The 72,089-nt window shown below is 32.9% G+C and overlaps 5 protein-coding genes across 5 annotated transcripts in view; 3 read left to right on the top strand and 2 right to left on the bottom strand.

Annotated features, from left to right (window-relative positions):
- LOC145036695 (high-affinity nitrate transporter 2.1-like) overlaps positions 1 to 1,187 on the top strand; it is a 1,907-nt gene extending 720 nt beyond the window's left edge. The window contains exons 1-3 of the mRNA XM_078985165.1: positions 1 to 146; positions 238 to 353; positions 430 to 1,187. The exon at positions 1 to 146 is cut by the window's left edge and continues 720 nt beyond it. Coding sequence (XP_078841291.1) covers positions 1 to 146; positions 238 to 353; positions 430 to 1,096 — 929 coding nt within the window. The 3' untranslated portion in view covers positions 1,097 to 1,187. The remainder of the gene's footprint in view (positions 147 to 237; positions 354 to 429) is intronic.
- Positions 1,188 to 23,647: 22,460 nt separating this feature from the next.
- On the bottom strand, positions 23,648 to 26,826 carry LOC145006684 (protein FAR1-RELATED SEQUENCE 9-like). Its single transcript, XM_078965757.1, has 8 exons — positions 26,694 to 26,826; positions 26,538 to 26,585; positions 26,375 to 26,452; positions 25,923 to 26,116; positions 25,338 to 25,849; positions 25,079 to 25,274; positions 24,361 to 24,939; positions 23,648 to 24,265 (listed from the first exon to the last, which is right to left on the bottom strand). The coding sequence occupies exons 1-8, from the start codon at positions 26,824 to 26,826 to the stop codon at positions 23,648 to 23,650; spliced, it is 2,358 nt and encodes a 785-aa protein (XP_078821883.1).
- Positions 26,827 to 35,245: 8,419 nt separating this feature from the next.
- Positions 35,246 to 37,115, top strand: LOC145036684 (high-affinity nitrate transporter 2.1-like). The gene is made up of 3 exons (XM_078985154.1): positions 35,246 to 36,113; positions 36,205 to 36,320; positions 36,397 to 37,115. The coding sequence occupies exons 1-3, from the start codon at positions 35,304 to 35,306 to the stop codon at positions 37,061 to 37,063; spliced, it is 1,593 nt and encodes a 530-aa protein (XP_078841280.1). The 5' UTR covers positions 35,246 to 35,303; the 3' UTR covers positions 37,064 to 37,115.
- A 6,688-nt stretch (positions 37,116 to 43,803) lies between these two features.
- LOC145006680 (protein FAR1-RELATED SEQUENCE 9-like) lies at positions 43,804 to 46,983 on the bottom strand. Its single transcript, XM_078965753.1, has 8 exons — positions 46,851 to 46,983; positions 46,696 to 46,743; positions 46,533 to 46,610; positions 46,359 to 46,409; positions 45,494 to 46,274; positions 45,172 to 45,430; positions 44,517 to 45,095; positions 43,804 to 44,421 (listed from the first exon to the last, which is right to left on the bottom strand). The coding sequence occupies exons 1-8, from the start codon at positions 46,981 to 46,983 to the stop codon at positions 43,804 to 43,806; spliced, it is 2,547 nt and encodes an 848-aa protein (XP_078821879.1).
- Positions 46,984 to 55,801: 8,818 nt separating this feature from the next.
- LOC145036675 (high-affinity nitrate transporter 2.1-like) lies at positions 55,802 to 57,640 on the top strand. The gene is made up of 3 exons (XM_078985145.1): positions 55,802 to 56,669; positions 56,761 to 56,876; positions 56,953 to 57,640. Exons 1-3 carry the CDS (start codon positions 55,860 to 55,862, stop codon positions 57,617 to 57,619), a joined length of 1,593 nt encoding a protein of 530 aa, XP_078841271.1. The 5' UTR covers positions 55,802 to 55,859; the 3' UTR covers positions 57,620 to 57,640.
- The last annotated feature ends 14,449 nt before the right edge of the window (positions 57,641 to 72,089 follow it).

Below are 72,089 nucleotides of genomic sequence, written 5' to 3'. Positions count from 1 at the left end.
CGGCTTGGAGGATTGCGTTTTTCATACCAGGGTGGCTTAACGTAATCATGGGGATATTTGTGTTGACTCTTGGTCAAGATTTGCCTGATGGTAATCTGGGTGCTCTTCAGAAGAAGGGTGATGTTGCCAAAGATAAATTCGGCAAGGTAAACCTTCATATCTAATTAGCATTAATCATTAACCATTCATTTATCGTATACGTATGTTCTTTGTCTCTAATTTGTTTCTCGTTTGTAGGTATTGTGGTATGCTGTGACAAACTATCGAACATGGATCTTTGTACTTCTCTACGGTTATTCCATGGGTGTCGAGTTGACCATTGACAATGTGATCGCAGAATACTTCTATGACAGGTTTGGATTTGTTTTACACTGCACAAAAGTTTAATTATACATGTGCAATTAAATAAATCCATTGAAATATCTACAGATTTGATCTAAAGCTTCACCTTGCCGGAATCATTGCGGCCTGCTTCGGAATGGCAAACCTCCTAGCTCGTCCATTTGGTGGGTTCACATCGGATTACATGGCCAAACGATGGGGAATGAGAGGTCGACTCTGGAACCTATGGCTACTCCAAACAGCTGGCGGCGTTTGCTGTGTCTTCCTAGGCCTAGTAAACTCGCTACCATTAGCCATCACCTTTATGATGCTCTTCTCCATCGGTGCACAGGCAGCATGCGGAGCCACCTTCGGCATCGTTCCCTTCATTTCCCGGCGATCAATGGGTATCATCTCTGGTATGACCGGTGCCGGAGGGAACTTTGGATCAGGACTAACCCAATTGATATTCTTTGCGTCTGCCTCATTCTCGACTGCCAAAGGGTTGTCTTATATGGGTATCATGATCATACTTTGTACACTTCCTGTAAGTTTTGTTCACTTCCCACAATGGGGAAGTATGTTTCTTCCGGCCAGTCAAGACATCGTCAAAGGTAGTGAAGAGAATTATTATGTTGCTGAATGGACGGAGGAGGAGAAACAGAAAGGGATGCACCAAGCAAGTCTTAAGTTTGCCGAGAACAGTCGGTCCGAGCGTGGAGGGAAGGTGGCATCGGCTCCAACACCACCCAACGCCACCCCCAATTATGTTTAATTTCGAGTAATTCTAAGGATGCTCATTTTTTGTTTTCTGAGCGACAGTTAATGCATTTAATCTCAAAATGCTTACCATTTCACTGTAATAATTGTGGTGCCCTCTATATATATATATATATATATATATATATATATATATATATATATATATATATATATATATATATATATATATATATATATATATATATATATATATATATATGTTAATTATCATGTCAGTAACATTAGATTTTGTACAAATGAGAGTAAGTTGTGAAAATGGTAAGAACCAATAGGAAAGAAACATGTGTAGAGTAGTTGTTTTTATATCACTCGTAATTATTTGTTTTTTATAAATTGTTTAATTAAAAGGTTATAAATGTAATTGTATTTTGTAGTTATTTTTTTGAATATAACCGTAAGTGAGAAGTTAGTAGACGGTTTTCAAATTGAAGTAACCGTTTATGCGTAATTGTTTCAAGGTCTACGTTTATGTTGTTTCAAATTTTATTCAGAGGGTTTTTTTCTTATAGGTTTATCTATATTAGATTATGTATTTCAACATTAATCAACATAATGTTTGCGTTTAAAGCTTTGTTAAATGCGAAAGTGAACAGGAATAGGCAAAGTTCGAATTTTAAACTCATGAAGAAATTTACAATTTCATCTCAACGAATGGTATCCAGGAAGAAGGATTATTTAAATGAGAATGTGTTTAAAGTTGATTGCATTGTTAATTCTCGTGATCATCCTATAGAAATAGAAGATGATGAAGTATTTGAAGGGAAAAAATTTATATATGATGAATTTAAGAAGGAGAGTAAGTTATGATTTGTTGTTGATAATGTTTTTCAAATTAACTTACGTTATCAATTTTTTCGGTTTGATTTTGTTATGCCTGCATGTGTAGATGATGAGAGTCCAATTGAGATTTATTCCAATAATTCTAGGAATAAGACAATTGACATTTCATCTAGTGATTCTTGGAAGAAGAAAAAGCCAAGGAATAATGGTATTCTGTGACATCCCCAAAATCACGACCAGAAAAGACCGATTTTGTTTATGTTTTATAAAAATCAGAGTACTTCATTTTATAAAAAGGTTGCGGAATTTGTTCCCAGAAAAACACGATAAATACGTTATTAAAACATTTTCGAAGAAACGTATTTTTATTCATCTTAAAATGTAACGCCCGCAGATCCGGGCTAGTCAATTTAAAGGCAATAGGGGTCGAAAACGACTTTTCAACAAAAAGATTATTTAGAATAAATAATCTTTACCAAGTTGTAGAATATGTCACAAGGTTTCCGTACATATAAAGAACGCCGAAATCCGAGTTATAACGAAGAAGTTATGACCCGTCGAAGTTTCGCGTCGGAACCGGCACGGCGCCGGGAAGCGTAAATAGTAAATTTATGATAGAGAGAGATTTAGCCTTAGCGCTCTAAAAGAAAGTCGTAGAATATGTTAAACTAAGAACATCGATAAAAAGAACGCCCAAATCTGACTTCGTATGAAGATGTTATGATTTTTCGAAGTTTCGGATTAGCGGTGTACAACCCGAAATTCGAATTTTAGATCGATTGATTTTTAGCCGACACAACCTAAACAAGAATCGAAGATCTCATTATTAGTAGCATAACGATAAAAAGACAGACGAAAATGGACATCGGATAAAGAAGTTATGAGATTTTAACGGACCAATCCTGTCCTGGCCTGTTAAAAATATAACTTTAAAAATAAAGTCAAAATTAGCCGACGGAGTCTAAACGAAAGTTGTAGAGTACGTCTCCACCTACGCGTGGATATAAAGAACGTCAAAAACGGAGTTCGTATGAACGAGTTACAAATTATAATAGCATATTTACGTATTAAAATAAAGTATAAATCATGTATACGTACACATATATATACATATGTATATATCATTAGAAAGGTATCGACGATGCGGTCATTATAAGACTAATGTTGAGTTCTTTCGACATTAGTTTAGTACAAATATCATTAAATCCATTTAAAATAGTATTATAGAGGGGTGTTTAGTTGTTTATATAACTAAAAGGTCATTAAGTAATTATGGAGGGTAGTTTTTGAAAATTCAATTAGTATAAATAAGAGCCTTGGGCTCTCATATTTCTTGCACCATTCTCTTGATTCAAGAGTCTTTCTCTCCTTATCCCCTGAGCATTTCGGTCCCTCGTGATTCGACTTCTCTTTCTGTAGTTTTAGTATAATAAGGTGAGCGCTGAAGCGCTGCACGAATCTTTCTTAGAAAGATTCAGCGACGAAGTTCTGCCCCTGCAGAGCCCGACTCCTAGCTAAAATCCCCTTGAAAGTAAGTTATGCTTACCCTATTTTAAATATAGTTTATATTTAAAATTAGTATTGTTATTATAAATTTATAATAAATATTTGAGCTATTATTATGACTTATATAAGTGTCGTTATAATATCTTTTAACTACTCGCGGTACGGGGAATCTGGTTTAAAGGGCCGCATAGGGTTGTTGGATTTCAGAAGTGCTATACGCCAAAATGGTCGTGCCCTCCGGTGTTTTATGTCTGGCCCCTGTCTGTACATAGTAGTTGGAAAGTATTGTTTAAACGCTTATATAATAATAATAAGACTAATAATTAGTCACGGTAATATTAGACTAAAATCTAGTGGTGATAATACTAGGTTTCGTCAAAGGAAATTATTTTAAAGTAAACGAAGCGTTGTCCGAGTACCGAGTCACCACCTTCTCAGGTGAGTGCATAGTTACTTTCATCTTACACATAGATATGAAGTATTTTATATAAACTACGTGCTATGTGTGCATATTATCTGTATACTTGCTGTCTATGTTGGATGAACGTTTTTATACATGTTTTAGATGATTTAAATTGTATACGTATTTTATATACGAATATGTTGGGTATGATATGGGTAGATGAATGATGAGAAATAAAAGATGATGTGAGTAAACATTGGCAGCTATAGACTTAGTGCCTAACTAATAAACATCGGCAGCTATGGACTTAGTGCCTATTGGACAAACACCGGTAGCTATGGATTTAGTATCTGTTAAGGAATTGGTAGCTATGGACTTAGTGCCTATTAGATAAACACTGGTAGCTATGGATTTAGTACCCGATGAATAGACTATAGCAGCTATGGAAATAGTGCTTTATGAACGAACATTGGCAGCTATGGATTTAGTGTCAGTCCTATAACCCTGGAGGTAAGGGACTTCGGAATAAATGAATGCACGATAGATGACTCTTAGGTTAAATCCTTAAAGAGTAAAGAAGATAATGGGGATGGATAATTGAGTTGATTGTTTGATTGAACATAGTAATTATATTATTGTGGGTTGAAAACCCTATGTACTCACCAGGTTTCCCAACCTGACCCACTCAGTTTATGTATATCACAGGTGACGAAGTGAAGTGACATTACACTGAGAGATTTAAAAGAGATGTAGATCACTAGTGTAAATCATTGTAAGTTCTGTTTATGCTTATGTTTCGGTATTAACGATGACATCCCAAACATTTTAAAATGAAATAAATACGTTTCTTCGAAAATGTTTTAATAACGTATTTACCATGTTTTTTCTGGGAACAAATTCCGCAACCTTTTTATAAAATGAAGTACTCTGATTTTTATAAAGCATAAACAAAATCGGTCTTTTCTGGCCGTGATTTTGGGGATGTCACAGTTGGTATCAGAGCATTAGTTTAAGCGAACTAGGAATATGGATTTATTTCTAGACTTAAACTTAGAATGCTAAGCGATGATTGTGAGGTGTGAGCACTAGCTTATTTTAGGAATAATGCCTAAATTGCTTTTATGTGCTAAATGCTTTGCACATGATATGATTTGTTCGGATCTATGGTCTGTTGCCGACCGGATCTGGAAACCTTATGTGTTTAGGATTCTAAGCGTTTAACTACGATATTAGAACTAGCATATAAACGTTTCGGGGTGATAAGGATGATTTAAGACATCAATCCTAAATTAAGATCTAGATTCACCTTATTCGGTGTAGAGATCAAGATGGCAAGAACCCGTAGCGGAAACGTAAATGCGAATGGGAACCGAAACCAACCCCCAGTGGTTCAGCAAATACCTGTTGTTGAAGAAGTTGCACCTGAGCCAGTCACCATGGCTGGAGTTCAAGCCATGATTCGGGCTATGTTAGCTGAACAAAGGGAAGAAATGAGACAAATGTTGAACAGGGACGAACCTACCGTACATGTTGAACCGATGGAGCTAGTTCACGAGCAATCTGAGGAAGGGAACTACAGCCGCCAAGTGAGTCAAGTAGGGACTCAAGGTGAGCAAAGGGATGGCCCAGAAGGGAGAAACAACAAGGATGGGCAGATGTAAAAGAATTTCTTGGGTGCGAAACCACCAAGTCTCTCAGGAAGCCCGAAGCCGGTTGAGATTATGGATTGGATCTCTGAGATGGAGATGGTGTTTGAGAGCTGCAGTTGTAACGAGAAACAGAAGACTGTCTTCGCAGTAAGACAGCTAAAAACTGGAGTCTTGAGCTGGTGGAAGCTATTGGTAGATACGATGCCACGAGGAGAAGCCTTAAGGATGTCGTGGGAAGAGTTTTTGGAACAGTTGAAAATGCAATATTGCTCGGAGATAGATCTGATAGACCTAAACAACGAGTTTCAGAACCTGAAGAAAGGAAAGATGAGTGTTGACGAGTATGCCACCGCATTCACTGAGAGGATGAAGCTATTCCCCTACTTGGTGCCTACTGAACTCTCCAAGATTGATAGGTTTGCTAACGGGCTGCCCATTGACTTTGGCCCAATGGTCAAAATGACAACTACCTTGAAAGCAGCTGTTAGGGCAGCTAAGAACGTAGAGGCCCAGATAAGAGAAAATGGTCTAGAAAAAGATAAGGTAGGAGAGAAGCGGAAGTTTAAAGGATCTTCGAGGCCGAACAAGGAAAGCAAATTATCAAAGCTTGGAGGAGCAAATGGAGGTGAAGCAAGATGGTGTGATAGATGCAAGAAGAAGCATGGTGGAAAGTGCAACGAAGAAGTGACTTGTTACAAGTGTGGGAGGACTGGTCACTATTCCAAGGACTGCACGCATAATGACAAAGTATGCTACGGATGTGGAGGCAAGGGGTACATGTCCAGAGACTGCCCAAGGAAAAATAAAGCAACAAGACCAGAAACGCCACCAAGGCCAAGGGCATTTCACATGATCCTCGACGAAGCAGAGAACTGTGCGAGGAATCAAGAATGAGGACTTCTTACCCGAGGATCGGGTTATGCAGCAGTCATAGTTTCGTATGATGTAGCCTAGTAGAGGCATAGTCTAGGGTGAACTTGAACACCTATGTAATCGTTTCAAGAAATGATATAAAACCTTCATTTTGTTATCTGATGTATTGAATAATTGTATGAATTGTTGCATGGTGACTTGGGAAACTGCGAGACAATACTTGGGACGAGTATGAGTAGGTGTGAATGGTAGTAGAGGCCTATACTACCGGAAGCACAGGACTCACACTTGGATCGGGGAAAGTCACAAGGTTACCAATAAGCTAGTAATTGATTTCGTTTTTTTCAAGTATGTCATTACCATCGTTTCGATAATGACTAAAAAGATTATTGATTTCCGATCCTAGTGGTCATACCAAATTGAGTCCGACTACGATGAGTATGTTGCGTGGTTCAGGGAACCAAGTTCAATGTAGCGTCTGACTTAAGCCAAACAATTGAAATCAAAGCGATCAATAGAAGTATCGCGTTCGTTGTTAAAAAAGTTGGTAGCCAGAAACGCTACATATTAAAGTGTGTTTATATCACATTAGAACATGAAGGAAGGCATAGTCTATTTTAGAATTTAACTCTAAGAGACCTAAGTCTAAACGTGCATCACATGATGATAGGTCATAATTTGAAGTCTAGCCTGAGGTAGAAAGCAGGTGCACGATCGAGTATTGCTTACAGTCAATGAGTCTAAGAGATAGACTTGAAGGAATATAGAAGTTATAATTATTACCTAGGATGAAGAGATGACGTATGGAGTCATTATACGAGCCCTTTTTTCGTTGATGATTCCGGGACGTAATCATCCTAAGGGGGAGATAATTGTAACGCCCGCAGATCCGGGCTAGTCAATTTAAAGGCAATAGGGGTCGAAAACGACTTTTCAACAAAAAGATTATTTAGAATAAATAATCTTTACCAAGTTGTAGAATATGTCACAAGGTTTCCGTACATATAAAGAACGCCGAAATCCGAGTTATAACGAAGAAGTTATGACCCGTCGAAGTTTCGCGTCCGGGAAGCGTAAATAGTAAATTTATGATAGAGAGAGATTTAGCCTTAGTGCTCTAAACGAAAGTCGTAGAATATGTTAAACTAAGAACATCGATAAAAAGAACGCCCAAATCTGACTTCGTATGAAGATGTTATGATTTTTCGAAGTTTCGGATTAGCGGTGTACAACCCGAAATTCGAATTTTAGATCGATTGATTTTTAGCCGACACAACCTAAACAAGAATCGAAGATCTCGTTATTAGTAGCATAACGATAAAAAGACAGACGAAAATGGACATCGGATAAAGAAGTTATGAGATTTTAACGGACCAATCCTGTCCTGGCCTGTTAAAAATATAACTTTAAAAATAAAGTCAAAATTAGCCGACAGAGTCTAAACGAAAGTTGTAGAGTACGTCTCCACCTACGCGTGGATATAAAGAACGTCAAAAACGGAGTTCGTATGAACGAGTTACAAATTATAATAGCATATTTACGTATTAAAATAAAGTATAAATCATGTATACGTATACATATATATACATATGTATATATCATTAGAAAGGTATCGACGATGCGGTCATTATAAGACTAATGTTGAGTTCTTTCGACATTAGTTTAGTACAAATATCATTAAATCCATTTAAAATAGTATTATAGAGGGTGTTTAGTTGTTTATATAACTAAAAGGTCATTAAGTAATTATGGAGGGTAGTTTTTGAAAATTCAATTAGTATAAATAAGAGCCTTGGGCTCTCATATTTCTTGCACCATTCTCTTGATTCAAGAGTCTTTCTCTCCTTATCCCCTGAGCATTTCGGTCCCTCGTGATTCGACTTCTCTTTCTGTAGTTTTAGTATAGTAAGGTGAGCGCTGAAGCGCTGCACGAATCTTTCTTAGAAAGATTCAGCGACGAAGTTCTGCCCCTGCAGAGCCCGACTCCTAGCTAAAATCCCCTTGAAAGTAAGTTATGCTTACCCTATTTTAAATATAGTTTATATTTAAAATTAGTATTGTTATTATAAATTTATAATAAATATTTGAGCTATTATTATGACTTATATAAGTGTCGTTATAATATCTTTTAACTACTCGCGGTACGGGGAATCTGGTTTAAAGGGCCGCATAGGGTTGTTGGATTTCAGAAGTGCTATACGCCAAAATGGTCGTGCCCTCCGGTGTTTTATGTCTGGCCCCTGTCTGTACATAGTAGTTGGAAAGTATTGTTTAAACGCTTATATAATAATAATAAGACTAATAATTAGTCACGGTAATATTAGACTAAAATCTAGTGGTGATAATACTAGGTTTCGTCAAAGGAAATTATTTTAAAGTAAACGAAGCGTTGTCCGAGTACCGAGTCACCACCTTCTCAGGTGAGTGCATAGTTACTTTCATCTTACACATAGATATGAAGTATTTTATATAAACTACGTGCTATGTATGCATATTATCTGTATACTTGCTGTCTATGTTGGATGAACGTTTTTATACATGTTTTAGATGATTTAAATTGTATACGTATTTTATATACACGAATATGTTGGGTATGATATGGGTAGATGAATGATGAGAAATAAAAGATGATGTGAGTAAACATTGGCAGCTATAGACTTAGTGCCTAACTAATAAACATCGGCAGCTATGGACTTAGTGCCTATTGGACAAACACCGGTAGCTATGGATTTAGTATCTGTTAAGGAATTGGTAGCTATGGACTTAGTGCCTATTAGATAAACACTGGTAGCTATGGATTTAGTACCCGATGAATAGACTATAGCAGCTATGGAAATAGTGCTTTATGAACGAACATTGGCAGCTATGGATTTAGTGTCAGTCCTATAACCCTGGAGGTAAGGGACTTCGGAATAAATGAATGCAGGATAGATGACTCTTAGGTTAAATCCTTAAAGAGTAAAGAAGATAATGGGGATGGATAATTGGGTTGATTGTTTGATTGAACATAGTAATTATATTATTGTGGGTTGAAAACCCTATGTACTCACCAGGTTTCCCAACCTGACCCACTCAGTTTATGTATATCACAGGTGACGAAGTGAAGTGACATTACACTGAGAGATTTAAAAGATATGTAGATCACTAGTGTAAATCATTGTAAGTTCTGTTTATGCTTATGTTTCGGTATTAACGATGACATCCCAAACATTTTAAAATGAAATAAATACGTTTCTTCAAAAATGTTTTAATAACGTATTTACCATGTTTTTTCTGGGAACAAATTCCGAAACCTTTTTATAAAATGAAGTACTCTGATTTTTATAAAGCATAAACAAAATCGGTCTTTTCTGGCCGTGATTTTGGGGATGTCACATAAAACGTTTGGGATGTCATTGTTAATACAGAAACATAAGCATAAACAGAACTTACAATTATTTACACTAGTGATCTACATCTCTTTAAATCTCTCAGTGTAATGTCACTTCATATTGCCACCTGTGATGTAAATAAACTGAGTGGGTCAGGCTGGGAAACCTGGTGAGTACATAGGGTTTTCAACCCACAATAATATAGTTATTATGTTTAAACAATCAAACAATCAACCCAATTACCCATCCCCATTATCTTCTTTTAGTCTTCCCTAAAGATATTATCTCAAGGGTCATCTCCTATATCATATTTACTTCTGATCTCCTTACATCGTATTTCCTTACATGATTGTTCCTACGAACTTTACCTAAGGATCATCGCCTACATTGCATAGACAATACTATTCTGGGGATTACTCCCTCAATATGTGTCTAGCAAGATTTAGGGTATCATCGCATGATTACACAGCCAAAACATCACCTGGACTTGTAAATCATGATAAGGGTTAGTCTATCATCTCATGAATACGTAGCGACAACATCGCCTGGACTCGTAATTCATAATATGGGTTAGACTATCATCGCATGAATACGTAGCCACAACATCGCCTGGACTCGTAATTCATAATATGGGTTAGACTATCATCGCATGAATACGTAGCCACAACATCGCCTGGACTCGTAATTCATAATATGGGTTAGACTATCGTCGCATGAATACGTAGCCACAACATTGCCTGGACTCGTAATTAATCACCTACAGGTTACTAGCCTGCTGGTGTTTCCACGGGGTTGTCTATAATAGTCTGCGGTCGCCACCTATACTCTGGTAGATGACTACATCTCCAAATTGTCGGACAAGGTTTTAGTATCCTACATCACCGATTCATAATTACCTATCTGTCATCACCTTCCTATCATCACCTATCTCTCATTATTTTGTTTCATCACTCACCAACTATTTTATCTACCCATGTTTTATCCCAACATATTTGTAGATATAAAATAAATATACAGTTTAAATCATTTAAAACATGTATAAATCATTCATCCAGCATAGACAACAAGTATTCAGACAATATGTACACATAGCACGTAATTTATATTAAAATACTTCATATATATGTGTAAGATGAAAGGGACCATGCACTTACCCGAAAGGTGGTGACTCAGCACTCGGACAGCGCTTCGATACTCTCAAAACGATATTCCTTCGATAAAACCTAGTACCAGTACCACTAGGGTTTAGTCTAACGATAACCGTGACTAATTAATAGTCTGACTATTATTATTATTATATAAGCGTTAAATAACACTCAATATAACTCATAATAATAGCCTAAATACTCATTATAAGTTCCTAATAATGTTACTATATTAAAACATAAGCTATACTAAAGATAGCGTAGGCATAGCTCACTTACAGCGGGTTTTTCGCAAAACCGGGCTTCGCTGGAGCAGCGTTCCCGAGCCGAAAGGCTCTTTTCTCGGGACTCCGGGAGCCTCGGGGCTTCCTTCGGGTGCTAGGGGGTTTACCTAGGCTCTTAGGGGGGTTAGGGGGCTAGAGAGAGAGTCTAGAGAGAGAAAGAATAGTTTAGGAAGGTGTGAAGAATGAGGGAACCCGACACCTCTATTTATAGGGGAGGAATCTGATGGACTCGTCGAGTCTGAGTCATGACTCGTCGAGTTGGTCCATGTGGTGGCCTTCTGGTGGTGCCACGTCACCCCCTATCGCGTATCAGCCTTCAAACTTAGAAAAATCATAACTTTCGCATACGAGCTCCGTTTTCGACGTCCTTTATATCCACGCGTAGGTAAAATCAAGATCTACAACTTTCGTTTAGACTCCATCGTCTAATTCTCGACCGATCTCAAATTTAACAGTAGGAGGCGTTTAGACTGTTAAATGACCGCGAAGAGTTCATAACTCCCTTATACGGACTCCGTTTTCGTCTGTCTTTTTACCGTTGAGTTCCTATTAATGAGATCTTCAACTCTCATTTAGGTTGTGTAAGCCAAAAACCGCTCGAACTAAAATTCGAGTTTCGGGCTGTACACTGCTAAGCCGAATCTTAGAAAAATCATAACTTCTTCATACGAAGTCAGATTTGGGCGTTCTTTTTATCGACGCTCTTAGTTTAACATTTTCTACAACTTTTGTTTAGATTGCTAAGGCTAAATCTCACTCTATCGTAAATTCACTATTTACGTCTCCCGGTGTCGTACCGGTTTTGCCGTAAAACTTCGGCGGGCCATAACTTCTTCGTTATAACTCGGATTTTGGCGTTCTTTATATGTACGGAAAGCTTGTGACATATTCTACAACTTGGTTAAGATTATTTATCCTAAATAATATTTTGTCGAAAAGTCATTTTCGACCCCTATTGCCTCTAAATTGACTAGCCCGGATCTACGGGCGTTACAATTATCTCCCCCTTAGGATGATTACGTCCCGGAATCATCAACGAAACAGGGTCATATAATGACTCCATAAGTTATCCCTTCATCCTAAGTAATAACTTCGATGTTTCTTCGAACGTGTATCTAACTTTTAGACTCCTTGACTGCAGGCGGTGCTCGATCTTGCATACGCTCTCTATCTCACGTTAGACTCTAAATTATGACCGTCAAGTCACAATCTCGATCCTCACTGGATACGAACTTAAGATGATTTCTCTTATTACTACTATAGATCGATGTGTCATATTCTAATGACCTATCATCGTATGTTGCAACACTTAGACTTAGGTCTCTTAGTGTTAAATTCTAAAACAGACTATGCCTTCCTTCATGTTTAATGTGATATAATCACACTTTTAACATTAGGCATTTCTAGCTACCAACTTCTTTAACAATGAGCGCGATACTTCTATTGATCGTTTTTTATTTCCATTGTTTGGTTTAAGTCGGACGCTTCATCAAACTTGGTTCTCTGAACCACGTAACCTACTTATCGTAGTCGGACTCAATGTGATATGACCACTAGGGTCGGGATAACAACAATCTTCTTAGTCATCACCGAAACAATGGTAACGACCTACTTGAATAGAACGAAATCAATTACTGGCCTCTTGGTAACCTTGTGACTTTCCCTGATCCAAGTGTGAGTCCTGTGCTTCCGGTAGTATAGGCCTCTACTACCATTCACACCTACTCATACTCGTTCCAAGTATTGTCTCGCAGTTTTCCCAAGTCACCATGAAGCAAATCACACAACGATTTCACACACCAGATAACAAAGCAAAGATTTTATTATTTTTCGAAACTATTACATAGGTGTTCAAGTTCACCCTAGACTATGCCTCTACTAGGCTACATCATACGAAACTATGGCTACTTCATAATCCGTTCTTCGGGTAAGAAGTCCTCATCCTTGATTCCTCGCACGGTTTTCTTCTTCGTCGAGGATCATGTGAAATGCCCTTGGCCTTGGTGGCGTTTCTGGTCTTGCTGCTTTATTTTTCTTTGGGTAGTTCTTTGAAATATGCCCATTATTTCCACATTCGTAGCACTTCTTGTTGTAGAATGTACAATCTCTGGAATAGTGACCGGTCCTACCACACTTATAGCACGTCACTTCTCCATCGCATCTTCCGAAGTGCTTCTTCTTGCACTTCTCACACCACTTGGCTTCATTCCTTCGGTCGTCCAGGTTAGACTTCGAGAACTTTCCCTTATTATCAGGTCTTGAGGATCCTTCCAACTTCCTCTTCTCACCAACTTCAATTTTCTCCAGACCCTTTTCTCTTATTTGGGTCTCAACATTCTTGGCTGCCCAGATGGCGGCTTTCAAAGTGGTTGCTTGTTTGACCATTGGACCAAAGTCTGCTGGTAATCTGTGGGCAAACTTATTGACCTTGGAGAGTTCAGTTGGAACTAGATAAGGAACAAGCTTCATTTTCTCCGTAAAACTTGCAGCATACTCGATGACACTCATCTTTCCCTTCTTTAGATTCTGAAACTCGTTGTTGATTTCCAGAAGATCCTGTTCAGAGCAGTACTGCATTTTTAGATGCACCAGAAAATCCTCCCATGACATTTTGCTCGCTTCTCCTTTGGGCATCGAATCAGCTAGTAGCTTCCACCAGCTTAGTACTCCAGATTTCAACAGAGGAACTGCGAGAGCGGTCTTTTGCCTGTTGCTACACTCACAACTCTCAAACATCGTCTCCATCTCGGAGATCCAGTTTATGAATTCCACCGGCGTCGGGCTTCCAGATAGACTCGGTGGTTTGGACGCCATGAAATCCTTGTATTTGCATCCACGTCCATCATTTCCTCCATCCTGATGGTTTTGCCTAACTATTGGTGGGTTGGCTTGACCAACAGTCCCACTGTAGTTTCCCTCCTCAGTCTGCCCTTCGTTCAACTCGGGTTGTTCGATCTGAAAGGTCGCTTCCACTCGATTTTACTGGAGCAAACGCCTAGTTTCCTCCATTTGACGATCCAACATCGCTTGGATCATCGCTTGCACTCCGGCCATTGAGACTGGCTCAGCAGCGGCTTCCATCACCGGTATTTGCTCAATCACTGGGGGTTGGTTTCTGTTCCCATTTGCATTCACGTTTTCGCTACGGGTTCTTGCCATCTTGATCTATACACCGAATAAGGTGAATCTAGATCTCTACTAAGGATTGACGGTTAAATCATCCTTATCACTCCGAAACGTTTATATGCTAGTTCTATAATCGTAGTCGTACGTTTAGAATCCTAAACACATAAGGTTTCCAGATCCGGTCGGCAACAGACCATAGATCCGAACAACTAACAGCATATCAGGCACAAGTATTTAGCACATAAAAGCATTTTAGGCATAATTCCTAAAATAAGCTAGTGCTCACACCTCACAATCATCGCTTAGCATTCTAAGTTTAAGTCTAGAAATAAATCCATATTCCTAGTTCGCTTAAACTAATGCTCTGATACCAACTGTGACATCCCCAAAATCACGGCCAGAAAAGACCGATTTTGTTTATGCTTTATAAAAATCAGAGTACTTCATTTTATAAAAAGGTTGCGGAATTTGTTCCCAGAAAAACACGATAAATACGTTATTAAAACATTTTCGAAGAAACGTATTTTTATTCATCTTAAAACGTTTGGGATGTCATTGTTAATACAGAAACATAAGCATAAACAGAACTTACAATTATTTACACTAGTGATCTACATCTCTTTAAATCTCTCAGTGTAATGTCACTTCATATTGCCACCTGTGATGTAAATAAACTGAGTGGGTCAGGTTGGGAAACCTGGTGAGTACATAGGGTTTTCAACCCACAATAATATAGTTATTATGTTTAAACAATCAAACAATCAACCCAATTACCCATCCCCATTATCTTCTTTTAGTCTTCCCTAAAGATATTATCTCAAGGGTCATCTCCTATATCATATTTACTTCTCATCTCCTTACATCGTATTTCCTTACATGATTGTTCCTACGAACTTTACCTAAGGATCATCGCCTACATTGCATAGACAATACTATTCTGGGGATTACTCCCTCAATATGTGTCTAGCAAGATTTAGGGTATCATCGCATGATTACACAGCCAAAACATCACCTGGACTTGTAAATCATGATAAGGGTTAGTCTATCATCTCATGAATACGTAGCGACAACATCGCCTGGACTCGTAATTCATAATATGGGTTAGACTATCATCGCATGAATACGTAGCCACAACATCGCCTGGACTCGTAATTCATAATATGGGTTAGACTATCATCGCATGAATACGTAGCCACAACATCGCCTGGACTCGTAATTCATAATATGGGTTAGACTATCGTCGCATGAATACGTAGCCACAACATTGCCTGGACTCGTAATTAATCACCTACAGGTTACTAGCCTGCTGGTGTTTCCACGGGGTTGTCTATAATAGTCTGCGGTCGCCACCTATACTCTGGTAGATGACTACATCTCCAAATTGTCGGACAAGGTTTTAGTATCCTACATCACCGATTCATAATTACCTATCTGTCATCACCTTCCTATCATCACCTATCTCTCATTATTTTGTTTCATCACTCACCAACTATTTTATCTACCCATGTTTTATCCCAACATATTTGTAGATATAAAATAAATATACAGTTTAAATCATTTAAAACATGTATAAATCATTCATCCAGCATAGACAACAAGTATTCAGACAATATGTACACATAGCACGTAATTTATATTAAAATACTTCATATATATGTGTAAGATGAAAGGGACCATGCACTCACCCGAAAGGTGGTGACTCAGCACTCGGACAGCGCTTCGATACTCTCAAAACGATATTCCTTCGATAAAACCTAGTACCAGTACCACTAGGGTTTAGTCTAACGATAACCGTGACTAATTAATAGTCTGACTATTATTATTATTATATAAGCGTTAAATAACACTCAATATAACTCATAATAATAGCCTAAATACTCATTATAAGTTCCTAATAATGTTACTATATTAAAACATAAGCTATACTAAAGATAGCGTAGGCATAGCTCACTTACAGCGGGTTTTTCGCAAAACCGGGCTTCGCTGGAGCAGCGTTCCTGAGCCGAAAGGCTCTTTTCTCGGGACTCTGGGAGCCTCGGGGCTTCCTTCGGGTGCTAGGGGGTTTACCTAGGCTTTTAGGGGGGTTAGGGGGCTAGAGAGAGAGAGTCTAGAGAGAGAAAGAATAGTTTAGGAAGGTGTGAAGAATGAGGGAACCCGGCACCTCTATTTATAGGGGAGGAATCTGATGGACTCGTCGAGTTTGAGTCATGACTCGTCGAGTTGGTCCATGTGGTGGCCTTCTGGTGGTGCCACGTGTCCAATTCTGGTGGTGCCACGTCACCCCCTATCGCGTATCAGACTTCAAACTTAGAAAAATCATAATTTTCGCATACGAGCTCCGTTTTCGACGTTCTTTATATCCACGCGTAGGTAAAATCAAGATCTACAACTTTCGTTTAGACTCTGTTGGCTAATTCTCGACCGATCTCAAATTTAAAAGTAGGAGGCGTTTAGACTGTTAAATGACCGCGAAGAGTTCATAACTCCCCTATACGGACTCCGTTTTCGTCTGTCTTTTTACCGTTGAGTTCCTATTAATGAGATCTTCAACTCTCATTTAGGTCATGTAAGCCAAAAACCGCTCGAACTAAAATTCGAGTTTCGGGCTGTACACTGCTAAGCCGAATCTTAGAAAAATCATAACTTCTTCATACGAAGTCAGATTTGGGTGTTCTTTTTATCGACGCTCTTAGTTTAACATTTTCTACAACTTTTGTTTAGATTGCTAAGGCTAAATCTCGCTCTATCGTAAATTCACTATTTACGTCTCCCGGTGTCGTGCCGGTTTTGCCGTAAAACTTCGGCGGGCCATAACTTCTTCGTTATAACTCGGATTTTGGCGTTCTTTATATGTACGAAAAGCTTGTGACATATTATACAACTTGGTTAAGATTATTTATCCTAAATAATCTTTTGTCGAAAAGTCATTTTCGACCCCTATTGCCTCTAAATTGACTAGCCCGGATCTACGGGCGTTACATATTCAGTCTGATTATAGTTCGATGAAAAAGAGAAAACATGGTTTGTTTGGTTGATTAAATTCAAAATCATCTGATTCAGAAGGTTAGTTTTTATTATGTGGTTATTATTTAAGTTTATTATTAATGTAGATTATAGTTTTTTTTTTGTTGGAAATAATTTAGATTATGTAAGTGATTCTGATTATGAAGTTCGGAGCATTACAAGGAGCAGGAAGTTGGTTAACAGAAGTGATAGAAAAGTTAGTAAAACAATTGTCTCCGAACATGGTAAACTTGAATATAATGTTTATTATTTATTGTGTTATTTATTTATTGATTATGTTTTATTAATTTTTTTATATTATTTTACAACGTTTGTATGTTGATAATTTTGTTCTAGAGTTTTCTAGTGATTCTGATTTTGAGGATGGTTCCAGTAGTAGTGTGAAGAGGGTGGATAATATAGCTGATAAGAAAGTTAAAAAGAAAATGGAGTTGCATAGTGATAAAATAAAGTCATTGTATTCTCGTGTTTCTCTTCATTCTATATATGGTGTTGTGAAGTCTATGAATCATAAGCAAAATGAATGTGTGAGGAATTTGGGATTTGGATCATTGATAGACATGAAGACTCAAAGTATTCCAGCAAAATTATGTTATTTTGTTGTTGATTCGTTTGATCCTTTAGAGATGGTTATTAAAACTGAGGTTTCTAATATTTTGGTTACAAGGGAAGATGTTAATAGGGTGTTAGGGCTGCCTATGGGGATTGATCAATTAAATAGTGTTGATTTAAGAGGTAATGAGGTATGGTATGAAATATGGAAAGATCAATTCAAGAAGCCGTTGTCTTTAATTACTCCAAATGATGTTGTGTACAAGATAATAGAACGATGTGAAGCAGATATGGTGTTTGTTGCAAACTTTATTATTCTTGTATGTACATGTTTTGGATCATGTAACAAACAAGGTGCATGCAATTTGAAGCTTCTACCGTATTTGTCTGAATCATATAAGTTAGATAAGTTTGATTGGTGTACGTATGTTTTAAATTGTGTAAAAGAGGAAAAGTTGATTTGGGGTAGAAGTGATATTAAGACCTTCTTCAATGGTCCAAGTGTCTTTCTAACGGTATGTAATTTAATGTTGTTTGAGTAAATATTTTTAAAATATTAGTAATATTTATATTTTGTTATTATATATTTTTTTTTTGTAGTTGCTATATGTTGATAGGATTCAATGTAGGCAAATGTTAATGGTTAGAAGATATCCAGTAATTAATAACTGGACTTTAGAGCAGTTGAAAGTGAGAGAAATGAATGAAATTTCTAATGGAGGTTTTGGAAGGCCATCTGCTACAGTGGAAAGTGTTGATGAAGTTTATAGAGGATCAATTTTAGTAAGTAATATTATTTGTGTATTTTTGAAGATGAACTTGATTTATTTGTTTGTATGTTGTTTTTATGTTTAAAATTTAAGTTATATATATTAATTATAATTTGTTATGTTTTTTATTGTTATCAGGAGTTTCATTCAGAAATGAAGTGGTGTTTAGTAGATATGTCTAAGAAAGTGGATAAAGCCTTTAAAACGCATGGAAATTTGAAAATAGTAGAGTTTTATGGAATGAAGCTGAAAGAGTTATGTTCTGCATATAAAGCTTTACGTCATAGTAATTATAAATGTGAATATCCTTTTCAGTCATCTGGAAAAAGTAGTAGTTGTGATGATAAGTCTAATGAATTTCTAGATGTTGGGCAGTCTATTAACAACAGCGTTGCTGGTAATAAATATGGATCGGCAAATTCGTTTGGCAAATATGGAAATATGGAAACTAAGCTGCATGTGGATTGCGAGGGTGGTCATAAGGAAAAGTGTGTAGTAGAGGGTATTCCTTCTTTCAATTTAGGAATTGATGATGATATGCATACTCCTCCAAAAGTGAGTCCAGGTGTTGTTGTTAATAAATATGGATCGGCAAATTTGATTGGGAAATATGGATTTATTGAAAATAAGTTGCCTCTGGATTGCGAGGATGGTCATAAGGAAAAGTGTGTAGTTGAGAGTATTCCTTCTTTTAATTTAGGAATTGAGGATGATATATATACTCCTCCAAAAGTTAATCCAGGTATTGATAGTTATGTGGACAATAATTCTGTTTCTGTTGGAATAAGTTCTGATTCAGTCAAAGGGAAGGAACCAAAGTCTTGCGATGAAAGTGGAAAAGTTAAAATTCTTGAGAAAGATATGATTTCATCGAGACCAAAGAGAAGTCAAACGTTACCTCCAGTGCTTAGGTCTCCATTTGTTGTACGAGCTGTTGAGATTGATAGTAATTTGACGAAGGAGGAGAATATCAAGTCTAATTGGCTATTCAGTTTATGTGGGAATCCAACGTAATGTGTTTGTGTATATGTATATATATATATATATATATATATATATATATATATATATAAATAATATTTAAGTTAATGTTTTTTTTTTATTTGAATAGGGATGATCTTTTTCATAGCATAAATGGTCAACATGGTGAAAGATACATGTTTGAGAGCTTATATCCGGGAGAATTTCTTTTTTCTGGGACTATTGATTGTTTTGTTGAAGTGTTGAACTATGATGAGAGAGCTAGGAATTTGGACACTCCTTCATGTTTCTTCTTCAAGACCGCAGTATTGGTATGTATAGTAGTTGTTAGTATATTATTATGATGTTTATTGAACTTTGGTTTTTTATTTAGGATCCTGCATACATGCATAATGAAGCATGTAAATATGATGATGTGTACGAGAATTTTAAAGAAAATGTTTTTCATTGTTTGGGAGAGTCTAAGGAACGAAGAAATTTAAAAGGAATTGATTTGGTAAGTTCAATTTTTTTTTGGAATTTTATTCTATTTGTGTTTGTATCTTACTATGAAGTTGTTTATGTTTATTTAGGTGTTCTTTGCATGTGCAAACAGTCACTATTTTGTGTTTGTTTTTTATTTTAAAAACCACAAAGCTGTCATATTGGACAAGATTTTGTATAGATCTTCTGAAAAACCATACCCACATCTAACTCAAAATCTGGTAAGTTTGTTTGTATTTTTTTGTTTAAATGTTTATATATATTAATGAGTTATGTATATATTTTTTATAAATTATATTGAATTTTTGTTTATATTTAAATGCAGAAATATATGTTTGGTAGATATCTTCAAGACATAAAACATTTTATGGCTTTTTCAGTTATGTATGAAATGGATTTTGTTGATCAATATATGACGTGGAAAACAAGAGGTAACAGTAATGATTGTGGGATTTTTTTGATGCGTCATATGGAAACTTATAAAGGTGGTCCTTTAGCTCATTAGAGATGTGGGTTTAAAATGGAAAGTGTTGAGCAGATTATGCAACTTAGAAATCTTCGAAGAAGATATCCTATGAAAATTCTGTTGAATGAAGTAAATTTAATGAAAAATGAAGTTGAGCAACTTCTTGTTGATTATCAAAAGATTTCTTCAAATGACAGGCGTGTAATGTATCATGAAGGCATTATCAATATAGCAGCTGGGTTAGCTGCTTTTGGTCCTTGATATATATTTGTTGAAGTAAAATTCAAGTCGTTATGTTTATGTAGAAGTATTAATAGTAATGGTTATGAATGAGTAAGTAGAACAATTTGTTATGAAGTTTTATAAATGTTTGTTTGTTTTTGGTTGTTATTTGTTTTGGTTTTATGTAATGTACTTCTACGAACATAAGTTTATAATAATATATGAATAGTGTGGCTAAGTTTTTTTGGTTTTGATTTTGATTGTATATGTATAATCTTTTATAAAGTTAATATATTTACAATCATATATAATATTAACATATATAAGTACATAATATCTATAATTTTTAAAACCATCATATCTAAAATTTTCAGAGTAAGATATCAACAATAATATATAATATAAACATTATATCAACCACCATACATAATATTTAAAAATATATTACAGTCCCCATTACAGTCATACCAAAAGTTTGATCACATAAACATATTATAAAGACGTCCAAATATAAATAATAACACCATTTACTTAAACCCAAAAACCCAAAAGCCCAAAAATTCCAAATTCCCAACTTTTCACCTTGCAGCTTCATCTACTTCCCCAGAAGATTCACTTGATACTTGGTGTAATCCAAAGCTTCAATGAGTTTGTCAACATTGATCCAAAAGTTGAATTTGTCAAAAAGCATGATCCTAGCCTCCCAAACAGTAATTTTTGGATTTGATGCAACTGATGAATAGAGTTTTGTGCACAGATAACTGTTTGTTGCAAAGTTTAAAGTATTTGGGAAGAAGTTTGTAACAGTGGTTTGATTATGCTCCAAATAAACTTGTTGAACACAAAAAAACCCTTCCGTTTTAACCTTTTTGACAAAGTTAATGAAATCATTCCAATAAGCAAGCTTGTTTAGACCAACGTCTAAGGGAGCAAAGGAGACTAGAGAGTATGCATATGTTGTCTCAACATCATAACCAAAAGAAGTTAAGATGCTTTGAAATACCTTTGGGGAGAAAGTTTCAACCTCGATGAAGTCTATATAGTCAATCTTGCCTCCATCGTAATCGCGATTTGGGTAGTATTCGAAATTTCCTCCATGATGTAGCATCATCGTGAAGTAGTTTTTGTTGTCCCACCCTGAATGAATATTGAAAATAATATTATATAAGTATTAATAGTATACGATTGTAACAATAAAGAACATACCATATGTGTCGTAAAGATCAAGATAATCCGAGGTGTTTCGAACTACCCAAAGGGATGATTCAGAAGCCATCAATGTATGTGTTTTCTTCCTTAAGTTTATGTTTATGTTTAATAGGAATATATAGCGGTAACAATCGGAGTAAGTAGAGGAGTAATTAATTTTCTGCCATCATTTGCTTCAAAAAGTTGTATAGTTATTTTAGCGGTTGTAGGTTTAGCTAATGATGTTATCTATACATTGAAGATGATAATACTTATCTTTTTATGAAAGTAATTTTTTTTTTTTTTTTGTATTTTATAAAAGTAATCGGTATATTACCTATTTTTAATAAGTTGATATATAGAAAATAATTTTTTTTGTATGTTATAATGTGATAATAGTGTTGTTATTGATTATAGTTTTTACATATTTTTTATGTTAATTTTTTTTAAATATAAATTATAAAGTTATTAGTAAATGAAAAGGTTTTTATGTGAAAGAACTGTATGTATTTATTGTAATTTTGGTGTTTTGACTTCTCTATTTATGAATAGATTCTAGTAATAAATGAAAGATTTTTGAAATCATTTAAGTAATAAATTTCGAAAAAAGTATCATAATTTCAAATAGTTTATTATTTTAACAATTCAAAATTGGGTTATCAAAAAAGATATGATAAGAGTTTCATAATTAACAAATGAGACAAAGATAACTTGCTTAGTCATTTCAAACTTAACATCTGTATAGTTATCTATAAGTCATTAAGCTCATTTCCAAAAGTCACCAACAACCGTTACGTACTAACCTAAAGACATGTATGTCAAAATAATATATTACCTATTTTTATAAATTTGATATATAGCAAATATTTTTTTATATGTTATAATGTGATTACAGTATTGTTATTATATACATTTTTTACATTTATTTTTCTTTAAATTTTTTTTAAATGTAAATTATGAAGTTAGTATTAGATGAAAAGGTTTTTATGTGATAGAATGGTTTGTAGTTGTTGTAAATAAGTTGATATGACCTTTCCATTTATGAATAGATGATAAGGTTTGTATGTGAAAGGGTTATATGTAGTTATTGTATAATATATAAAGTCTATATTAGATGAAAAGGTTTGTATGTGAAAGGGTTGTATGTATCTATTGTATTTAAGTGATTTGACTTCTATATTTATTAAATTTTTTTTCTAATTGTAAATTTTGAAGAGATTTAAGCAATAAATGGAACTTTTTATTAGGTAATATAGTATTATATATTTTTAAAGATTAGTTGCGTATATATACATGTGTAATATGTAATATTATATTTTTCAATCTCATTAGAGTTAATATTTTTAATTGTACATTTGTATTTATTGTAAATAAGTTGATTTGACGTCTCCATTTATGAAAAGATTTAACTAATAAATGAAAGATTTTATTAGGTTACGTAGTATTATACATTGTTGAAGATTTGTTGCATGTATATACATGTGTATAATATAAAGTTTCTATTAGATGAAAAGATTTGTATGTGAAAGACATGGTCAAAAGAGTTAATTTTTTTAATTGTACATTTGTCAAAAGACATGGTCAAAAGAGTTGGAGAGAAGATGTTGAAGGAAAAAGAATAGGTACGTAATTCAAAATTCAAATTGTTTAATGCGATTAATAGTAATAGTTTTAATACAGAGAAGCTTAACAACAAACAAATTTAAAATTCATATATAAGTTACTGATGTTTTTTGAAAGGCCTAAGCACATTTGAAGGATTTATTGGGAAATTTCTTATATCATGGTTGACGAATTGGTTGCATCCTTTGCATTTGCGTTTTGGTTTAAGTGCTTTTGCTATTGCTTTTTCCGCAGCACTTTTGATTCGACTCCTCTTTCCACTTCCTTTTGTTTTTATCTCACTTGGTACTTTGATTTTCACATCACTTGAAATTGGAACTCCAATGATATTTTCAATCACATCTTTTATGGGAATTGAACTTGATCTTGTAGAAACATCTTTTCCACAAGTTTCACTTAATTGTTGAAGAGAGCTCACCAATCCTTGTAGTTTTTCTTTATCATGAATAACCGATTCAACGCATTTTTCAAAAAAAGAAGTTGCATCCTGCAAGAGATTTGAAATTTCTGTACTGCACACTCTCCATTTTTTGTTTATCTTTTGAAAACCAATATCCACTATGTTCTTTCTCCATCTATCCAGAATGTATTTTTCAGGTATCATGGCAATGTCATAATCTATAAGAATTCTGAAAGCATGACTGCAAAGGATTCCAAAAAATGTGAAATGCAAACATTCACATTCAATTGTTTCATCTTTTGCATCAAAAGAAACCTGAGAAGTAATAATAAAATTTTATTTTAAAAATATATTTATAAATTATAAATAATGTTAAATTAAAATAATAATGAAGTAGCATAAATGAATACCTTAAATTCTGGCCGCTTGCCTGATTTTAGTTCTTTGTAGACAATTGTGCATTGTTGAAGACCATCAATCAAAACCGAATTTTTTTGAAAACACTGATAGAATGACTTTTTTATTTGTTTTTGCACTTTTATGAATGCTTCTCGAGTGTATACCAATGATGCATGCTTTTCTATTTTCAAATTTTCATTTGGAAATAGTAGTTGTGGCAAAGTATCTCTTGATGCAATGTCTAATCTTTTTTGTTCATGACGCTGCTTTGAAAGTGCAGTGTCAAAGTTGAACATAAAATTAACAAGTAAGTTTGTTGGACTTGAGAAAACATTGAAAAAGGAATTAGAACTTTCAGATCGAGATGTAGTCTTCATAAGTCCACACATTGGTATATCTCTGAAATAGGATGGAATCCATTTATCTCTCTTGTTGAACATATCAGCCAACCATTTATTTTCCTTCAATTGAAATTCATTCAACATCAAATCCCATTTGTTCTCAAATTCTGTTGGTTTAATATTCATATTCCAAACTAGTTGATTTATTCGTTTCTTGAAATCTGTATTTGAAACTAAGTCAGCTTCAATCTGTCATGTTAAATTTGGTTTTATTAGTATATTTTCATAAGCTATATGTAATTGTTTAAATTAAATTTTTTGTTACCTTTGATGGCATTTTTGACATTATGTGCCACATACATAATTTGTGAGTACATCCTTCAAACACCTTTGCTATTGAACAAGATAATGCTGCATCCATGTCTGATAGAATCATTGTTGGTTTCTTCTTATGTGATGACAAAAAAGCTTCTAACAACCAAGAGTATGATTCAATTGTTTCATTTGATATTAGTCCTGCTCCAATGTTGATTGTCTTGTCATGATTGTTTATTGCAGTGAAAGGAACAAATATCATATTGTACCTGAAAGTATTTGTAAAATTTATCCCTTATTATGTAATATTATGTAATAAATATAAATTTTACCTGTTTGTTCTATAAGTAGCATCCATTGATATAACATCAGAAAACTTATTGTAGTTTTCTCTTCCTGTTTCATCAACCCAAAACATAGCATTTAGCACATCATCATCCAACTTATATTGAAAATTGAAATTTTGATAATTATCTCTGCGAATTATCAACTGGTCTACAACACATTGAGCATCATTTGGTCCAACAATATTTGTATAATCTCTCCAAAAGTTTTTGAAATCATTCTTTGTTGCTGGCAAATTATCATATCCTCCCTTTAATGATGCTCTTAATTTGTGTGCTTTTGTGGCACCAATGTTGATAGTTGAAGCTTTAACAATTAGTTCTTGATCAAAAATACTAAGACGATGATTTGGAGAGCAAATGTTTTCTTCATTAAATTCAGTAAGTGGATGGTTATGAGTGTCTTCAAAAGCATATACAGTGATTATATTTGTTGCAGCATTTCTGTCAAAACCAATCATTGCCATACATCCTGTGACCTTAGAATATGATTTTCTTTCCTGTTTTTTCAGTCGTTTGGATGTAAGAGTATCAATGGTTTTTTTTTTGATTTCCATATCTGTTGCATCTTACTTGTTTTTTCCTTAGACTTAGATCCCCGTATTTAGTTGTTGTTCCTAATCTAATTCCAAAACCAGCAGCTTTTGCATAATTCCTGTACATTTTAATTCCTTCATTTAAACTTGACACAATTTGTCCTTTTTTAAGAATGAGATTTTCAGCAACATGTGGAATGTACACATCATCTTGAGTTATGTAAGATGTTCCTGTCAAATATTCAAAAAGCTCAATATTGAAATATATTAAATATGTTCATAATTATGTATTTAATATAAATTAGGTAAACATGCATTTATCCTTTTCTTTTGCTGCTGCACTTGTAGTTCCTTTTGAAAGTTGAACTTCAGAGTCAGTTTGTTTATTTTAAAATTATTAGTAATTGTTCTATAGAATTTAGTAATCTATCTTAAATTTAATTATTGAATAACATCAGAAATATTCATGTTAATATTTATTAAACTTACCTTTATCACCATTGTTGATTGTTGATTCTGAAGGTTCAATAGTTAAAACATTGAATGAGTCTTCCGATTCATTACTTCCTGTCCAATATCCAGAAAGATTATTGAAATTAGTATTTATATGTAAATATTTAGTACATGAAATCTAATTAATCATACGATTAACTTTTTTTTTTCTTCGGATCCTGAACATCAGTTTGAAGGTTGAAATTAACTTTCAGTATAATCGTAAAAATATATGTAATGAGTGTGTATCATAGTATTGTAATGTTAGGTATTTATAATTTTTATAATATTAGAATCAAAAATATAGTAATTATACAGAATGAAAACTTGTCTTTATCAACATCATCTAACGTTGATATTGAATTTCCGATAGTTAAATTTTGGGAAGATTCCTTTGTTTTATCAATTAAGTAAGTAGAACAAATATCTTCATATTCTTTACTAGACATCTCTTCAGTTTGATATTGTAACTTATAAATCAATCAAAGATTTTAATGGAGATATTTTTGTCGATCATAAACATACAGAAGAAGTTATTTTCATATTAATATGTCAGTTTTTGGTTACGGTTATTTATATGAAGAACGATTTCAATCACTATTTTATGTTAATTACTATCTTACCCTTTATTATTAAATTTAAGTAATAAATTGAAGAAAACATGAATAATGATGTGGCAATATACGATTGGTTCTTTCATTTTTACATATAGTTTGCATTTTTGCATGAGCCTTCCCATATATATATATATATATATATATATATATATATATATATATATATATATATATATATATATATATATATATATATATATATATATATATATATATATATATATATATATATATATATATTCGGTGAAAGTTAAGTTTCAACTTCTATTTAAAGTTAACTAGAGTTTGAGATTGTAACTAAACAAAACCTATACATATTGTTAGCTTCCATGTAATTAAACAAAACGTAACTAAAAACAAATATAGATTAGTTTGTATGCAACTAATTAAAAAAACCTATACAATCTATTTTTGATAGTGTTTGTCGATTCTCTTTTATAAATGTTAATTAACTAAATAGGACATTCTAATATCATTGACTTATTCTTACGTATACATAATGATTAATTTTTAGCATTAATAGTAATACTTTTTCAAAAAATTTATCAATTAAATATAATATTATTGTTAACGGTTTGTTTTTGTCACTAATAATTAATGACACGTTCAAAAAATTTATGTTAATAACAGAAGTCAATATATAGTAACTTTGATAATTATATTTATAATGTTGTAAAAATTGTTCCTATAGTTTTAATTATATATCGCTAAGGTTTAAACTTTTGAAGAATTATAGATTTTGTCATTTCAAAGAGATTATTTCAATAATTTTGACTTTTAACTAAATTCTATGGATCATTTCTATATCATTTTTTTTAATTTTATTGAATTAATATATATTAAAAAATATTATTTTTCGTAAACAATATTCATTTAATAATAAATATTTTTTTTTGAATTATTAATTTCTTTTATTAATTTTTTTACTTCCTCTTTTATTTGATTTTTTATTGGATTATTATATATTAAGAATATTATTTTTTAATACTTATATACTAATAAATATTGTTTTATTTGATCAATAATTTCTTTTAATTAATTTTTTAATTGGAGTGATTCTTTATTACTGGATCATTATATATTAATAAATATTATTTTTAATATGTAATAATTATATCCTAATAAATATTTTATTATTGAATAATTAATTTCTTTTAGTTAATTTTTTTTTGTTTTTGATTAATTCTTTTTTATTGGATTATCACTTTTAATTTATCGGTTATTTAATAAATAATATTCTATTCGATTATTAATTTATTTATAATGTATAATATTAATTCTTTTTAATTTATAAATCTAACCACAAATTCAACGGAATACGCAAAAACATCGTCCTTCATCGTTTGAAAGCATTGGGATCACCGTCAAACACCTTCATCGAAGGTCTGATGAAGAAATATAATGCATGATCAATATGATTATAGTATGGTAATTGAATGTGTTAATATAATAATGTAATGATTATTTTTCTGTACTGGTGTATGTCTAAATTTAAAGAATAGTCTTCACCAAAATACTCTTTATTGATTAGTCAACCATTTGACTTATATAGAGCCATTAAGTCCCATGCAAACTACATAACTTATTATTAGACTTTGGAATACTTTTTGCCAAAAAAAAATCATGATTTTCGTTTGAAGAGTGTTGGAATTGCATACATCAAATGAGTTTTGGTCATATGTCAATTTGACTTTTGGGACCTATTTTGGTCATATAACAGTTGGAGTGATGTCAACATGTACAAAACAAATGAATTACATCTTTAATCGGAATATGAAACCCTGATGCTTGCTTCGGAGTCACAAAAACCTAAATATTAACAATGATTAAATGCCAACAACGCAAACTAGATTCAATTGTAACCAACTTTGAATCTAAAAAGGTGCAAATTACTTGAATTCACACCTGAGTTGGAGGTTTTCTAGTCAGAGATGACATGATCTATGGAGTTTGATTTCATAGTTTATGTTTTTCAGTGAAGGAAAAGATCAGGGCATATTAAGAAGACTTAATTTTTGTCCAAGTTTGTTCTGGTCCTTGAATGTCTCATAGGGGACCGAATCAACATCCAAATCAAACACACCCTTACTAATGAAGTGATGTGGTTCAGGTGAGGTAGATGTCAAATGTTAGACAGAAAACAAAATAAGAATCAATTTATAGCATGTTTTGGCGGAAAAGAAGAAGAAGAGTGAAATGATAAAAACAAACATATGAGAGGGAGTTTTAATTTTTTGTGAAATTTTGTATTTTCAATTGATTAAGGAATTTAATGAGAAAAAAATATCCATTGAAATTGATTATACAAAATAGACAAAATTATATGATTTTTTAGGGGTTTCATGGGTATATTGATAATTAATAGAATGTGTTTTCCATGTTCCTGATTTTAAGGGATTACATGTGTAATTCTTGAATTGGCACCAATGTTTCGCCATTTTGTATTAACCATCCAACTTAGCTATTTATATAGTGGTATGGGTTAAGGTATGTATTGGTGGGGATGTAAATGGGTGTGTAGTTGTGAGGTGTGGGCATGAGATGAGTAAGGGTGTGATGGTGGATATAAGCCTCAACACTTATCCACCCCACTCCTACTCCTACACCCAATAACACCTAACTAAGAATTAATGGTAGGATGTAGGTGGGGCTAAAAGTATGTGGGTGGTCGGAGTGGGGTGGAGATGTATGGATAGGTGTAATTCTTAATTTTGGAGAACTTTAGAATCATAAAAGCATGGATGGTTGTGGGTGAGTGTTGGGGATAGGGTGGGGCCGGGGTGGGGTTTGTGGCTAAGGTCATATAAATTAGGCTTGAGGCTTGTATCTTAGGGGTTAGGGTGTATGTGTTATAGCATGTGGATTAAGGTTGATGGATTGGGGCATATGTCTTAGGCATGATTACTTTTGGCATTGGGCTTATAACTTACTGTTTATGGTAGTATGGCTTATGGCGTATTGCTGACAAATGAATACTTGTGGTTTAGAGCTTAGGGTGTATGATTGAGGGATTAGGGTGTAGGAATTAGGACTTAGGGTTTTTGGCTTATGGTTTATGGTTTAACGATTCCTACTTATTTCTTAAGGCATAAGGTGTAAGGCTTATGCTTATGGCTTAGGTTTTAGGGTTTATGCCTTATAGCTTATTGCTTATTATTAAAGGATTAGGGCTTACAAATTAAATCTTATGATGTATGGATTAGTGCTTATGGCTTGGTGATTATTTATATATTATGACTCATGATTTATAGCTTATGGTTAAAGGTGGTATGACTTAGGGTGTAAGGCTTATAGTTTATATGTTAGGGCTAAGGGCTTAGGAGTTATGGTTTAGGGCTTAGGGATGATGGTTTGTGACTTAAGGCTTAGGGCCTACAACTTAGGTGTTATGGTTTTTTGCTTATTTATTGTGCCATAGGTCTTATGGCTTAGGTCATCTTGCTTATTGCTTATGGATTATGGTTAATGTCTTATGGCTTATGGATTAGGAATTAGGACTTAAGGCTTATAGTTTAAGGATTAGGGAATATGGTTTGTGCCTAATGGCTTATGTTGTAAGTCGTATGCCTTAATCCCTTGACCTTAAGCCAAAAATCATAAACCATTTCCCTATGTTTTACGCCCTAAGCTATAAGTCATGAGCCAAAAACCTTAACACTTATGGAATTAGGCATAAGGCTTGTAAATTGTGGCTTGGGGCTTATGACTCATGGCCTAATGCTTATGTATTAATGGTTAAGGTGTGGTGCCTAAGATTATATGCCTTTGGACTTGAGGCTTAAAACATAGATCTTAGGTCTTAAGGCTAATGGCTTAGGATTTGGACTTTATTATAACTCATTGTTTATAGCTTAAGGGTTAGGTCATAGGTTTATGGACTACGGTTACATAGATGGGAAATTAGAAAAACAATATATACATGGTTGCAATTGTATTTGTAAAACAAATTCAATAATTTAGTCTTATAATAGTTATTTACTTTAATGATATTTTAAATTATGTTTAGATAATTAATTATTCAATCACAACATCAGTTATATATATAAATAATAAAACTATTTAAAGTAATATAACTTCAATAAGAGGTTTTGATAAAAAAAAAATTATAAACTTATAGCACTAGATTAGCTTTGGCGCTCCTAATCATTAAAAATTAGAATTTAGCATCGATGCTACATAACTTATTCTTCAAATCATCATATTTGGATTGTTAATGATTTAACTATATAAAAAAAACTTTTGAATCACAATATCTTCAAATCCTTCTTACATGAAAAATTTTATATAATACGAAAGATACAAAAGATTAACCTTTTTATAGTAAACTTTTCAATAAATGCTAATTAAACATAATATAAATTATAAAACTTTTGTGTGTTAAATTATAATTAAGAAAACTTTTGAGTTGCATTAGTTAAAAAAAGAGGTTCAAATGAATGTGGTTTGCGAAAATTTAAAAAAAAAAAAAAAAAAGTTTCAAATGCATGAGATTCAAAAAAAAAAAAATGCTAGCTTTATAAGTATGTATGATATAGATAGATATATAGATAATATGGTTCAGATTGATTGTGGATGTAATTTCATATAAATTATTGGAGAAATATTTGATGTTAAGATGAAATTTTTATATAATATTACATGTTTAAAATTTTTTTTACAATATATTAGTCTACTATGTTCATTTTGTAAGATTTTTTTGATGACATATTATTATTTAGGTTGTTTAGATGAAACATTAGTTTAAGTTGTTTGTCGATGATTTATTAACTTATTAGTTGTTAAGGTTGTTAAAATTTGAGTAAACAATTTTTTTAACAATTTACATAGGCACACACTATCAACCTTTGGTTAAGGGACACATATCCATTAACTCCAACTATCGTTAGGTCAAAGATTTTTTTATGAACTGCATTTTTATCTTAAAATAATTTTTGCTTGTTGAAATTGTGTATCTTAAAATAATTTGTGTACTGAAATTTTATATAAAAGATTTTTGTTATTGAAATTGTGTAGAAAATTATCTAGGTTATGAATTATTGTAGTCTGTAGAAGAAGTTTAAGTTAAGGAATTGTGGAGAAATTTTTATAGAAAATCTATATCCCACTACAAGGAAAAAGGTCATTACCGGCGATAAAAATCGCCGGTAAAAGTCCCAAAAGTCGCCGGTAATAACAATATTCGATTAAATATCAAAACCAATAGTGTCGACGTTAATTACAAAACAAACATCCTATTAAATATCAAACATAATAGTGTCAACGCAAATTACAAACAAACATCCAAAACACAATTAAATATCAAAAGTCATAATATCCGACTAGCAAAAGAACAAAATTTTTACAATCTACCAAGTAGCAAAACGAGACAACATATGCAAAACAATAAAATTTTTACAATCTACCAACAAATTTTTTTTTACTATCGAGATTAAAATATATATAAGTTTTTAAACAATTTTATAATTTTTTTTTTGTGTTTTTTTCCAATTATAAGTTAACTATATAATTTATTGGTTAATTAATTTGGAGTTAGCTTGGGTAAAAACTAGAAGCTTTCTAGTTTTTGTATATAAGTTTTTAAACAATTTTATAGTTTTTTTTGTGTTTTTTTTTTCAAATTATAAAAATAATATATATTTTTTTCAATTATAACATCCTACTTATAAGAAAACCACATAATTTTACATAATACATAAGAAGGTGAAATTCACATACTTTTACATATATATTATGTTGTTGTGTTGTTTTTTTTACCGTCGAGATTAAAATATATATAAGTTTTTAAAAAAAATTTATAATTTTTTTTGTGTTTTTTTTCCAATTATAAGTTAACTATATAACTTATTAGTTAATTAATTTGGAGTTAGCTTGGGTAAAAACTAGAAGCTTTCTAGTTTTTGTATATAAGTTTTTAAACAAATTTATAGTTTTTTTTTGTGTTTTTTTTTTCAAATTATAAAAATAATGTATTTTTTTTTCAATTATAGCATCCGACTTATACCAGAACCACATAGTTTTACATAATACATAAGAAGGTGAAAGTCACATACTTTTACATACATATACCACATATACACCAAATAGAAATACACACAAAATAATATCCTACTTAAACCAAATACACATAATTTCACATATATACATAATAACATCCTATTTATACCAAATACAAAAGTTTCACAATCATATATCACATTTACAACAAACATACATACATTCACATACACAAAATAAAATTCTACTTATAACAAATACATATAATTTCTACCAAATACTAATATACCACATATACATCAAGCACACATACATTGGAATATATATATATATATATATATATATATATATATATATATATATATATATATATATATATATATATATAGGATATAGATCCGGTAAGAATTTTTTTTTGGTAGGAAGGTAAGAAGTTTTTTTTCTACATATTTTTTTGACGAACAAAATAAATGAATCACTAGATGATTTATTTGTAAGATGATTCACAAGAAAAAATTCCCAAAAAAACATTTTTATGATTCATTTTTAAGTAAATTAAGAAAAAATTCATTTTTATGATAATTTTAGTGAATAACAACAAAATCATTGTATAAATGAATCATCGAGATGTTTTTTTGAGATTTTTTTCTTGTGAATCATCTTACAAATGAATCATCTAATGATTCATTTTGTTTGTTCGTGAAAAAAATATGTAGAAAAAAAACTTCTTACCTTCCTACCAAAAATTTCTTTCTTATTTGATCTTGACTCTATATATATATATATATATATATATATATATATATATATATATATATATATATATATATATATATATATATATATATATATACCAAATTCACATATATTCAAACAAATACGGAATATACAATCTAATTTTCACATATGACAATTTTCACATAATTTCACATATAGATACAACTTGAAGCTATACAACTAATTGCAATTCAATAACCACAAACAAAAAATTGAATAACTTGCTTCTAATCCAAAACAATACCACCAAAAACAAAAATATGAACAATTTATTATCATTCAATCACTACATAAAGCTACAAATCGAAATTCGTACAAAATAAAAATGAAATCATCATAAAAACTTACCTTTCTTCAAGAAATGGAGGTAGAAATTGATCCCAAAACTTTAACCACACCTAGAGACCATTGCTTGGAACAATGTGGGGAGAAATTTGCAGGGAAGAAGCAGATTGAAGAGGAAATCGGCGAGATGGTGAAGGAAATTGGAAGCAAACAGAAAGGAAAATGAAGAAGGGAGGTTATCTGCGTGTGTTTTTTTTTATCTGCGACAGACAATAGCGGCGACACCTTTAGCGGCGACAACATGGCCTTTACCGGCGACAATGAATAATAGCGGCGACAAACTGGAGGGAAGGGTACCGCATCATTTTTAGCGGACTATTAGCGGTAACTTTTTTTAACCTTTAGCGGCGACATCTGTGTTGCCGGTATTAGGTTAGACAGGATAAGGCACCCCAACCGTTGGATTGGATATCTCATCGAACGGTTGAGATGCAATAGAGGGGGAAAGTGCGGATTCGGGTGACAACCCTTTAGCGGCGACACTATTACCGGCGACAAGGGGCTTTACCGGCGACTTTATCTAAAGTCGCCGGTAAAGCCCCTTGTCGCCGGTAATAGTGTCGCCGCTAAAGAGTATATTTCTTGTAGTGTCCATGTCATAAAATTACGTATAGATTATTTAAGCATGCGTAATATTAATTTATCTAGTAAGTATTGTTTTGATTTAGTTATACGTATAGATTATTTAAGCATGCGTAATATTTATTCCATGGCGCAAACATATTAACTTATTTTACTTTTAATGTAGTTGACAAACTTTTCATAACTAGGCCACTTATAAATCTACTAACAAAATTCGTTAAACAAGAATCAAATAGATTTTAGTAATTTTTCTTCTATTTCCAACTGATGTTTATAAACTGGTGCAATAAGCATCTTTTGGGATATCTGGTGAGCCTAAACAGTAGAGAATGGGATGCGGCGAACGGGGTTCGTTTAGAATACAGAAGTGATCACAACCTTTTGGGAATCCCCACTAGCTATCAACCTTAACCCTTCTCATTTGTCAACCCCTTAATTAACCATATTTAGGAATATGAACCCTTCTGAAAAAGTCAGACATTCTTGTTTATTTTTTCTCCCGAGGCCTATATAAAGTCTACCACGATCATCACTCTTCCATAAAGACATCAGCAACACACAAATATAAATCGTATATCACATTCGAGAGAAGTAAAAGAACTAAGAATACAATGCCTGAGATCGAAGGTTCTCCGGGCACCTCGATGCATGGAGTCACCGGCCGGGAACCAGTGCTGGCGTTCTCTGTTGCGTCTCCGATGGTGCCCACTGATACGACGGCGAAATTCGACCTCCCCGTGGACTCTGAACATAAGGCAAAAGTGTTTAAGCTGTTCTCATTTGCAAACCCTCACATGAGAACCTTCCATCTCTCGTGGATCTCTTTCTTCACCACTTTTGTCTCCACCTTTGCGGCGGCGCCACTCGTTCCCATCATCCGGGACAACCTGGATCTCAATAAAGCTGACATCGGGAACGCCGGTGTTGCCTCCGTTTCCGGTAGTATCTTCTCGAGGCTGGTTATGGGTGCGGTATGCGACTTGTTGGGGCCTCGTTACGGCTGTGCTTTCCTGATCATGATGTCAGCACCTACCGTCTTCTGCATGTCTTTTGTCAGCGACGCTAGTGGCTACATAGCCGTGAGATTCATGATCGGATTTTCTTTAGCTACGTTCGTTTCGTGCCAATATTGGATGAGCACCATGTTTAACAGCAAGATCATTGGGCTGGTGAACGGGACGGCGGCTGGGTGGGGGAACATGGGTGGTGGAGCCACGCAACTCCTGATGCCGGTGTTGTTTGAGATCATCAAGAAGGCCGGGGCAACGCCGTTCACGGCTTGGAGGATTGCGTTTTTCATACCAGGGTGGCTTAACGTAATCATGGGGATATTTGTGTTGACTCTTGGTCAAGATTTGCCTGATGGTAATCTGGGTGCTCTTCAGAAGAAGGGTGATGTTGCCAAAGATAAATTCGGCAAGGTAAACCTTCATATCTAATTAGCATTAATCATTAACCATTCATTTATCGTATACGTATGTTCTTTGTCTCTAATTTGTTTCTCGTTTGTAGGTATTGTGGTATGCTGTGACAAACTATCGAACATGGATCTTTGTACTTCTCTACGGTTATTCCATGGGTGTCGAGTTGACCATTGACAATGTGATCGCAGAATACTTCTATGACAGGTTTGGATTTGTTTTACACTGCACAAAAGTTTAATTATACATGTGCAATTAAATAAATCCATTGAAATATCTACAGATTTGATCTAAAGCTTCACCTTGCCGGAATCATTGCGGCCTGCTTCGGAATGGCAAACCTCCTAGCTCGTCCATTTGGTGGGTTCACATCGGATTACATGGCCAAACGATGGGGAATGAGAGGTCGACTCTGGAACCTATGGCTACTCCAAACAGCTGGCGGCGTTTGCTGTGTCTTCCTAGGCCTAGTAAACTCGCTACCATTAGCCATCACCTTTATGATGCTCTTCTCCATCGGTGCACAGGCAGCATGCGGAGCCACCTTCGGCATCGTTCCCTTCATTTCCCGGCGATCAATGGGTATCATCTCTGGTATGACCGGTGCCGGAGGGAACTTTGGATCAGGACTAACCCAATTGATATTCTTTGCGTCTGCCTCATTCTCGACTGCCAAAGGGTTGTCTTATATGGGTATCATGATCATACTTTGTACACTTCCTGTAAGTTTTGTTCACTTCCCACAATGGGGAAGTATGTTTCTTCCGGCCAGTCAAGACATCGTCAAAGGTAGTGAAGAGAATTATTATGTTGCTGAATGGACGGAGGAGGAGAAACAGAAAGGGATGCACCAAGCAAGTCTTAAGTTTGCCGAGAACAGTCGGTCCGAGCGTGGAGGGAAGGTGGCATCGGCTCCAACACCACCCAACGCCACCCCCAATTATGTTTAATTTCGAGTAATTCTAAGGATGCTCTTTTTTTGTTTTCTGAGCGACAGTTAATGCATTTAATCTCAAAATGCTTATCATTTCACTGTAATAATTGTGGTGCCCTATATATATTTCTAGGTATATATATATATATATATATATATGTTAATTATCATGTCAGTAACATTAGATTTTGTACAATTTCGACCAAGTCAACGGAGATAAATATCATAATCATAAGATAATAGTAATAATCTCCAACGGTTATTGTATCTGCTGATTGATGATTAAATAAGAACTCAAAATGGTCTCTTTAGAAGGAAGAGAGCAAACCAAAATGGGAAACAAACAATTATTCGGAAGAAAAAAAAAGTCTTCCCTGTATATTCGGTGAAAGTGAAGTTTAACGTTATTTAAACTTAACTAGAGTTTGGGATTTGTTGGGAAATGATTTACGCACAATCAATATTAATATGCTTTTTCTCTTCAATTGAAATTAAAGACGTAAAAATATATTCAACATCTGAAACGTTGTAAACATGACATGAGAACAAATATATTCATTTTGATTTTATGTATTTATTTGAGGAGAAATCATTTACGCACAATCAATATTAATATGCTTTTTCTCTTCAATTGAAATTAAAGGCGTAAATATAGCTGATTCTGATTTTGAGGATGGTTCCAGTAGTAGTGTGAAGAGGGTGGATAATATAGCTGATAAGAAAGTTAAAAAGAAAATGAAGTTGCATAGTGATAAAATAAAGTCATTGTATTCTCGTGTTTCTCTTCATTCTATATATGGTGTTGTGAAGTCTATGAATCATAAGCAAAAAGAATGTGTGAGGAATTGAGGATTTGGATCATTGATAGACATGAAGACTCAAAGTATTCCAGCAAAATTATGTTATTTTGTTGTTGATTCGTTTGATCCTTTAGAGATGGTTATTAAAACTGAGGTTTCTAATATTTTGGTTACAAGGGAAGATGTTAATAGGGTGTTAGGGCTGCCTATGCGGATTGATCAATTAAATAGTGTTGATTTAAGAGGTAATGAGGAATGGTATGAAATATGGAAAGATCAATTCAAGAAGCCGTTGTCTTTAATTACTCCAAATGATGTTGTGTACAAGATAATAGAACGATGTGAAGCAGATATGGTGTTTGTTGCAAACTTTATTATTCTTGTATGTACATGTTTTGGATCATGTAACAAACAAGGTGCATGCAATTTGAAGCTTCTACCGTATTTGTCTGAATCATATAAGTTAGATAAGTTTGATTGGTGTACGTATGTTTTAAATTGTGTAAAAGAGGAAAAGTTGATTTGGGGTAGAAGTGATATTAAGACCTTCTTCAATGGTCCAAGTGTCTTTCTAACGGTATGTAATTTAATGTTGTTTGAGTAAATATTTTTAAAATATTAGTAATATTTATATTTTGTTATTATATTTTTTTTTTTTTTTGTAGTTGCTATATGTTGATAGGATTCAATGTAGGCAAATGTTAATGGTTAGAAGATATCCAGTAATTAATAATTGGACTTTAGAGCAGTTGAAAGTGAGAGAAATGAATGAAATTTCTAATGGAGGTTTTGGAAGGCCATCTGCTACAGTGGAAAGTGTTGATGAAGTTTATAGAGGATCAATTTTAGTAAGTAATGTTATTTGTGTATTTTTGAAGATGAACTTGATTTATTTGTTTGTATGTTGTTTTTATGTTTAAAATTTAAGTTATATATATTAATTATAATTTGTTATGTTTTTTATTGTTATCAGGAGTTTCATTCAGAAATGAAGTGATGTTTAGTAGATATGTCTAAGAAAGTGGATAAAGCCTTTAAAACGCATGGAAATTTGAAAATAGTAGAGTTTTATGGAATGAAGCTGAAAGAGTTATGTTCTGTATATAAAGCTTTTCGTCATAGTAATTATAAATGCGAATATCCTTTTCAGTCATCTGGAAAAAGTAGTAGTTGTGATGATAAGTCTAATGAATTTCTAGATGTTGGGCAGTCTATTAACAACAGCGTTGCTGGTAATAAATATGGATCGGAAAACTCGTTTGGCAAATCTGGAAATATGGAAACTAAGTTGCATGTGGATTACGAGGGTGGTCATAAGGAAAAGTGTATAGTAGAGGGTATTCCTTCTTTTAATTTAGGAATTGATGATGATATGCATACTCCTCCAAAAGTGAGTCTAGGTGTTGTTGTTAATAAATATGAATCGGCAAATTTGATTGGGAAATATGGATTTATTGAAAATAAGTTGCCTCTGGATTGCGAGGATGGTCATAAGGAAAAGTGTGTAGTTGAGAGTATTCCTTCTTTTAATTTAGGAATTGAGGATGATATATATACTCCTCCGAAAGTTAATCGAGGTATTGATAGTTATGTGGACAATAATTCTGTTTCTGTTGGAATAATTCTGATTCAGTCAAAGGGAAGGAACCAAAGTCTTGCGATGAAAGTGGAAAAGTTAAAATTCTTGAGAAAGATATGATTTCATCGAGACCAAAGAGAAGTCAAACGTTACCTCCAGTGCTTAGGTCTCCATTTGTTGTACGAGCTGTTGAGATTGATAGTAATTTGACGAAGGAGGAGAATATCAAGTCTAATTGGCTATTCAGTTTATGTGGGAATCCAATGTAATGTGTTTGTATATATATATATATATATATATATATATATATATATATATATATATATATATATATATATATATATATATATATATATATATATATATTATATATAAATAATATTTAAGTTAATGTTTTTATTTTATTTTAATAGGGATGATCTTTTTCATAGCATAAATGGTCAACGTGGTGAAAGATACATGTTTGAGAGCTTATATCCAGGAGAATTTCTTTTTTCTGGGACTATTGATTGTTTTGTTGAAGTGTTGAACTATGATGAGAGAGCTAGGAATTTGGACACTCCTTCATGATTCTTCTTCAAGACAGCAGTATTGGTATGTATAGTAGTTGTTAGTATATTTTTATGATGTTTATTGAACTTTGGTTTTTTATTTAGGATCCTGCATACATGCATAGTGAAGCATGTAAATATGATGATGTGTACGAGAATTTTAAAGAAAATGTTTTTCATTGTTTGGGAGAGTCTAAGGAACGAAGAAATTTAAAAGGAATTGATTTGGTAAGTTCAATTTTTTTTTGGAATTTTATTCTATTTGTGTTTGTATCTTACTATGAAGTTGTTTATGTTTATTTAGGTGTTCTTTGCATGTGCAAACAGTCACTATTTTGTGTTTGTTTTTGATTTTAAAAACCGCAAAGCTGTCATATTGGACAACATTTTGTATAGATCTTCTGAAAAACCATACCCACATCTAACTCAAAATCTGGTAAGTTTGTTTGTATTTTTTTGTTTAAATGTTTATATATATATTAATGAGTTATGTATATATTTTTTATAAATTATATTGAATTTTTGTTTATATTTAAATGCAGAAATATATGTTTGGTAGATATCTTCAAGACATAAAACATTTTATGGCTTTTTCAGTTATGTATGAAATGGATTTTGTTGATCAATATATGACGTGGAAAACAAGAGGTAACAGTAATGATTGTGGGATTTTTTTGATGCGTCATATGGAAACTTATAAAGGTGGTCCTTTAGCTCATTAGAGATGTGGGTTTAAAATGGAAAGTGTTGAGCAGATTATGCAACTTAGAAATCTTCGAAGAAGATATTCTATGAAAATTCTATTGAATGAAGTAAATTTAATGAAAAATGAAGTTGAGCAACTTCTTGTTGATTATCAAAAGATTTCTTCAAATGACAGGCGTGTAATGTATCATGAAGGCATTATCAATATAGCAGCTAGGTTAGCTGCTTTTGGTCCTTGATATATATTTGTTGAAGTAAAATTCAAGTCGTTATGTTTATGTAGAAGTATTAATAGTAATGGTTATGAATGAGTAAGTAGAACAATTTGTTATGAAGTTTTATAAATGTTTGTTTGTTTTTGGTTGTTATTTGTTTTGGTTTTATGTAATGTACTTCTACGAACATAAGTTTATAATAATATATGAATAGTGTGGCTAAGTTTTTTTGGTTTTGATTTTGATTGTATATGTATAATCTTTTATAAAGTTAATATATTTACAATCATATATAATATTAACATATATAAGTACATAATATCTATAATTTTTAAAACCATCATATCTAAAATTTTCAGAGTAAGATATCAACAATAATATATAATATAAACATTATATCAACCACCATACATAATATTTAAAAATATATTACAGTCCCCATTACAGTCATACCAAAAGTTTGATCACATAAACATATTATAAAGACGTCCAAATATTAATAATAACACCATTTACTTAAACCCAAAAACCCAAAAGCCCAAAAATTCCAAATTCCCAACTTTTCACCTTGCAGCTTCATCTACTTCCCCAGAAGATTCACTTGATACTTGGTATAATCCAAAGCTTCAATGAGTTTGTCAACATTGATCCAAAAGTTGAATTTGTCAAAAAGCATGATCCTAGCCTCCCAAACAGTAATTTTTGGATTTGATGCAACTGATGAATAAAGTTTTGTGCACAGATAACTGTTTGTTGCAAAGTTTAAAGTATTTGGGAAGAAGTTTGTAACAGTGGTTTGATTATGCTCCAAATAAACTTGTTGAACACAAAAAAAACCCTTCCGTTTTAACTTTTTTGACAAAGTTAATGAAATCATTCCAATAAGCAAGCTTGTTTAGACCAACGTCTAAGGGAGAAAAGGAGACTAGAGAGTATGCATATGTTGTCTCAACATCATAACCAAAAGAAGTTAAGATGCTTTGAAATACCTTTGGGGAGAAAGTTTCAACCTCGATGAAGTCTATATAGTCAATCTTGCCTCCATCGTAATCGCGATTTGGGTAGTATTCAAAATTTCCTCCATGATGTAGCATCATCGTGAAGTAGTTTTTGTTGTCCCACCCTGAATGAATATTGAAAATAATATTATATAAGTATTAATAGTATACGATTGTAACAATAAAGAACATATCATATGTGTCGTAAAGATCAAGATAATCCGAGGTGTTTCGAACTACCCAAAGGGATGATTCAGAAGCCATCAATGTATGTGTTTTCTTCCTTAAGTTTATGTTTATGTGTAATAGGAATATATAGCGGTAACAATCGGAGTAAGTAGAGGAGTAATTAATTTTCTGCCATCATTTGCTTCAAAAAGTTGTATAGCTATTTTGGCGGTTGTAGGTTTAGCTAATGATGTTATCTATACATTGAAGATGATAATACTTATCTTTTTATGAAAGTAATTTTTTTTTTTTTTTTTTTTTTTTTGTATTTTATAAAAGTAATCGGTATATATTACCTATTTTTAATAAGTTGATATATAGAAAATAATTTTTTTTGTATGTTATAATGTGATAATAGTGTTGTTATTGATTATAGTTTTTACATATTTTTTATGTTAATTTTTTTTAAATATAAATTATAAAGTTATTAGTAAATGAAAAGGTTTTTATGTGAAAGAAATGTATGTATTTATTGTAATTTTGGTGTTTTGACTTCTCTATTTATGAATAGATTCTAGTAATAAATGAAAGATTTTTGAAATCATTTAAGTAATAAATTTCGAAAAAAGTATCATAATTTCAAATAGTTTATTATTTTAACAATTCAAAATTGGGTTATCAAAAAAGATATGATAAGAGTTTCATAATTAACAAATGAGACAAAGATAACTTGCTTAGCCATTTCAAACATAACATCTGTATAGTTATCTATAAGTCATTAAGCTCATTTCCAAAAGTCACCAACAACCGTTACGTACTAACCTAAAGACATGTATGTCAAAATAATATATTACCTATTTTTATAAATTTGATATATAGCAAATATTTTTTTTATATGTTATAATGTGATTACAGTATTGTTATTATATATAGTTTTTACATTTTTTTTCTTTAATTTTTTTTTAAATGTAAATTATGAAGTTAGTATTAGATGAAAAGGTTTTTATGTGATAGAATGGTTTGTAGTTGTTGTAAATAAGTTGATATGACGTCTCCATTTATGAATAGATGATAAGGTTTGTATGTGAAAGGGTTCTATGTAGTTATTGTATAATATATAAAGTCTATATTAGATGAAAAGGTTTGTATGTGAAAGGGTTGTATGTATTTATTGTATTTAAGTGATTTGACTTCTATATTTATTAATTTTTTTTTTCTAATTGTAAATTTTGAAGAGATTTAAGCAATAAATGGAACTTTTTATTAGGTAATATAGTATTATATATTTTTAAAGATTAGTTGCGTATATATACATGTGTAATATGTAATATTATATTTTTCAATCTCATTAGAGTTAATATTTTTAATTGTACATTTGTATTTATTGTAAATAAGTTGATTTGATGTCTCCATTTATGAAAAGATTTAACTAATAAATGAAAGATTTTATTAGGTTATGTAGTATTATACATTGTTGAAGATTTGTTGCGTGTATATACATGTGTATAATATAAAGTTTCTATTAGATGAAAAGGTTTGTATGTGAAAGACATGGTCAAAAGAGTTAATTTTTTTAATTGTACATTTGTCAAAAGACATGGTCAAAAGAGTTGGAGAGAAGATGTTGAAGGAAAAAGAATAGGTACGTAATTCAAAATTCAAATTGTTTAATGCGATTAATAGTAATAGTTTTAATACAGAGAAGCTTAACAACAAACAAATTTAAAATTCATATATAAGTTACTGATGTTTTTTGAAAGGCCTAAGCACATTTGAAGGATTTATTGGGCAATTTCTTATATCATGGTTGACGAATTGGTTGCATCCTTTGCATTTGCGTTTTGGTTTAAGTGCTTTTGCTATTGCTTTTTCTGCAGCACTTTTGATTCGACTCCTCTTTCCACTTTCTTTTGTTTTTATCTCACTTGGTACTTTGATTTTCACATCACTTGAAATTGGAACTCCAATGATATTTTCAATCACATCTTTTATGGGAATTGAACTTGATCTTGTAGAAACATCTTTTCCACAAGTTTCACTTAATTGTTGAAGAGAGTTCACCAATCCTTGTAGTTTTTCTTTATCATGAATAACCGATTCAACGCATTTTTCAAAAAAAGAAGTTGCATCCTGCAAGAGATTTGAAATTTCTGTACTGCACACTCTCCATTTTTTGTTTATCTTTTGAAAACCAATATCCACTATGTTCTTTCTCCATCTATCCAGAATGTATTTTTCAGGTATCATGGCAATGTCATAATCTATAAGAATTCTGAAAGCATGACTGCAAAGGATTCCAAAAAATTTGAAATGCAAACATTCACATTCAATTGTTTCATCTTTTGCATCAAAAGAAACCTGAGAAGTAATAATAAAATTTTATTTTAAAAATATATTTATAAATTATAAATAATGTTAAATTAAAATAATAATGAAGTAGCATAAATGAATACCTTAAATTCTGGCCGCTTGCCTGATTTTAGTTCTTTGTAGACAATTGTGCATTGTTGAAGACCATCAATCAAAACCGAATTTTTTTGAAAACACTGATAGAATGACTTTTTTATTTGTTTTTGCACTTTTATGAATGCTTCTCGAGTGTATACCAATGATGCATGCTTTTCTATTTTCAAATTTTCATTTGGAAATAGTAGTTGTGGCAAAGTATCTCTTGATGCAATGTCTAATCTTTTTTGTTCATGACGCTGCTTTGAAAGTGCAGTGTCAAAGTTGAACATAAAATTAACAAGTAAGTTTGTTGGACTTGAGAAAACATTGAAAAAGGAATTAGAACTTTCAGATCGAGATGTAGTCTTCATAAGTCCACACATTGGTATATCTCTGAAATAGGATGGAATCCATTTATCTCTCTTGTTGAACATATCAGCCAACCATTTATTTTCCTTCAATTGAAATTCATTCAACATCAAATCCCATTTGTTCTCAAATTCTGTTGGTTTAATATTCATATTCCAAACTAGTTGATTTATTCGTTTCTTGAAATCTGTATTTGAAACTAAGTCAGCTTCAATCTGTCATGTTAAATTTGGTTTTATTAGTATATTTTCATAAGCTATATGTAATTGTTTAAATTAAATTTTTTGTTACCTTTGATGGCATTTTTGACATTATGTGCCACATACATAATCTGTGAGTACATCCTTCAAACACCTTTGCTATTGAACAAGATAATGCTGCATCCATGTCTGATAGAATCATTGTTGGTTTCTTCTTATGTGATGACAAAAAAGCTTCTAACAACCAAGAGTATGATTCAATTGTTTCATCTGATATTAGTCCTGCTCCAATGTTGATTGTCTTGTCATGATTGTTTATTGCAGTGAAAGGAACAAATATCATATTGTACCTGAAAGTATTTGTAAAATTTATCCCTTATTATGTAATATTATGTAATAAATATAAATTTTACCTGTTTGTTCTATAAGTAGCATCCATTGATATAACATCAGAAAACTTATTGTAGTTTTCTCTTCCTGTTTCATCAACCCAAAACATAGCATTTAGCACATCATCATCCAACTTATATTGAAAATTGAAATTTTGATAATTATCTCTACGAATTATCAACTGGTCTACAACACATTGAGCATCATTTGGTCCAACAATATTTGTATAATCTCTCCAAAAGTTTTTGAAATCATTCTTTGTGGCTGGCAAATTATCATATCCTCCCTTTAATGATGCTCTTAATTTGTGTGCTTTTGTGGCACCAATGTTGATAGTTGAAGCTTTAACAATTAGTTCTTGATCAAAAATACTAAGACGATGATTTGGAGAGCAAATGTTTTCTTCATTAAATTCAGTAAGTGGATGGTTATGAGTGTCTTCAAAAGCATATACAGTGATTATATTTGTTGCAGCATTTCTGTCAAAACCAATCATTGCCATACATCCTGTGACCTTAGAATATGATTTTCTTTCCTGTTTTTTCAGTCGTTTGGATGTAAGAGTATCAATGGTTTTTTTTTTTGGATTTCCATATCTGTTGCATCTTACTTGTTTTTTCCTTAGACTTAGATCCCCGTATTTGGTTGTTGTTCCTAATCTAATTCCAAAACCAGCAGTTTTTGCATAATTCCTATACATTTCAATTCCTTCATTTAAACTTGACACAATTTGTCCTTTTTTAGGAATGAGATTTTCAGCAACATGTGGAATGTACACATCATCTTGAGTTATGTAAGATGTTCCTGTCAAATATTCAAAAAGCTCAATATTTAAATATATTAAATATGTTCATAATTATGTATTTAATATAAATTAGGTAAACATGCCTTTATCCTTTTCTTTTGCTGCTGCACTTGTAGTTCCTTTTGAAAGTTGAACTTCAGAGTCAGTTTGTTTATTTTAAAATTATTAGTAATTGTTCTATAGAATTTAATAATCTATCTTAAATTTAATTATTGAATAACATCAGAAATATTCATGTTAATATTTATTAAACTTGCCTTTATCACCATTGTTGATTGTTGATTCTGAAGGTTCAATAGTTAAAACATTGAATGAGTCTTCCGATTCATTACTTCCTGTCCAATATCCAGAAAGATTATTGAAATTAGTATTTATATGTAAATATTTAGTACATGAAATCTAATTAATCATACGATTAACTTTTTTTTTTCTTCGGATCCTGAACATCAGTTTGAAGGTTGAAATTAACTTTCAGTATAATCGTAAAAATATATGTAATGAGTGTGTATCATAGTATTGTAATGTTAGGTATTTATAATTTTTTAATATTAGAATCAAAAATATAGTAATTATACAGAATGAAAACTTGTCTTTATCAACATCATCTAACGTTAATATTGAATTTCCGATAGTTAAATTTTGGGAAGATTCCTTTGCTTTATCAATTAAGTAAGTAGAACAAATATCTTCATATTCTTTACTAGACATCTCTTCAGTTTGATATTGTAACTTATAAATCAATCAAAGATTTTAATGGAGATGTTTTTGTCGATCAGAAACATACGGAAGAAGTTATTTTCATATTAATATGTCAGTTTTTGGTGGCGTTTATTTATATGAAGAACGATTTCAATCACTATTTTATGTTAATTACTATCTTACCCTTTATTATTAAATTTAAGTAATAAATTGAAGAAAACATGAATAATGATGTGGCAATATACGATTGGTTCTTTCATTTTCACATATAGTTTGCATTATTGCATGAGCCTTCCCCTATATATATATATATATATATATATATATATATATATATATATATATATATATATATATATATATATATATATATATATATCTTTACTACTTATAAAAGAAATCTAACTATTTCTATAAATAGATTGAATATAATAATATTATTTTTTAAGACGTCCAAACTATTAAGCTTGAAGTACAACCCATTTATAATATAATAATATTAAAACTTTAACCTTATCGTTTATCCCCTAAAAATCTCATATCAAATTAATAGAAAAATTAATTTGCAATTGAACCCGTCAATCTCAACACTTCAGCCATTTGAAGCGGTCAATGTCAACAATTTATAGAGGATCTTTTTTCTCACATTGGTAACAAGCCATCTCATAATATTTATCTTCGTAATCCCTTCAAAGTAAGAAATATACGCACACTCTCTCGAAGAACCCTAACCAGTAACCAAGACAGTATAACCACCACCACCACAGCCGCTCTGCCTCCTTCCGCCTTCAACCAACCACTATCACGACTACCGCCATTCCTCTCACCCACGGCATGAACTTTCTTTTGGAACATAACATTTTTCTTTAAAAAAATATCGTTGAAAGAAGCTATTTGTCCCCGCTGCTGTGCGCGGGTAACGGCTAGTATATATATATATATATATATATATATATATATATATATATATATATATATATATATATATATATATATATATATATATATATATATATATATATATTCTGTGAAAGTTAAGTTTCAACTTCTATTTAAAGTTAACTAGAGTTTGAGATTCGTTATTAACTATATATATTGTTAGCTTACATGTAACTAAACAAAACCTATACATATTGTTAGCTTCCATGTAACTAAACAAAACGTAACTAAAAACAAATATAGATTAGTTTGTATGCAACTAATTAAAAAAACCTATACAATCTATTTTTGATAGTGTTTGTCGATTCTCTTTTATAAATGTTAATTAACTAAATAGGACATTCTAATATCATTGACTTATTCTTACGTATACATAATGATTTATTTTTAGCATTAATAGTAATAATTTTTCAAAAAATTTATCAATTAAATATAATAATATTGTTAACGGTTTGTTTTTGTCACTAATAATTAATGACACGTTCAAAAAATTTATGTTAATAACAGAAGTCAATATATAGTAACTTTGATAATTATATTTATAATGTTGCAAAAATTGTTCCTATAGTTTTAATTATATATCGCTAAGGTTTAAACTTTTGAAGAATTATAGATTTTGTCATTTCAAAGAGATTATTTCAATAATTTTGTCTTTTAACTAAATTCTATGGATCATTTCTATATCATTTTTTTTTTTAATTTTATTGAATTAATATATATTAAAAAATATTATTTTTCATAAACAATATTCACTTAATAATAAATATTTTTTTTTGAATTATTAATTTCTTTTATTAATTTTTTTACTTCCTCTTTTATTTGATTTTTTATTGGATTATTATATATTAAGAATATTATTTTTTAATACTTATATACTAATAAATATTGTTTTATTTGATTAATAATTTCTTGTAATTAATTTTTTAATTGGAGTGATTCTTTATTACTGGATCATTATATATTAATAAATATTATTTTTAATATGTAATAATTATATCCTAATAAATATTTTATTATTGAATAATTAATTTCTTTTAGTTAATTTTTTTTGTTTTTGATTAATTCTTTTTTATTGGATTATCACTTTTAATTTATCTGTTATTTAATAAATAATATTCTATTCGATTATTAATTTATTTATAATGTATAATATTAATTCTTTTTAATTTATAAATCTAACCACAAATTCAACGGAATACGCAAAAACATCGTCCTTCATCGTTTGAAAGCATTGGGATCACCGTCAAACACCTTCATCGAAGGTCTGGTGAAGAAATATAATGCATGATCAATATAATTATAGTATGGTAATTGAATGTGTTAATATAATAATGTAATGATTATTTTTCTGTACTAGTGTATGTCTAAATTTAAAGAATAGTCTTCACCAAAATACTCTTTATTGACTAGTCAACCATTTGGCTTATATAGAGCCATTAAGTCTCATGCAAACTACATAACTTATTATTAGACTTTGGAATACTTTTTGCCAAAAAAAAAAATCTTGATTTTCGTTTGAAGGTGTTGGAATTGCATACATCAAATGAGTTTTGGTCATATGTCAATTTGACTTTTGGGACCTATTTTGGTCATATAACAGTTGGAGTGATGTCAACATGTACAAAACAAATGAATTACATCTTTAATCGGAATATGAAACCCCGATGATTGCTTCGGAGTCACAAAAACGTAAATATTAACAATGATTAAATGCCAACAACGCAAACTAGATTCAATTGTAACCAACTTTGAATCTAAAAAGGTGCAAATTACTTGAATTCACACCTGAGTTGGAGGTTGTCTAGTCAGAGACGACATGATCTATGGAGTTTGATTTCATAGTTTATGTTTTTCAGTGAAGGAAAAGATCAGGGCATATTAAGAAGACTTAATTTTTGTCCAAGTTTGTTCTGGTCCTTGAATGTCTCAGGGGACCGAATCAACATCCAAATCAAACACACCCTTACTAATGAAGTGATGTGGTTCAGGTGAGGTAGATGTCAAATGTTAGACAGAAAACAAAATAAGAATCAATTTATAGCATGTTTTGGCGGAAAAGAAGAAGAAGAGTGAAATGATAAAAACAAACATATGAGAGGGAGTTTTAATTTTTTGTGAAATTTTGTATTTTCAATTGATTAAGGAAGTTAATGAGAAAAAAATATCCATTGAAATTGATTATACAAAATAGACAAAATTATATGATTTTTTAGGGGTTTCATGGGTATATTGATAATTAATAGAATGTGTTTTCCATGTTCCTGATTTTAAGGGATTACATGTGTAATTCTTGAATTGGCACCAATGTTTCGCTATTTTGTATTAACCATCCAACTTAGCTATTTATATAGTGGTATGGGTTAAGGTATGTATTGGTGGGGATGTAAATGGGTGTGTAGTTGTGAGGTGTGGGCATGAGATGAGTAAGGGTGTGATGGTGGATATAAGCCTCAACACTTATCCACCCCACTCCTACTCCTACACCCAATAACACCTAACTAAGAATTAATGGTAGGATGTAGGTGGGGCTAAAAGTATGTGGGTGGTCGGAGTGGGGTGGAGATGTATGGATAGGTGTAATTCTTAATTTTGGAGAACTTTAGAATCATAAAAGCATGGATGGTTGTGGGTGAGTGTTGGGGATAGGGTGGGGGCCGGGGTGGGGTTTGTGGCTAAGGTCATATAAATTAGGCTTGAGGCTTGTATCTTAGGGGTTAGGGTGTATGTGTTATAGCATGTGGATTAAGGTTGATGGATTGGGGCATATGTCTTAGGCATGATTACTTTTGGCATTGGGCTTATAACTTACTGTTTATGGTAGTATGGCTTATGGCGTATTGCTGACAAATGAATACTTGTGGTTTAGAGCTTAGGGTGTATGATTGAGGGATTAGGGTGTAGGAATTAGGACTTAGGGTTTTTGGCTTATGGTTTATGGTTTAACGATTCCTACTTATTTCTTAAGGCATAAGGTGTAAGGCTTATGCTTATGGCTTAGGTTTTAGGGTTTATGCCTTATAGCTTATTGCTTATTATTAAAGGATTAGGGCTTACAAATTAAATCTTATGATGTATGGATTAGTGCTTATGGCTTGGCGATTATTTATATATTATGACTCATGATTTATAGCTTATGGTTAAAGGTGGTATGACTTAGGGTGTAAGGCTTATAGTTTATATGTTAGGGCTAAGGGCTTAGGAGTTATGGTTTAGGGCTTAGGGATGATGGTTTGTGACTTAAGGCTTAGGGCCTACAACTTAGGTGTTATGGTTTTTTGCTTATTTATTGCGCCATAGGTCTTATGGCTTAGGTCATCTTGCTTATTGCTTATGGATTATGGTTAATGTCTTATGGCTTATGGATTAGGAATTAGGACTTAAGGCTTATAGTTTAAGGATTAGGGAATATGGTTTGTGCCTAATGGCTTATGTTGTAAGTCGTATGCCTTAATCCCTTGACCTTAAGCCAAAAATCATAAACCATTTCCCTATGTTTTACGCCCTAAGCTATAAGTCATGAGCCAAAAACCTTAACACTTATGGAATTAGGCATAAGGCTTGTAAATTGTGGCTTGGGGCTTATGACTCATGGCCTAATGCTTATGTATTAATGGTTAAGGTGTGGTGCCTAAGATTATATGGCTTTGGACTTGAGGCTTAAAACATAGATCTTAGGTCTTAAGGCTAATGGCTTAGGATTTGGACTTTATTATAACTCATTGTATATAGCTTAAGGGTTAGGTCATAGGTTTATGGACTACGGTTACATAGATGGGAAATTAGAAAAACAATATATACATGGTTGCAATTGTATTTGTAAAACAAATTCAATAATTTAGTTTTATAATAGTTATTTACTTTAATGATATTTTAAATTATGTTTAGATAATTAATTATTCAATCACAACATCAGTTATATATATAAATAATAAAAATATTTAAAATAATATAACTTCAATAAGAGTTTTTGATAAAAAAAATTATAAACTTATAGCACTAGATTAGCTTTGGCGCTCCTAATCATTAAAAATTAGAATTTAGCATCGATGCTACATAACTCATTCTTCAAATCATCATATTTGGATTGTTAATGATTTAACTATATAAAAAAAACTTTTGAATCACAATATCTTCAAATCCTTCTTACATGAAAAATTTTATATAATACAAAAGATTAACCTTTTTATAGTAAACTTTTCAATAAATGCTAATTAAACATAATATAAGTTATAAAACTTTTGTGTGTTAAATTATAATTAAGAAAACTTTTGAGTTGCATTAGTTAAAAAAAGAGGTTCAAATGAATGTGGTTTGCGAAAATTAAAAAAAAAAAAGGTTTCAAATGCATGAGATTCAAAAAAAAAACAAATGCTAGCTTTATAAGTATGTATGATATAGATAGATATATAGATAATATGGTTCAGATTGATTGTGGATGTAATTTCATATAAATTATTGGAGAAATATTTGATGTTAAGATGAAATTTTTATATAATATTACATGTTTTAAATTTTTTTACAATATATTAGTCCTCTATGTTCATTTTGTAAGATTTTTTTGATGACATATTATTGTTTAGGTTGTTTAGATGAAACATTAGTTTAGGTTGTTTGTCGATGATTTATTAACTTATTAGTTGTTAAGGTTGTCAAAATTTTGAGTAAACAATTTTTTTAACAACTTACATACGTACACACTATCAACCTTTGGTTAAGGGACACATCCATTAACTCCAACTATCGTTAGGTCAAAGATTTTTTTATGAACTGCATTTTTATCTTAAAATAATTTTTGCTTATTGAAATTGTGTATCTTAAAATAATTTGTGTACTGAAATTTTATATAAAAGATTTTTGTTATTGAAATTGTGTAGAAAATTATCTAGGTTATGAATTATTGTAGTCTGTAGAAGAAGTTTATGTTAAGGAATTGTGGAGAAATTTTTATAGAAAATCTATATCCCACTACAAGGAAAAAGGTCATTACCGGCGACAAAAATCGCCGGTAAAAGTCCCAAAAGTCGCCGGTAATACTAATAGCGGTGACGCGTCGCCGGTACTGAATCGCCGCTACTGCCTCGTCACTATTTATCAGTTTGTCGCCGCTAATGATAATAGTCACCGCTATTAGTATGTCGCCGCTAATGACTATTGTCGCCGCTAATAATTTTGTCGCTGGTAATGACAGATGTCGTCGGTAAAAGGGTCGCCGGTGAAAGCGTCGCGGGTAATTTTTTTTCAATTTTTTTTAAATAATGATTTTCATTGCCGGTGATAATATCGCAGGTAAAAGTGTCGCCGGTAATAACAATATTCGATTAAATTTCAAAACCAATAGTGTCGACGTTAATTACAAAACAAACATCCTATTAAATATCAAACATAATAGTGTCAACACAAATTACAAACAAACATCCAAAATACAATTAAATATCAAAAGTCATAATATCCGACTAGCAAAGCAACAAAATTTTTACAATCTACCAAGTAGCAAAACGAGACAACATACGCAAAACAACAAAATTGTTACAATCTACCAACAATTTTTTTTTTACTATCGAGATTAAAATATATATAAGTTTTTAAACAATTTTATAATTTTTTTTGTGTTTTTTTCCAATTATAAGTTAACTATATAACTTATTGGTTAATTAATTTGGAGTTAGTTTGGGTAAAAACTAGAAGCTTTCTAGTTTTTGTATATAAGTTTTTAAACAATTTTATAGTTTTTTTTTCAAATTATAAAAATAATGTATTTTTTTTTTCAATTATAGCATCCTACTTATAAGAAAACCACATAATTTTACATAATACATAAGAAGGTGAAATTCACATAGTTTTACATATATATTATGTTGTTGTGTTGTTTTTTTTACCGTCGAGATTAATATATATATAAGTTTTTAAAAAAATTTATAATTTTTTTTGTGTTTTTTTTTCCAATTATAAGTTAACTATATAACTTATTGGTTAATTAATTTGGAGTTAGATTGGGTAAAAACTAGAAGCTTTCTAGTTTTTGTATATAAGTTTTTAAACAAATTTATAGTTTTTTTTTGTGTTTTTTTTTCAAATTATAAAAATAATGTATTTTTTTTCAATTATAGCATCCTACTTATACCAGAACCACATAGTTTTACATAATACAAAAGAAGGTGAAAGTCACATACTTTTACATACATATACCACATATACACCAAATACAAATACACTCAAAATAATATCCTACTTAGACCAAATACACATAATTTCACATATATACATAATAACATCCTATTTATACCAAATACAAAAGTTTCACAATCATATATCACATTTACAACAAACATACATACATTCACATACACAAAATAACATTCTACTTATAACAAATACATATAATTTCTACCAAATACTAATATACCACATATACATCAAGCACACATACATTGGAATATATATATATATATATATATATATATATATATATATATATATATATATATATATATATATATACCAAATTCACATATATTCAAACAAATACGGAATATACAATCTAATTTTCACATATGACAATTTTCACATAATTTCACATATAGATACAACTTGAAGCTATACAACTAATTGCAATTCAATAACCACATACAAAAAATTGAATAACTTGCTTCTAATCCAAAACAATACCACCAAAAACAAAAATATGAACAATTTATTATCATTCAATCATTACATAAAGCTACAAATCGAAATTCATACAAAATAAAAATGAAATCATCATAAAAACTTACCTTTCTTCAAGAAATGGAGGTAGAAATTGATCCCAAAGCTTTAACCACACCTAGAGACCATTGCTTGGAACAATGTGGGGAGAAATTTGCAGGGAAGAAGCAGATTGAAGAGGAAATCGGCGAGATGGTGAAGGAAATTGGAAGCAAACAGAAAGGAAAATGAAGAAGGGAGGTTATCTGCGTGCGTTTTTTTTTTATCTGCGACAGACAATAGCGGCGACAACATGGCCTTTACCGGCGACAATGAATAATAGCGGCGACAAACTGGAGGGAAGGGTACCGCGTCATTTTTAGCGGACTATTAGCGGTGACTTTTTTTAACCTTTAGCGGCGACATCTGTGTTGCCGGTATTAGGTTTGACAGGATAAGGCACCCCACCCGTTGGATTGGATATCTCATCGAACGGTTGAGATGCAATAGAGGGGGAAAGTGCGAATTTGGGTGACAACCCTTTAGCGGCGACACTATTACCGGCGACAAGGGGCTTTACCGGCGACTTTATCTAAAGTCGCCGGTAAAGCCCCTTGTCGCCGGTAATAGTGTCGCCGCTAAAGAGTATATTTCTTGTAGTGTCCATGTCATAAAATTACGTATAGATTATTTAAGCATGCGTAATATTAATTTATCTAGTAAGTATTGTTTTGATTTAGTTATACGTATAGATTATTTAAGCATGCGTAATATTTATTCCATGGCGCAAACATATTAACTTATTTTACTTTTAATGTAGTTGACAAACTTTTCATAACTAGGCCACTTATAAATCTACTAACAAAATTCGTTAAACAAGAATCAAATAGATTTTAGTAATTTTTCTTCTATTTCCAACTGATGTTTATAAACTGGTGCAATAAGCATCTTTTGGGATATCTGGTGAGCCTAAACAGTAGAGAATGGGATGCGGCGAACGGGGTTCGTTTAGAATACAGAAGTGATCACAACCTTTTGGGAATCCCCACTAGCTATCAACCTTAACCCTTCTCATTTGTCAACCCCTTAATTAACCATATTTAGGAATATGAACCCTTCTGAAAAAGTCAGACATTCTTGTTTATTTTTTCTCCCGAGGCCTATATAAAGTCTACCACGATCATCACTCTTCCATAAAGACATCAGCAACACACAAATATAAATCGTATATCACATTCGAGAGAAGTAAAAGAACTAAGAATACAATGCCTGAGATCGAAGGTTCTCCGGGCACCTCGATGCATGGAGTCACCGGCCGGGAACCAGTGCTGGCGTTCTCTGTTGCGTCTCCGATGGTGCCCACTGATACGACGGCGAAATTCGACCTCCCCGTGGACTCTGAACATAAGGCAAAAGTGTTTAAGCTGTTCTCATTTGCAAACCCTCACATGAGAACCTTCCATCTCTCGTGGATCTCTTTCTTCACCACTTTTGTCTCCACCTTTGCGGCGGCGCCACTCGTTCCCATCATCCGGGACAACCTGGATCTCAATAAAGCTGACATCGGGAACGCCGGTGTTGCCTCCGTTTCCGGTAGTATCTTCTCGAGGCTGGTTATGGGTGCGGTATGCGACTTGTTGGGGCCTCGTTACGGCTGTGCTTTCCTGATCATGATGTCAGCACCTACCGTCTTCTGCATGTCTTTTGTCAGCGACGCTAGTGGCTACATAGCCGTGAGATTCATGATCGGATTTTCTTTAGCTACGTTCGTTTCGTGCCAATATTGGATGAGCACCATGTTTAACAGCAAGATCATTGGGCTGGTGAACGGGACGGCGGCTGGGTGGGGGAACATGGGTGGTGGAGCCACGCAACTCCTGATGCCGGTGTTGTTTGAGATCATCAAGAAGGCCGGGGCAACGCCGTTCACGGCTTGGAGGATTGCGTTTTTCATACCAGGGTGGCTTAACGTAATCATGGGGATATTTGTGTTGACTCTTGGTCAAGATTTGCCTGATGGTAATCTGGGTGCTCTTCAGAAGAAGGGTGATGTTGCCAAAGATAAATTCGGCAAGGTAAACCTTCATATCTAATTAGCATTAATCATTAACCATTCATTTATCGTATACGTATGTTCTTTGTCTCTAATTTGTTTCTCGTTTGTAGGTATTGTGGTATGCTGTGACAAACTATCGAACATGGATCTTTGTACTTCTCTACGGTTATTCCATGGGTGTCGAGTTGACCATTGACAATGTGATCGCAGAATACTTCTATGACAGGTTTGGATTTGTTTTACACTGCACAAAAGTTTAATTATACATGTGCAATTAAATAAATCCATTGAAATATCTACAGATTTGATCTAAAGCTTCACCTTGCCGGAATCATTGCGGCCTGCTTCGGAATGGCAAACCTCCTAGCTCGTCCATTTGGTGGGTTCACATCGGATTACATGGCCAAACGATGGGGAATGAGAGGTCGACTCTGGAACCTATGGCTACTCCAAACAGCTGGCGGCGTTTGCTGTGTCTTCCTAGGCCTAGTAAACTCGCTACCATTAGCCATCACCTTTATGATGCTCTTCTCCATCGGTGCACAGGCAGCATGCGGAGCCACCTTCGGCATCGTTCCCTTCATTTCCCGGCGATCAATGGGTATCATCTCTGGTATGACCGGTGCCGGAGGGAACTTTGGATCAGGACTAACCCAATTGATATTCTTTGCGTCTGCCTCATTCTCGACTGCCAAAGGGTTGTCTTATATGGGTATCATGATCATACTTTGTACACTTCCTGTAAGTTTTGTTCACTTCCCACAATGGGGAAGTATGTTTCTTCCGGCCAGTCAAGACATCGTCAAAGGTAGTGAAGAGAATTATTATGTTGCTGAATGGACGGAGGAGGAGAAACAGAAAGGGATGCACCAAGCAAGTCTTAAGTTTGCCGAGAACAGTCGGTCCGAGCGTGGAGGGAAGGTGGCATCGGCTCCAACACCACCCAACGCCACCCCCAATTATGTTTGATACTTGAATTAATACAACGATTGGTTGTTTAAACAACAATGTTCTATTATCTTTGACCTGTAGTTATAAGATGCAAATCTGATCCAATTGGCACTTCTTGCAGCCATGAGATGATGAACGTGTAAGCATTCTATGAAAAAGCTTTGATGAATTTATTTGGACAGTTTTATGAAATGTCCGAGTTACAAGATTAAGATTATGTGCTCTTGAATCAGTTTTTTATAAAAAGGATTTGTGAAAATGTATGGCTACAAACGTTTGAAGACCACCAACACAGTATTTTACTAAGCTTGATGTCCTCGACCTTTTTTTTGCTCCCCAAGATTTATTTATTTATTTATTTTTATTTTCTTTTGTTTAAGTTGTCTATATTGTGTGCCATATTACCAGTAATTGGTTGTATAAGCATCAATGTCTACGAATTTTAAAGGGTTGTTAGAATCGGCAAGTTCGTAAATCTAAGTGACTTCAAATGGAACCACTACAAGAAACGCGATCATTAGCGGCGACGCTAAAGAGTAGGTTTGTCGTCACTAAAGTTACTATAGGCAACCTATCGACGTTGTTGCCTCGGTGCAAATGCTCAACACGTTACCGTCAATTAGGGGTGGCAAATTGTGCTATCGTTTCGTGTTTCTGTCAAACATGACACGACACAACAATGTTTTATATAACACGAACACGACACGATACGATGTCGTGTTTTTTTAACTAACACGAAAACTAACGAATTAAAAAACGACAAACACAACACCACACGAAAAATATAGCATATACTAAAAACTAGTTTATTTAACGAATAATTTATCAAATATAACACGACAAACACGACAAACATGAAAAACACGATAAATAACTGTTAAATCATGTCAATTTCGTGTCGAATTTTGAACATGAACTTGCCGATTCTAAGTCGCAAGTACAAGAAAAATTGGAATTAGAAGCGACAAGAGTTGCAAGTAAAAGTTAGAATTGTCGTCGGTGAAGGCAATAGCGGCGACATGTCGCCAATAAAAAGTCGCATGTACTGCTTCGTCGCCAGTAATTCTCTCGGTCGTCGATAACCTTATCGCTGCTAATTCCCTTTGTTGCCAATAATATTATTTTTTTATTAAAATCAATACCTTCGGGTGCATAAAAATTGATATGTAACGTCATTAAATGCAGAAAAAAATTATCGAAAACGACATCTAATTAGGTACCAAATAGTGTTATAAATTTATACAAATATCAAAATACAACAAGATTGTTATAATTCCAACCAGTACCAAGGTGTCGCAACAAATCTAACATACAAAACACAAATTGATTATCCGACGAAGCATCATCTCTGTTCTCCTAGTTTCCTCCTTGATCTTTACCCGATTGAAAAATTCATAAAGTTCTTCCCTACACTCCGAGTTGTTGAGCATTTCCCGAAGATTTTCCAAATACGTAATAAATAACGAAGATTTTCCAAATACGTAATAAATAACTACATATATAAACTTATATATTAAACTATCAAACAAAAACAAAAACTACCAAAGTATATTACTATTTCTTGCAACAAAACAAAAACTACCAAAGTACATTACTATTTCTTGCACTTTAATATAAGAAATACCTAAAAAACATTGCTATTTCATGCACTTGGGACATAAACACAATTACCAAATCGACATGCATTTATTGATGCCAAAGTAAATTATTATTTTTAAAGTAGGGACAAAAAAACAAAATACATTATTATTTCTTGCACTTAAAATAGAAACAAAATTACATACACCATTACAAAATCAACATGCATGTATTGATCATTATTTAGATATATGAGACTTTGAAATTAAATAGACTACTTATTTTTTGCTAAATAACCTTAAATGCAAGAAAGACAAAAGTACATTGTTATTTCTTGCACTTGGGACAAAAACACAATTACAAACACGATTACCAAAACTTGGGACAAAAACATAATTATCAAAACAACATATATTTATTGATGCCAAAGTATATTGCTATTTTTAAACTAGGGACAAAAATTAAAAGTACATTATCATTTATTGCACTAAGAACTTAAACACAATTACGAAATCAATATGTGTATTTATTGATCATTATATATATATATATATATATATATATATATATATATATATATATATATATATATATATATATATATATATATATATATATATATGAGACTTTGGAAGTAAATAGTTTTTAAGGTTCAGAATTATATTGTGTCTAATTGTTTGTGTTTGGAATGTTTAGTTTCTTTTCTTATGTTCCAATTTGGGTTGTTGTCATTTCGGAATTATATTTAATTGTGGGTTTTCAGTTCTAAAATGTCGACTTAGGATTCCTTTCTAGTTATTCTTTGATGCCTATATATAGGTGTATTAATTAAGATATTAGACTAGTACAAAAATTACCTACGGTCACACTTTTCAAAAAATGGTCTATCATATTTTTTATTAAAAGTGTTGCCAAATGCCACTAAAAAAATTTAGTGACTGTTTTTCGATAAATTTAAATTAGTTTGTGTGACTATTTTATAGATAATCAAAACTTTAACCACACTTAATTATACCAAATGTGACAATTATTAGCCATACTCGAACATTGTGGTCATATGTCACCATCAGTCATGATTACAAATTAAACATATGATACTTTTTTTATATGAGACAATATATATATATATATATATATATATATATATATATATATATATATATGGTGACATGAGACGATTGTATATGTTTTTATATCATGGTATCTTTTTAGACACATGAAATCCAATGTTGCTAACAGGTGATACATATAACCACATTGAATATTGTGTGTCCATAGGGTGGCTTTTACCGGTGACTTAGTAAAGGCAACAAACCAAGTTAGTTTCAGTAGCTTATGGTCCTGTGTATTTTATTATATGTGTCAAAATATGATGAATTGGCTTTGAAAAACAAATATTGCGTAAGTGTAAGTTTCATTTGGTTATGGCTATAATTATTATGTGTGTCTATAAGTAAATTTGGTTATAGAAGAAATATAATGTCTGACAGTATAATTATAGTATGGTCATTGAATGTGTGACTATAATAATGTAATGGTCATTTTTTGCATTAACGTATGTCTAAATTTTAAGAATAGTCCTCATACAAACAAATATAAAGTATTTACTGGTGACTAATGTATTTTGTGCTTCGTTACCTAAATCCTTAATAATAATAATATATTGATAAAATTAATTCAACAAGTTACTTTTAGTGGTTTATGTTCATGTGCCTTTTATTATGTTTATCAAAATATGATGAATTAGCTTTGAAAAACAAAATAAATATTGTGAGTTTAAATAACAATTGGTTATAGTTAAAGTTATTATGTGTATCTATAAATAAATATAGTTACAGAAGAAATATAATGCATGATCAATATAATTATAGTATGGTAATTGAATGTGTGAATATAATAATGTAATGATAATTTTTTCTGCATTAGTGTATTTCTAAATTTTAAGAATACTCTTCGCCAAAATACTCTCTATAGACTAGTCAACCATTTGACTTATATAGAGCCATTAAGTCCCATGCAAAGTACATAACTTATTATTATACTTTGGTATACTTTTTGCCAAAAAAATTCATGATTTTCATTTGAAGAGTGTTGGAATTGCATACATCAAATGAGTTTTGGTCATATATCAATTTCAATTTTGGGACCTATTGTGGTCATATAACAGTTGGAGTGATATCAACATGTACAAAACAAATGAATTACATCTATAATCGGAATATGAAACCCTAATGATTGCTTCGGAATCACAAAAACCTAAATATTAAGAATGATTAAATGCCAACAACAAAAACAAAACCCAAACTAGATTCGATTGTAACCAATTATGAATCTAAAAAATTGCAAATTACTTCAATTCACACATGAGTTGGAGGTTGTCTAGTCAGAGACAACATGATATATGGAATTTGATTTCTTAATTTATGATTTTCAATGGAGGGAACGATCAGGGCATATTAGGAAGACTTAATTTTTGTCGAAGTTTGTTCTGGTCTTTGAATGTTCCAGAGGGGACCGAATCAACATCCAAATCAAACACACCCTTACTAACGAAGTGATGTGATTCAAGTGAGGTAGATGTCAAACATTAGACAGAAAACAAAATAAGAATCAATTTATGGCATGTTTTTGCAGAAAAGAAGAAGAGTGAAATGATATTAAAAATAAATAAATAAATAAATAAATAAATAATATATATATATATATATATATATATATATATATATATATATATATATATATATATATATATGAGAGGGAGTTTTATTTTTTTGTGAAATTTTGTGCTTTTAATAGATTAAGGACTTTAATTAGAAAAAAATATTTATTGAAATTGATTATACAAAATAGACAAAATTATATGATTTTTTTGGAGTTTCATGGGTATATTGATAATTAATAGAATGTGTTTTCCACGTGTAATTCTTGAATTGGCATCAATGTTTGGCCATTCGGTATTAGCCACCTGGATTAGCTATTTAGATAGACGTATGGATTAAGGTATGTATTGATGGGGATGTAAATGGGTGTGTAGTGGTGAGGTGTGGGAATGAGATAAGTAAGGGTGTGGTGGTGGATATAAGCCTCAACACTCATCCACCCCACTCGTACTCCCAGACCCAATAACACCTAAATAAGAATTAATGGTAGTATGCAGGTGGGGCTAAAAGTATGTGGGTGGTCAAAGTGGGGTGGATATATATGGATAGGTGTAAATCTTAATTTTGGAGAACTTTAGAATCATAAAAGTATGGATGGTTGGGGGTGAGTGTTAGGGATAGGGTGGGGGCCAGGGTGGGGTTTGTAGCTTGGGTCATATAGATTAGGCTTAAGGCTTATCTCTTAGGAGTTAGGATGTATGTGTTAGGGCATGTGGATTAAGGTTATTGGATTGGGGCATATGGGTTATGGATTATTACTTTAGGCATTTGGCTTATAACTTACTGTTTATGGTAGTATGGCTTATGGCATATTGCTTATAGATGAATACTTGTGGTTTAGAGCTTAGGGTGTATGACTGAGGATTTAGGGTGTAGGAATTAGGACTTAGGGTTTTTGGCTTATGGTTTATGGTTTAAGGATTCCTACTTATTTCTTAAGGCATAAGTGTATGGCTTATGCTTATGGCTTAGGTTTTAGGGTTTATAGTTTATAGCTTATTACTAAAGGATTAGGGCTTACAAGTTAAATCTTATGATGTTTGGATTAGTGCATATGGCTTGGCGATTATTTATACATTATGACTTATGATTTATAGCTTATGGTTAAAGGTGGTATGACTTAGGGCTTAAGGCTTATTGTTTATATGTTAGGGCTAAGGGCTTAGGACTTATGGTTTAGGGCTTAGGGATTATGGTTTGTGACTTAAGACTTAGGGCCTACAACTTATTTCTTGTGGTTTTTTGCTTATTTTTTGTGCCTTAGGTCTTATGGCTTTGGTCATCTTGCTTATTGCTTATGGATTACAGTTAAGGTCTTATGGCTTATGGATTAGGAATTAGGGCTTAAGGCTTATAGTTTACGGATTAAGGAATATGGTTTGTGCCTAATGGCTTAGGTTGTAAGCTGTATGCTTTAATACCTTACCCTTAAGCCATAAATCATAAACTATTTCCATATGTTTTAAGCCTTAAGCTATAAGTCATGAGCCAAAAACCTTAACACTTATGGATTTGGGCTTAAGGCTTGTAAATTGTGGCTTGGGGCTTATGACTTATGGCATAATACTTATGTATTAATGGTTAAGGTGTGGTTCCTAGGATTATATGGTTTAGAACTTGAGTCTTAAAACATAGATCTTAGGTCTTAAGTCTAATGGCTTAGGATTTTGACTTTATTATAACTCATGGTTTATAGCTAAGGGTTAGGTCTTAGGTTTATGCATATGCTTACATAAATGGGAAATTAGAGAAACAATATATACATGGTTGCAATTGTATTTGTAAAAGAAATTCAATAATTCATTCTTATAATATTTTTTTACTTTAATGATATTTTAAATTATGTTTAGATAGTTAATTATTTAATCACAACATCAATTATATATATAAATAATAAAAATATTTTAAAAAAACATAACTTCAATTAGAGGTTTTGATAAAAAAAAGGTTATAAACTTATAGCACTAGATTAGCTTTGGCACTCCTAATTATTAAAAAATAGAATTTAGCTCGCCCCAGATTTGGTCTTGCTGTTTCTCCTGCCCCCAAATTGAATTGCAAAAAAAAAAAAAGAAAAAAACATAAATTGCCTACTTTTCGAAAACACGCTCAACTCTTTTGCCCTAATGCCTTCTTCATCAGATGTAAGTCATCGATTGGAAAATATGACTCATTGTCCAATCAAATTTCTCCTTCTGGTACATTGCATCTTCATCCACTAAATCATGAGAACAGTTGTTCTTCCCAAACTATAAACCGAGTTATCGATAAACAAAACCCACTTCCTAGCTTCTTTTCCAGTGTAAGAGTTTTGAACAGATTCTTCCCTGGTTCAAATTTCTTAGTTGTCTCAATCGCAATCAAGTAGCTTCCATTTGCAATTGGGACGTACTCAACACTATACTCTAAATGCAACCCTCTAATTACTTTTGTTCATCAGGTAGCCATTCAAATCTTTAACTCCCTTATTCTTGTGTTCTATTTTTCTTCCATATAACATGACATGTGATCGATTTCTCTGTTTGAAGGCTGCTCATCAGGTAGCCATGTTTTTTCTTCTTTTGCTTAGATTTTTATAATGAAGTCTGTAACATAATTACTATTAAACAGATGGTTCAAAATGGAGGGGTGATGTCGTAGAAGACATAATTCGGATTTAAAGGTGATTGATGAAATTGTTATTATTTTCTTTAAAGACTAGTTTAACTTTTTTGCTTGGTTTGAAATGTGGAAATTGGAACAGATGGTGAAAAGCTCTTCTTGTGACTGACTGCACTAGTCAAACAAGTAATTTCGATTACAATTACTCACCTTATGTTTAGGCTGATATGTAACAAAATTTGTATACCACCCATAAAGCCTTTAAAAAGAAACCCTTCGATACTTCTCTATAAGTATTCGATTGTAATTCACGGGAAAATGCACAAGCTGTTAGTTATCTCTCTTGATAATTAATGAAACAACCTTTACCCGGGGTTTAACTGCTTTTGTGTCAAATCATTCGACATCACGGATTCCAATTTTTTTTTAAGATTGCTTCTTATCTCTTTCCATTGAATCACTGCACTCACGAAATACTTAAGGCTCTAAGTAATACCAACTTAGGCTGACGATTTCACAAGATTGACAAATGACTTCGTTTCAAATCCGAAAAACGAAAGAACCCCGCCTCCAATCCGAAGGGTTTGATCTTATCCACAAGTACTCACGAACAATCTAAAAGTAACCGTTTGGAAACTTGGTCCTAGTTTCAAGGAACTTTATGACATGGCTACAATAACGGCTACAAGCGCGTAATTCAAGGCGAGACGTGACATGATCATAATGAAAAGCGGTTCATCTTATATTGAAGTTACATATAAAAGGCAATTTCCTTTCACTTACTCGTTACGTGTTCAAAATTCCTGAAAATTGAAAAATCCCTAATTCTCTCAAAGCTTTAAAAGAAAAAAAACAACTCAATAATGGTTGCTTCTCTAACTTCCAACACTGAAGAGGTTGCTTCTCAACCGATGATGAAGATTCAAAGCGCAAACTATCATGTTGAATCCAATGTATCGTTGTATCCAGAAACTCAAAATGTTGATCGTTGTCTTGAAGAGATCTGTTTTAGCTACTGCGATGTTCAACTCCTTCGCAGTCCCAATATCTTGGTTGTCCATGGATGCTTCTACTGCAACATACAACAAAGCCACATATATTATTACATTTAACTTGGTGAATGAGAAACATATTCGTCTCACCTAGAAGACGTATTCTTAGTTTTTGCAGATTCCCAACTCACAACCATTCTTCAAACCTATAAAGCCTTAAATCATATATATGTTCAATGAGATGGGTCACCAGCCACTACTCGAAAAGATAAGCGATTTTAAAAAGTCTAGGCTTCCCTGTATATGGAATTTCTTGTTTGGAATTTTCCTCCGATATTTAACCAGAAGAAGTGTGGGTCTTGACAAGGGAAGACTAGAGGTATATGAAATGGTAATGGGGTTATATTACAACTTGAGTGTGGACTATGCTACTCAGTTGTGGGAGGAGTTGACAAAAAGTTTGGTAAGAACAATTGTGGTCAAGGGAATTTCTTGTGCCAGATACTGGAGTTTTATCTTGGAAAAAGTATATGAGAAAGAGGGAATTCAAGTCCCTGAGGGTGAGGATACTGCTGAATTCATGAAGTATCAATTCCTAAAGACATTTGTAGATGATGAGAATATATTTACAAGTGTTGCACGCATTCTTGATGCAATGCTCAAGAAGGTGAACCCTACTCACAAGATTCTTGTGAAGTATCTGAAAAATATAAACCCAGATGTGGCAACTAGGGTGTTACTTGAAGTCGAAGCAGGATCTTCAAATCCATCAAAAAAGAAGAAGTCTGGTGGTGATGAAGTAAAAGCTCCAAAGTCGAAATCTCCACCCAAGAAAGTCAAGTGTGACGATCAGAAGAATGTAGAAGAGACCGAAGATCAACCTTCGAAGGAAGTTGTTCCTTCAAAATCAGGAATTCTTAAACGCTTTAGTAAAATATTATCTAAAATGAACTTCGTCTGATGAATTTCAAACAGTTCGTAAGACCCAAGTTAATCGCAAAGGAGTTGTAATCCATGAAATTCCTTCTCCCGTTTCTTTGTTGTCCAAAAAGATACGTGATCAAGATGATGCGAAGCATATCACAGCAAAATAGATCAAGTGAAAAAGTGTAATAAGAGACGATTCCTCGGAGAACAAAGTTGTTCCTGATACTCCTTTGGTTTCGACTTTTCCTATGGTAACTTCTACTCCTATAACTTCTTTAGTTTCGGATGCTTCTACCATTTCACCTACATCAACTATTCCACTCGAAATAATGGTAACCAAGTTAATTCATGAGGGGTTCCTATTTCTAACATCACTGCTAACATATCTGATATGTGAGCAAATGTTACAATGATTGTTGATATTTTACAGCCTATTATTCTTTCTTCTTCTTCATTACCACCCCTCAGTTCTACTTCGTTTCTTTCATTACCACTAATCATTCCACCCATATCTACTTCTACTTCATCTCCATTCTTCGAAACTATCCTTCAACAGCCTATCACTACTCTTTTTCCATCCCAATCCACAGAAACACCCATACCTCATTCCGATGATGAAACAGAAGGCGAAGGTTTCGGAGGAACTTTCGATGAATTGCATTTTGATTCGGAAGAGGAGAAGATTCTTGATCATATTTTAATGTCAGGAAAGCAGTTTAAAATCTTGAACATGAAGTTAAACTCTATTCTTCAGTCCTAAGCTGATTCTGGAGCAAAAGACTCAGTTTCGGGTATTGAAGTAGATGTTCTGTTAAAAGTTGTTGAACGAAGACTTCTTGGAAAGATAGATGAATCTGATCATAATAATGAAAATTAAATAAAGACTCAAGGAGGGAACTTTGAAGGAGCTTTGAATTAATTGAAATCTGTTGCGAAGGAATGTCATGTTCTTTTCGTAAAAGATGTTAGAAAGGTTCGAGAAGATGTCAACTTAAAACTGGAAGAGTTGAAGAAGGAAGTTTCTCAGGAGATTCATAATATGCATTCTCAGTACAATTAAATTCAAGAGAAGGTCGATATAATTGTTGGGGCAGTTACAAATTTTATCAAGACTTTTCAAGACATTGTGCTGCAGTTCGAATCTAAAGCAACTAAAGACAAGGATCAGTTTGCAAAGTTGGTAGAGTTACTTGCTGACTTGAAAAGTGTTGTATCAAAGCCTGCTCAACAGTCCTTTTTGACCCTCGAGTTTCTTACTCAGAAGCTGAATGTGCTTGATCAAGTCATTCAGAAGGCTGTTGCTCCCATATCGAAGTTTGCTCAAATGTTGCCACAGAATGCCCCACCTGTTGTCACAGGGGTGCAAGGAGGAGAAACGAAAGTTAGCAAAGGGACGAATGTGAATAAAAAGGGAGAAGGTGAGAAGAATACAACTGAAGATTCGAAAGTTGTTGGAAAGGTGATTTCTACACAAATCTCTATTTCAATCCCAATGCAGTCTGACCCAATCTAAACAACTATTATAACCACAAAACCGATTAAGAAACCGAAAGGGATTGTGATTGGTTCGGCTGCAGAGGGGGTTGGTTCAAGTGATGGATTTTTGAGCATTCTAACACTTCCTAAGTGTACATGCAACCCTAATAAACCTTGGATCTATGTTTGTCTAAGATACATGCAAATAATTATTTTTCCAAGGTTCATATCCTAACTAGCATGGCATGGGGAACATGAATCAAATAAAGCTAGTAGAAATACTTACCTTGTAGTAGTAGTTGATTGCTTGGAGTTTTAGAGCCTAGCACCAATAGTGTGAATGCCTCAAATGGAAATCACAAATCACCACAAACTTGGAACTTTGAGAGAATAGTCACTACTATCTTGAAATCGGCCCTCACCTCCACAAGTGTCAACTAGTGTGATTTCAAGAACCAAAGTCTCCTTTATATAGTGTGGTGGATTAGGGTTACATCCATGTAAACCCTAATACCCATGTCTCTTCATTTCCATGAGATCCATGGGTTAAAGCTCCATGGAGTATCCATGGACTTTTCCATGCAAGCCTAGCCCATTCTAAATAAGCATTAGCCTACACTATATAAATATAGAAGCTCATATTTAATTAGTAATATATTTGATCTCTAAATTAATCCTAGATTAATTATAGATCAATACTAATTAAATAATATGATCTTATATTAATATATTAGAACTTATAATATATTAATAAATCATAACTTGTACTATTCTCAAATGTTATCCATAAATTGTTCGGGTGAAGTGCAACCCAAATGGACCATACCGGGTCGGGTCAAGTACATACCAAATATAGTTATGGACTTAGACACTATATCCAACAGTCTTCCACTTGGATAAGTCTAATAACTATAGTTGCAAGTATGACTTCAGGAACCGATCAGCAATCGTAGCTCTTTAAACTCTGTTGAACTACAACGCGCCATTTTAGATAAGTGATCATATAATCCTCTGCTCAAGATATCAGCCGGACAAATACATGGAACATGGCCTTACTTATTGTCCAAAATTTATTTCTCGATTTCCGATTTGTTTGACATAGAACTTAACTGAACACATCAATTTAGTTCTGACCGGGCCCGGTACATAGGTCAAAACACAATCATCGAGGGGCCCAAATATCAGCTTCTAATCCTAGAAGGAACAGATAAACTTTGAGTCATATGTTTGTTCTGCCACTCATTAAATTATACATAAAGGCACGTTTTATAACATGGAGTTACCAATGCGTTTTCGTACAATCAATGCATAATCAACTCGTAAGTAACAAATCATATCTCTAGGTTTGAAGACTTATATGATATTACCGTCTCACGATCACTCGAGATAAAATTCCATGAAGTGATTCCAGTGAGCGTGGGTTGAGTCCAATGCTCAGAACTTATGAGCACTCATGATTGTTGTAGCCATGTCCAACACCTTAGACCTCTGCAACCAATCATGACAGTCTTGATTCATACCTACTTCCGACATATGACCGACTATGGAGGTTTGAATAATATGATATACCAAACATAATTATTCTGGAAGTCAAAACATGCAAAAGAAATATAGTAAACGATTGACAAGAGATAGCAACACTTTACTCATAAATAAAACACCTTTTATTCATCATCTAATGTCAATTACACTTTACAAATTTCATAATTTATCTAACTACCAAAACTTATATCATCCTTCAGCCCTATGCTCGGAGCATGCTGGAGATGCTTAACCCTACTCAGTCCCTTCGTAAGGGGATCTGCTGGGTTCTCATCCGATGATACCCTCTTTGCCACGAGGATTCCTTCTTCTATTCGATATCTGATGAAGTGATATTTTCTGTCAATGTGTCTGGATCTCCCATGATCTCTTGGTTCCTTGGCTAAGGCAATCGCACTATTGCTATCACAGAAAATCTCCATTGGCTCCTTTATAGCTGGTACAAATCCAAGGTCTCCGATGAAGTTCTTTAGCCATACAGCCTCCTTTGCTGCCTCGCTTGCTGCTATATACTCTGATTCACAAGTGGAATCAGCCACTGTCTCCTGCTTGGAACTCTTCCAAGTGATTGCTCCTCCGTTTAAGGTAAAGACCCAGCCCGACTGAGAGCGGAAATTATCCCTATCAGTCTGGAAGCTAGCATCACTAAACCCTACAACTCTCAAGTCATCACTCCCACCGAAGGTAAGGACCCAGTCCTTAGTCCTTTGCAGGTACTTGACGATATTCTTTACCGCGGTCCAGTGTTCCTTGCTAGGGTTCCCCTGATACCTGCTAACCATGCTCAAAGCAAATGCTACATCAGGTCGAGTACACGTCATAGCATACATGATCGATCCTACAGCTAAAGCATACGGTAGTCGACTCATTTCTGCTATCTCAGCCTCCGTACTAGGGCTTTGTGTCTTACTCAATCTGGCGTTACTCTAAATGGGTAACTCACCTTTCTTGTGGTTATGCATGTTGAATCTTTTCAACACCTTGTCCACATAGGTGCTTTGACTAAGTCCAATTAGTCTTTTACTCCTGTTTCTCAAAATCCATATCCCTAGGGTATAGGCAGCTTCACCAAGGTCCTTCATAGCGAAACACTTCCCAAGCCAGGACTTTACTTCCTGCAGGGTTGGGATGTCATTTCCTATGAGTAGTATGTCATCCACATACAATACCAAAAAGCTAACTATACTCCCACTAGCCTTGACATAAACACAAGATTCATCTTCACTCCTAGAAAAGCTAAATTCCTTGACCTTTTCATCAAAGCAAAGATTCCATCTACGAGGTGCTTGCTTTAATCCATAAATGGATTTCTCAAGCTTACACACTGTATTAGGTTACTCGTTGCTGACAAAACCTTCTGGCTGACTCATGTAAACATCTTCAGTCAACTTTCCATTAAGGAAAGCGGTTTTGACATCCATTTGCCAAATTTCATAGTCATGAAATGCAGCCATGGCTAACATAACCCTAATAGACTTAATCTTGGCTACTGGAGAAAAGGTCTCATCATAATCCACTCCAGGAATTTGAGAGAAGCCCTTTGCAACCAGTCGAGCCTTATAAGTGTGTACATTACCATCCATGTCGGTCTTCTTCTTGAATATCCATTTGCACCCTACAGTCTTACGACCTGGTACATTCTCAACCAAATTCCAAACTTGATTTATACATAGATTGTATCTCGCTATCCATAGCCTCTTTCCACTTAGCAGACTCGGGGCCTGCCATGGCTTCCTCGTAGCTGTTAGGATCATCCAGACCTACTAGTGTCCCATCACTAATAAGTGTCTCACCTTCTGTAGTAATATGGAAACCATAGTAATGCTCAGGTGCATTCCTAACTCTCGTGGAACGCCTTAGAGGTACAGATTCGTCAATTGTCTCAACAGGAGTTTCCTCCTCAAGTTGAGGGCTAGCGTTTGAAGTTCCTTCACCACTTAACTCTTGAATTTCTTCAAGATCAATTTGCCTCCCACTGTCTCCTTGGGTTATAAAATCTCTCTCTCGAAAGACTCCTCTTCTTGCTACAAACACCACATTATCACTAGGTCTGTAGAAGAGGTAACCAAAGGATCTTTGTGGGCAGCTGATGAAAATACACCTCTTGCTTTGGGGTTATAGCTTATCATGAGTCTCGCATCTCACAAAAGCCTTGCAACCCCAAATCTTGATGTGGTCTAGTTTAGGTACTTTACCAGTCCACATCTCGTGAGGAGTTTTGGCAACTTTCTTTGTAGGGACTAGATTATGGATATGGGCGGCAGTCTCTAAGGCATACCCCCAAAATGAGATTGGTAGCGAAGCTCGACTCATCATGGAACGAACCATGTCCAACAAGGTTCGATTACGCCTCTCAGCTACACCATTCAACTGTGGTGTCCTGGGAGGTGTCAATTGTGAGACAATCCCACATTCCCTAAGATAGTCGAGGAACTCTGAACTAAGATACTCACCACCTCGATCGGATCGAAGCATCTTAATGTTCCTGCCCAATTGATTCTCGACTTCCTGTTTAAATTCCTTAAACCTTTCGAAAGTCTCTGACTTATGCTTGATTAAGTAGACATATCCATATCTACTGTAATCATCAGTAAAAGTCAAATAATAATGATTAGCATCCCTTGTGGCATGTTTGAATGGTCCACACACATTCGTGTGTAGAAGGTCCAACAAACCTTCACCCCTCTCACAAGAACCTGTGAAGGGTGACTT

The sequence above is a fragment of the Lactuca saligna genome, chromosome 1 (assembly GCF_052625555.1).
Source record: "Lactuca saligna cultivar CGN05327 chromosome 1, ASM5262555v1, whole genome shotgun sequence".
Taxonomy (NCBI): domain Eukaryota; kingdom Viridiplantae; phylum Streptophyta; class Magnoliopsida; order Asterales; family Asteraceae; genus Lactuca; species Lactuca saligna.
This window is presented reverse-complemented; position numbering and strand designations above follow the sequence as displayed.

Bases quoted from the DNA above. Each gene is read 5' to 3' on its own strand.
- LOC145036675 (XM_078985145.1), top strand. From the start codon at position 55,860: ATGCCTGAGATCGAAGGTTCTCCGGGCACCTCGATGCATGGAGTCACC. The intron at 56,670-56,760 runs GTAAACCTTCAT...TCTCGTTTGTAG, and splicing joins CCAAAGATAAATTCGGCAAG to GTATTGTGGTATGCTGTGAC. The intron at 56,877-56,952 runs GTTTGGATTTGT...AAATATCTACAG, and splicing joins GCAGAATACTTCTATGACAG to ATTTGATCTAAAGCTTCACC.
- LOC145006680 (XM_078965753.1), bottom strand. From the start codon at position 46,983: ATGTCTAGTAAAGAATATGAAGATATTTGTTCTACTTACTTAATTGAT. The intron at 46,744-46,850 runs GTATAATTACTA...TTATACTGAAAG, and splicing joins TAAAGACAAGTTTTCATTCT to TTAATTTCAACCTTCAAACT. The intron at 46,410-46,532 runs GCAAGTTTAATA...CTGACTCTGAAG, and splicing joins AATCAACAATGGTGATAAAG to TTCAACTTTCAAAAGGAACT.
- LOC145036684 (XM_078985154.1), top strand. From the start codon at position 35,304: ATGCCTGAGATCGAAGGTTCTCCGGGCACCTCGATGCATGGAGTCACC. The intron at 36,114-36,204 runs GTAAACCTTCAT...TCTCGTTTGTAG, and splicing joins CCAAAGATAAATTCGGCAAG to GTATTGTGGTATGCTGTGAC. The intron at 36,321-36,396 runs GTTTGGATTTGT...AAATATCTACAG, and splicing joins GCAGAATACTTCTATGACAG to ATTTGATCTAAAGCTTCACC.
- LOC145006684 (XM_078965757.1), bottom strand. From the start codon at position 26,826: ATGTCTAGTAAAGAATATGAAGATATTTGTTCTACTTACTTAATTGAT. The intron at 26,453-26,537 runs GTTAATCGTATG...GATATTGGACAG, and splicing joins GGATCCGAAGAAAAAAAAAA to GAAGTAATGAATCGGAAGAC. The intron at 24,266-24,360 runs GTATTCATTTAT...ATTACTTCTCAG, and splicing joins GCAAGCGGCCAGAATTTAAG to GTTTCTTTTGATGCAAAAGA.